Source organism: Acinonyx jubatus, chromosome B2 (assembly GCF_027475565.1).
Source record: "Acinonyx jubatus isolate Ajub_Pintada_27869175 chromosome B2, VMU_Ajub_asm_v1.0, whole genome shotgun sequence".
NCBI lineage: Eukaryota > Metazoa > Chordata > Mammalia > Carnivora > Felidae > Acinonyx > Acinonyx jubatus.
In genome coordinates this window covers 93249561-93321649 of record NC_069385.1, presented here as the reverse complement: position 1 = coordinate 93321649, position 72089 = coordinate 93249561, and the positions used below count along the sequence as shown (strand labels likewise).

General features: G+C 37.9%; 2 long non-coding RNA genes and 1 other non-coding gene across 4 annotated transcripts; 1 reads left to right on the top strand and 2 right to left on the bottom strand.

Moving 5' to 3' along the window:
• Nucleotides 1–15643: 15643 nt before the first annotated feature.
• Nucleotides 15644–15748, bottom strand: LOC113598943 (U6 spliceosomal RNA). The gene has a single exon (XR_003419709.1). It is a non-coding gene; the product is annotated as a U6 spliceosomal RNA (small nuclear RNA).
• An 18733-nt stretch (nucleotides 15749–34481) lies between these two features.
• Nucleotides 34482–43487, bottom strand: LOC113598511 (uncharacterized). The gene is made up of 3 exons (XR_003419136.2): nucleotides 43001–43487; nucleotides 36979–37084; nucleotides 34482–36860 (listed from the first exon to the last, which is right to left on the bottom strand). It is a non-coding gene; the product is annotated as an uncharacterized LOC113598511 (long non-coding RNA).
• Nucleotides 39005–56233, top strand: LOC128315608 (uncharacterized). Of its 2 annotated transcripts, XR_008298541.1 has the most exons (4): nucleotides 39005–39060; nucleotides 43039–43201; nucleotides 47371–47492; nucleotides 56047–56233. It is a non-coding gene; the product is annotated as an uncharacterized LOC128315608 (long non-coding RNA). The 2 variants fall into 2 exon arrangements; XR_008298540.1 differs by lacking the exon at nucleotides 39005–39060 and having other exon boundaries at nucleotides 42865–43201.
• Nucleotides 56234–72089: the final 15856 nt, after the last annotated feature.

Below are 72089 nucleotides of genomic sequence, written 5' to 3'. Positions count from 1 at the left end.
TGGAGCCCGACATAGGGCTCAATCCCACAACCTGAGTTTTCAAAATAAATTGTTTTCAAAATAAATGAATTGGTCCACTCCATTTGCAAGTATGCTGGCCCTTATGACCAAGGAACATCTACCCCCAGATTTTCCTGCCCTTTTACCCCAGATTGGCCTTCTTGGCCAATTGTGCCTGTTCTTAAAAGGAAGGAAGCAATGACCACCATTCCCCACACAGAAAGGCAGAAGGAGGATTGGCCCAGAGCATGCTGAATAAAAAGTTTAGAAGAATAAGGAAACATTTAAAAAAAAAAAAAAAATCAAGGCCTTATTCATTCATTCATTCAACAAATCTTTATTTGTTAAATATTAGTGGCCTAACATGCTTCTCACAGCTCTAAGCATTAGGGATAAATTATGAGCAAAATAGAGAAGGTATCTACCTTCATAAACTTATATTCTAGTGAAAAAATAAAGGAAATAAACAAGTAAGCCATGAATAAAATAGAATCCTATTAGATAGCAATAAGCCCATGGAAAAAATAAAATTAAATACCTGGGTACAGGAATGGGTTGGGTGGGAGTTACTTTAGCCAAGGAGGTCATGGAAGGCCTGTGTGTCTAGTGACATCTCATCTGAGTAATGAAAAGGAATCAAAACCATGCAAAGATCGAGAAAAGTAATCTCTTGGCAACAGGAACAGCAGATGCAAAGGCCCTTAAAATAGAAACAAGCTTGCGGGGCACCTGGGTGGCTCAGTCAGTTAAGCGTCTGACTTCAGATCAGGTCATGATCTCACAGCTCATGGGTTCAAGCCCTGCATCAGGCTTTGTGCTGACAGCTCAGAGCCTGGAGCATGCTTCAGATTCTGCATCTCCCCTACCCTGCTCGTGCTCTCTTTCTCTCAAAAATAAAATAAACCTTAAAAAAAAAGTTAAGGAAATATAAACAAGCTTGTAGGATGGCTAGAGCCTGGTGAACAAGGAGGAGAATTGAAGAAAAGGTCAGAGAAATCACACACTCCAGATCAAATATGCACTCAGTCCAAAATACATGCTGTTAATGTTGTGAAACAATGCAAATGCCAAAACGATTCTTAAAAGAGAGGAACTGTGATGTAAAAAAATTAATAATCATCAAGGGAAAAAATCGCAGTTGATACTAATAAAAACAGGGAAAAATTGGAGGATTAAATTGGAAGTAAGAGGTAAAGAGGGAGAAATTTTCATTAAAATTTATATTACAAATAGCATAAACTAAAAACTATTAGAATTATACAGTAATGCAGGGATCAAATTAAACCAAGCCAAAGATGGAATTTCAGATCAGTACAGGAAAGATAGATTATAGATTATTTGATAAACAGTGTTGCGATAACTGGGTCACCACTGGGGGAGAAAAAACACAAGGTAAACCAAAATAAACTCTAAATGGGTTAATGAAATTATAAAAATACCAAAACACAGATGCATTTTTATAACTGTGAAATGTCACTCAAAATAAGATACCAAACTCAGAAGCCATAAAAGGAAAAAATGGGTATATCTGAGTATATTTAAAGATTCTGAATAAGGGGCGCCTGGGTGGCTCAGTTGGTAAAGCGTCCGACTTTGGCTCAGGCCATGATCTCACGGTCTGTGAGTTCGAGCCCCGCGTCGGGCTCTGTGCTGACAGCTCAGAGCCTGGAGCCTGCTTTAGATTCTGTGTCTCCCTCTCTTTCTGACCCTCCCCCATTCATGCTCTGTCTCTCTGTCTCAAAAATAAATAAACATTAAAAAATTTAAAAAAAATAAAAAATAAAGATTCTGAATAAGAAAACTACAAACAAAGGCAAATGAGAGAGTGGGGGAAATGTTACAATTCATAACATGAGCAACTCCTCCCCCTAATGTATAACCAAGAGAAAAGATCAACAATCCAAATGGACAAAATGGACAAAGCCTAGAACACAGTTCTTAGACAACAGCCCTTAGAAATATGAAATGACATCCACCCTCTTAAAAAGAGAAAAGAAGTTAAAACTGCACTGAAATATCTTTTTTTTTTTAACCAATCAGACTATCAAAGATCTAAACATTTGATAACTCACTCCTTAAGGCTGAGGCTAAAATCAGTCTTCCCTTAGACGGGGAACTTCTTCTTCTGTCCTGCTCTGCCTACCCCAAAGTACACAATGCCTAATAGGACCACAGCATGTATTTCTTGAGTTGACTCTCTAATGAAGAAAAGGAGTCCAAAAGCACTATTAATTATAGAAGCTGTGGCAGAATTTGAAAATGATTAATGGAGTTAACATTATTTGTTGAAATTCTGGAAATCCTAAAACCATTTTTCTCTTGTAAGATTTAGGGCAGTAACCAACTGTCCCTCCAAATCTAGTCTCTTCCTACTCTATTCTCTGTCCACAGTATCATGAGAATTACCTTTCAAAATTTCAGAGAATAAGGCCTCTGATTGGCTCAATTGGTTAAGCATCTGACTTCGGCTCAGGTCATGATCTCACAGTTCATGGGTTTGAGCCCCACATCAGGCTGCGTGCTGGTGGTGTGGAGCCTGCTTGGAATTTCCCTTCTCTCTCTCTCTCTCTCTCTCTCTCTCCTCTCTCTCTCTCTTTATGCCCCTCCCCCACTTGTGCTCTCACTCCTCTCTCTCTCTCTCTCTGTCTCTGAAAAATAAATAAATAAATAAACTTAAAAAAAAATCCCAGATTATTAGGTCTATGTTGTACTAATAAATATTTAGTATTATTTAAATATTGTGAACTGTATGTATATAATTCAATAGAAATTATGTTTGTTTTAATCTCATGCCTGTATGATAAAATCCAAACTATGAGACAGGAGGTCGTTTTACATTCTGGTTCCAAACAACCTTTTCATCTAACCTCTTGTCATACCCTTTGAACTGTTCTTGTCCTCCACCAGTTTCCCTTAGTTCCAACCACCCCAGACCACTTTCTGTTCTCCAGATTGAATATTCACTTGCACATCTCTGATCCTTTGATCCCTCTGGTAGGAACAGTCTCCCTCTGAGCTCCAACCCATTGGACCATTTATCAAAACTCTGGTTATCAAGGTCCAATCCAGATGTCAAATCTTCCATCCCTATACACATGGTCCAACAACCTGGTCAGAATTTATTACCTTTCCTTTGTGTTTTTATAGCCCTTTATTTATAACTCTCTCCTGACTTTGAAATGCCTTCGTTGTGATTACTTTTCATTTATTCAACACTCATTCATTCATTCATTCAAAAAGTACTGGTTGAGTGCTACTTTATTTCAGATGCTGGTACCAATAAAAGAAAAAAAAAAAGGCAAAGTCCTCTAAATTCTCATAGACTCTAGTCATGAGTAAGTTTTAAGTTCCTTGAGAGTCAGTTTCACTTTCCCCAGCACCAAACACAAGTTCCTTCCTGCACAGAGCAGGTATCAAAAGTTCTGCCTGCCTGTTCCCCCTTTCCCATAGAGAACTGTCCCTCTGCATTTGACACAGGTTTGTTCACTGAAACATGTCAAAAGACTGTAGAGACTGTCTATTTGAAAACATCTAAGTAATAGTCAATACCACTGTCTTGGCAAATACCAGTTAACTCACCCACGATAGCAGTCACCTGGAGTACTTTTTTATCACCTAGGTGTAATGGTTTATTTAATCATCAGGACATGATGTCTACAGAGTCTTTTCTACATACCAGGTATTGTCTGAGGTTTCCATATTCACACAGTTAATTGTCTCAACAACTCCAAGAGATATTGTTATCTCTTTTTTATAGACATAGAAACTGAGGAAGGCTGGTTAAATCGCTTGCCCAAAATCACATAGGTGGTAAGGGAAGGAGCTGGCCTTGGAATTCAGGCATTCTGGCTCCTAAGCCTGTGTTCTTCACCACTACATCTAAGGATATAGAACGTGAACATCTTTTTCAAGATTTGATAGCCTAAAATGATTTAAAGATGACCATGAATGCAGAAGACTGTTACTACATAAGTGGTTATAATTTGTTAGACTCATTCATTTGTAAGAAATAGAGATTTTGTTTTTCAATTTACCTGAAACAGTGTAAGATGAGGAGGGATGGTAATAAAAGTTCAAACATGTGGGAACCCCTCAAAAAAGGCAAGAACCATCTAGAATCAACCTCATAGGGCCAGAAACTATAAGGTCTTTGCAATTCCTAATCTTCTCTGTGGGTCTGAGGAACAGGACTTCACAAGTAGTCTTTACTCTACCATTCCACTGTTAACCCACCTGCTCCTGGGTCCCTTTCTCTTTATGTTGTCAACTAGTTTTCTTTGCATCATTCTCAGCCAAAATCCTGAGAAGGATCTGGTTGAATGAGCTCAAAAGTGAGAGAGCCTTTTGTCCCAGGCCCACTTCTGGAGAACTAGCAGGCTATGGATGGCTGCCCTTAGGCCAATTCCCTCTCCAGTCAACTCAGAACAGGCTAGAGGAAGGGAGTGGACAGAGTCACTCCATCCAAAACACTTGAGCTAAAGCAAACCCTGGGTGTAGGTAGCTTCTCTGGAAAAGCACTTTGTGCATCACAAACACTCATATTATGTCATGCTTCATATAAGAATTAAGAACATGTGTGATTACCTTTAATATAAGGATAGATGTAGGCAATTATGTTTTAATAAAATACTTAATGTATGTGGCAGTTGTATAAACTCTCACCTGAATTATTGCAGCTGTCTGCCTACCATGTTCTTCTCTCTACCCTAAGCTCCCCTACTATCTATTCTTCACACAGCAGCCATAAGGATTTTTCCTAAAGCATGTCATATTATCTCAAAACCCACCATGGCTCCCTCATCTCTCTCCAAGTAAAAGCAAGAGTTCTAAAGATGGTCTAAAAATGCACACAATGGGCACTCCCCTTCTCATCTCACTGACTAGATTTCCTCCCCCTCACTCTGCCCAGCAAACTGGCTTTTTTACTGTTTCTGGAATACACCAAGCACACTCCCACCGGCCTTCTCTGCAGCCCTCACCTCCTCCAGTCTTTGTGCAAATCACACCATTTCAGTAAGGCTTACCTTGGCCACCCTAATTAAAACGGCAATCGCCCTCCATGGCTCCAGCCTCCCTATCACCCTCTACCCTGCTTTATTTTTTTTCCATAATACTTAACAGCTTCTGACACACTTTATCAGTCATGAATGTATTATGTTTGTCATCTGTCTCCTTCTGGTAGAACATAAGTTCCACAAGGTCAGGGATTTTGTCTCATTTGTTCACTAATGTATTTTTCTCACTAGAGCAGTATCTAGCACTTAGAGTATGCACCCAGTAAAATATTTCTTGAATGCATGAATGAAATCACCCTAAACAGTGTAAAGCATAACCCATCTTACTTCCTATACCTAAGAGTTCTGATGCATTTCTAACATAACCTTGAGCTTTTCAGCTAATACTGATTTCAAATTGATGTGGGTCAGGGATTTTATTTGATGCAAGAAAATTCCAACATGGTTGGAGAAAGTGATGTCCAACAAGAATCATTTCTCTGCTTAATATTAGTTAGCAAAACAGACTTGTTTGTTCATTTTTGGAGATCTTTCTAAAATAGTGTAGACTGCTGTCAGTGTGCCTACCAATAGCAGCCTTTCCTTTTTTATAAACAGTTGTGGAATGGAATATCTGCTAAATGGAGGGCTGGAATGTCTCTACCACAAATAAAGTGCTAGCTTTTTTGACATCTATTGTGACCACTCAGATGTTTTCTATGTTTATGTGCAGGTTCCCAGCTGCAGGTTTGGTTTGGGGTTGCCAGAAGTCTGACTACTAAGTAAGCAGTGCCACTATAGAATTTAAATAGTAGTCTACAAAATAGAATATCTGGTTTTGCTACCTTATGCGGCTCCATGTTCTTAGGACTCATTTGGGATTTTAAAAAATTGAGACATATATATGAATATTCTTGTTATTCTTAGGGTTAGTATTACTTTGGAAACTCTAAATATTATAAAATAATACTTTTCATGTCTAAACTTTTTACTTATTTTTTAAAATGTTTTAATGTTTATTTACTTTTGAGAGAGAGAGAGCACACAAGCAGGGGAGGGGCAGAGACAGACAGAGACACAGAAGCCCAAGCAGGCTCCAGGCTCTGAGCTGTCAGCACAGAGCCCAGTGCGGGACTCGAAGTCACAAACCATTAGATCATGACCTGAGCCGAAGTCGGATTCTTAATCAACTGAGCCACCCAGGCACATCCTCTCCCCCACCTTTTTTTTAATATATATTTATTTATTTTAAGGGAGACAGATAGACCAGAAGTGGAAGAGGGGCAGAGAGAGAGGAAGACAAAGGATCTGAAGCAGACTTCGTGCTGACAGCAGAGAGCCTGATGTGGCTCAAACTCACGAACAGTGAGACCATGACCTGAGTGGAAGTCAGACACTTAACCAACTGAGCCACCCACGTGTCCCACACTTTTATTATTTATTTATACCTATAACCTATGGGCAGTCTTCATAGAACTCCCTTTTAGAGTTAGTTTGTATATGCTGACTTCAGGTATTATAATGCTTTAAGGCATATTATCGATAATTAAATGATGGATGGTATTTATCCCTAACTCAAGGTAAGAGATCCAACTAGAGTTCAGATGCCATCGTACAAGAAACTGAGAGCCTAGTGAGCTGTGACCATTGAAAATTTTGTCAGCAAAGGTTGTCTGATTCTTGTTGCTACCCCAAAGTTGTATTTCTTTCATTAAAATATTATTTCGTACAGCTGTACCTCATAACATAATAATATTTCAGTACATAACAATATTTCATCACAGAATGAGGTGCTTTTAAGTTGGGAACAAAACAATCTCATCTTCAAGTTGTAAAGTACTTGGCAAACCTTCAGAATAAAAGGCACCTTGCAGATATAGAACATTACTATCTCACTATGCTATTTCACAATGTCCTAAATACTTTTTTGTTGTACTAGGAAAAAATAAATAAACTTAGAAAAGACTCTCCAAATATAAAGAGGAGATCTGGACACCTTACATTCCTTTATCAAAGAATCAAAAATTCAGATTTGTTTGAAAAACTAAAAACTAGCTTATACCTAAATCTCCCATGACTTCACCTTCATTTACTGAATGTTCTATGGAAGATTAAATATCTTTATGCATGAGTCAAAGGAACAACTTTTTGAGGTATTTCAAGCCAAATCTATGAAAAGTTAAAAGCTTTGATCCAGTTACATGATGCATTGAACCCATATTTTTATCTCCAGCTTTGCCCCAACTATCTATACAACGACAGTTACAAATTTTTAAATGGATAAACCAGCAGGGACAGCAGTGAACAGGAGATCTAATGTAAGACAAATGGGAAGAGGGGAAATAGAAGGAAAACAAGGAAAAAGAGAGAAAAGGGGGGAAGAAACATCTAGGATAATAGTGAATAGAAATCCAAAGATTATAGTTGTTCAGATTCCTAGAAAGCAACCAGTCCAAATTGGATCAAGAACAAAAGAAAGGGTATCATCTTGGAAAAAATTAATACATGATGTATGGGCTATTCAGAAGAGATTTTTTTTAAGTGCATAGGTAGAATTTGGAGATGAATTAGTGATTGAATCCTAGAAAGCAACAGAAACAAAGCACTGACTGAACAACACCAACTCCAAGAAATATAAGAAGTTCAACAAGAGGTGTGAGCATAGCTATGTAGCTTAGCTGTAAATCATAATCACATAAAAATATAAACACAGATTATTGATTGAATTAAAAATAAACAATACTGCAATTTTTAAGAAGTATGTGTGTGTGAAAGAGACAGAAAACAAAATGATCATCTTCCTTATTAGAAAAGGCTTGGGTGACTCAATCAGTGAAGTGTCTAGTTTCGGCTCATGTTGTGATCTCGCAGTTCGTGAGTTCAAGCCCCCCGTCGGGCTCTGTGCTGACAGCTCAGAGCCTGGATCCTGCTTCGGATTCTGTGTCTTCCTCTCTCTCTGTTCCTCCCCCAATCGCACTCTGTCTTTCTGTTTCTCTCTTAAAAATACAGAATAAAAAAAATTTTTTAATAAAACAAAAGCAATAGATAATGTCTAAAAGTAAAAAATAAAAACCTTAAGAAGTATGTTATCTACAAACACGAAAGTAAATACCAAAATAAATAGCTGAACTATTTGAAAGTTATTGTTTCAAGGAAGCAAAAAACAAAAGTGAAAAAGTTTAAAAGGGACAGAGGGCTGCCTTTTTATATGGGTTTGATAATACCACTGGAAAAGTATTCATTAATTAAAATAGATTGAAAATGTAAAAAATCAAAACACAAAGCTAAGTGAAAAGAGCAACATACGGAGAAATATATATTTCATTGCATTCAATGGATCCATTAAAATGATCGTCTGATTTTTAGTCTGTTGATAAGGTGTATCATATTGATTGATTATCACATTTTAAGCTGAACTTGAATTCCAGGGATAAACTCATTTGGTCATGATGTATCACTGAATTCAATTTTCTAATACTTTGCCAAGGATTTTTGTATTGCATCTATGTTCATGAGGGATATTGGAATTTCGTTTTCTTTTCTCTTAATGTCATTATTGAAGTAATTTGGGCTCATAAAATGAGTTGTGTTCTCTCCGTTTTTATCTTCTGGAAGAGCTTGTGTGTGTGTAGAATTAGTATTGTTCCATCCTTCAAATCAATTAATTGGTACAATTCACCAATGAAGTCATCTGAGCCTGGGTTTCCTTCATAGAACAGTTTTTCACTGTAACTTCTATGACTTTTAATAGATATAGAACTGTTTGAGTTTTCGATTTCTTACACGAACTTTGGTAGTTTCTTACATCAAGAGAATTGGCCTAGTTCATCTAACTTTCCAAATTTATTGTCACAAAATTATTCATAATATTTCTTTATTATTCTTTTTAAAGCAGCTGAAGGAACTGTTACAGTGTCTCTTATTTCATTCCTAATATTAGTAAGTAATCTTTTCTCTCTCTTGCTTTTTTTCCCCTCTGTTAGTCTGGCTATAGAATTATAAGTTTATTGACCTTTGTAAATAAGTGTTACATTCCACTGATTTTTTTCTTTATATTTTTCTGCTCTCTATTTCACTAATTCTTTCTCTTATTTTTATTATTTCCTTAGGCTTACTTTGTACTTAATTTGCTTTATTTATTTATTTATTTATTTTAGTTTTTAAATATTGAAGCTTCTATCATTGATTTGACATCTTTCTTCTTTTTGAATATAAGAATTTAATGATAAAATTTTCTGACCAAGTACGGTATAGGTGTGTACCCACAAATCTTGATATGTTATATTTTCGTTTAATTTCGTTATTTCGTTAACTCAATTGTGATATTTGCTTTCTTTAGAGTATATTGCTTAATTTTTAAATATTTAAAGATTTTCCACATATTTCTGTTACTGAGTTCTATTTTAATTTCCTCATAGCCAGAGAACATAATTTGTATTATTCTATTTCAGTCCAGTTAAACTAATCAAGATCCGTGTTATGGCCTAGAATATGGTCTATCTTGGTGAATGTTACATGTGCACTTGAAAAGAATATGTATTCTGATGCTGTTGCATAAAGTTTCCCATAAACAGTGAATAGTTCAAATTGGTTGACTGTGTTGGTGAAATCTTCTATATCTTTACTGATTTTCTATTTTGTTCTATTAATTACTAAGACAGAGGAATGAAATCTCCAATTAGGATTGTGAATTTACAGATTTCTCACTTCAGTTCCATCAATGTTTTTGTGTCAGGTATTTAAAAACTCCGTTTTTAGTGGCACCTGGGTGGCTTAGTTGGTTAAGCTTTGGACTTCAGCTCAGGTCATCTCACGGTTTGTGGGTTTGAGCCCTGCGTCGAGCTCTGTGCTGACAGCTCAGAGCCTGGAGCTTGCTTCAGATTCTGTGTTTCCCTCTCTCTCTGCCCCCCTCCTTCTCATGCTCTGTCTCTCTGTCTCTCAAAAATAAACATTAAAAGAAATTTTTTTTAGTAAAAACTGTTTTTAGGTTCATGTACATTAAGGATTGTTAGATCTTCTTAATGATTTAACCCCTTTATCATTATAGAATATCTTTCTTTGTCCCTGATAATATGCTTTATCATAACATCTACTTTACCTGTTATTAATATAACCACCCCAGCTTTTTTGCTTTGTTTTGATTGTTTTGTTAGTGTTTGCATTGTATATTGTTTTCTGTCTTTTTATTTTTAACCAACATGTTACTATATTTAATGTCCAAAACAACTCTATGAATTACGTACTATTATCATTCCCATGTGAGAAAATTAAGATAGCACATTCAACCCTACCTTGCACTGCCTCTCCACTCAGCCTGTTTCCAAAGCACCTGGTTGTCTTCTCCTGATGCAACTTCTCAAATATGTCTAGATCATAATATTTTCATTTACATTTCAATATAAATAAAATATGAAAATAATGTAGACATTTTTGTATAATCACCATGGAACCCAGTAAGGTTATTACCATCTTGCATGAGGAAAATAAAAACATGGTTTAAAACATTTTTGTTCTCCTGAATCGGCTCTGGGGGAAAAATCGTGGTAAGTTTTCCTCACTGCAACTAATTTCTGTTTAAGTTAACTAATTATGTATTGGCAGATAATAAACTTAAGGCCAAGATCTAAACTAGAAGTTTCCACGGTTATTTTATTTAAGGAACTAAGCCAAAGCATCCCACGAATAACACCATCTGGATCTCAGTTACTAGTTTATGCCTCAGAAGAGAGTGACACTGTGAGCAGTGGCCCCCTGGAATATGCCACATTGCCCGACAAACTCAGTGGAACCTCCTCATCTGGCAGGAGCTCCTTAGAGCTTGGGCTCCAATCTGTCATGCCACATTGGCTCTGCCCCTAAGAAACTGAAAGTATGGTGGTGGGCCATTAGCTCTGGCACTAGCCAGGGAATAGGGGTTTGGAAATTGATATGTAGAGGCCCTTTTATCAAGCAGAGAAGGGAAGAAAAAGTTATTTTGCCACAAGATCAGGCCCTAGCCCATTGTTGTCCAATAAGATTTAACTAACACTTTTACATGCTGACCATAAACTAGGCAGTAGGTTGGAAACTTTTATTTATGTTAGAGTAGTAAAATGCCAAACTGATATTCTCACACTTCTTCCTATAGAGGCTATTAGTTAATTTTATCAGGTGACCAACTATAATAGCATTGGAAATAAAGGATAGCACCTATAATTTTCTAAATTTCTTCACTTTAGGTTCTATAACTATGACAATGTTGTTGTATTTCTATACATCTTTCAGATACTTCTTAGTATCTTAAGAAGAACCCCGAGTTGGGATCCCAAAGACCTGGGTCTTAGGAGGAGCTAAGGTTGGGTAGAGGACTCTGTGAAAGTCATTTAAGCATTCTTGGTCTCATTTTCACCACCCATGACATTAAAAATTAGACTGGGTGTTCACCAGGGACCTCTCTAAGAGTTTAAAAATCCTTCAGAGAAAGAATGTACTTTGGAAACAACCAACCAGGTATATGTTTTTTGAAGTGTTAATGATTGATAGGTTGTGACACTGAAATCAGTAAAACACGAATCAAATATTTACACATACCTCCCATGCAGTGTATTTTCCATTATGGGAAGGTATTGGGCAATGGAAAATTTCTCAAATACTTTTACTGGAAGAGACTAATTAGGCTCAGGTTCTTTGTTACTATTATGTAAAGTTCATACCAGAGCAATAATTATATGTGATGCCCTCAGTTTATTCACAGACTAAAATATTATATTAAGAATTATTTAGCAAGTTTCTCTCAGACTAAGAGGCTTATGATTTGCCAAAGAATGAAGTGCTTTACATAAGATGGTGATTTTACCTAAAAAATATATATCTCTTGTTGTTAATATTGTTAACAATTATAATTCAAAATATCAATAGTGTTCTCATGAATTATAGGCGCTATTCCCTAAGTCATCCTAAAATGGAAGTCAGATAACAGGGTTTATATTCTTAACTGAGCTACTGACTTAGGAGACTGTAAAGTGTCAAACCACTTGAATTTTCTCAAAAGATGGAAACAATGCCATTCAACCAAGTACCCCAATTCTGTCTGTAGACAGATAGAGACCATATTAATTGTCCCCCGTGTGTTAATATAGAAAGATTTGAAAAACACCAAGCTGCCTAAATGTTCACTAAAGTTTATTACAAATTGATTTTCATGCTCTTCTAAATTTTAAATTTGATATTTAAGTTTTCAACCTGTTCAGGATAAATTTTATATGTATAGTACTCACTTTTTAAAATAGATTTTCCCTTTATTTGTCCTAAATTAAATTTTTTGAAGCTTTAGTGATTATCTAATAATGCTGGAATTTTAGGGATTTGATGACCAAGTCCGCACTCTCCCCATCCACACCCTTTATTGTGCAATAGACTTTGATTCTATCTCCTGGGTCTTTGGGTCTTTTCCACATTAGACTCCAGTCTTTCAAATCTGCTTCTACGTGGAAGGTTTCCATTCTCTAATTTTCATTTCCTTCTCCCACCGACCTTTATTTATTTTTAGCTCTATTGTCTTCCTTGAGTATGTTGCCAAAAAAAAACACACCATGGTTTTTTGAATAAAAGAAAACTATGCTTTATTTTCTCATTATAATAACTTCCCTAACTTCCCAATATTTCACTTGCCTTGTATTAAATGAACACATTGAGTGATTACTTGAAAATCTACCCTTGAATTCAAATTGATATCTCAGAATCCTTTACCTTGAAATCATACTTTGTATTATTCATTACTGGATGCTAACCATTACCCTTGCCTATACTGAATATTATTTGCCACTTTCTTGTTCGTTTCTATTATTCGGAGAAATCTTCTTACTTCCTTCCCTTCCACTATTACTTAAGTGGAAACTATGTTTCCCGGAACACACCAGCCCAAGGGAAAAAAATAATCACAATGGTAATCAAGCATCAGGATTTTTCTGGTTCTGTCCTAGCATGCTCTGGGGAAAGCTGAGCCACCAAAAAAATTAAGAATGTGTTCTTCTGAATATTGTATTCGCTGTACTCTTCTGTTCTAGCTTACTGAAGTGATGTCTCCTGTCGCCCTTGACATCCAATGCAGTAGCCAGAATGGGGTTTACTGAGGGGGTCTCTACTGTCCCACACAAAAGCATGCACACTATTGCAGCCCACTGAAGTTTACACTGAATGCCTGGTATTGAAGGGGCCAAGTGTTCCCCAATGAAGCTTGAACTTCTATAGCTACTGGCACCACTGCCACTGCCATCAGGAAGTATAGATACCTCTGCTTTTTTGACTTCCACTTGTCCTCCATTTGTACTCCCTCATCCTGGAATTTAACCTGAATTCCAAGAACCTAAACTAGAGGATAATTCCTCCCTCAAAACATTGGCTGGCCATTCTCAACCCACACATAATCTAACCAACAGTGGTAACTTTTCCCACATAACAAGTTATTTTCCATGATGTTCTTTGTTGCCAGAATGTGTTCTATATATACATGATCTAATTTAATCTTTATGACCACCCCCCAAGTTGGTGGTGCCACCAGTTTTACAAATGAAAACACAAAGGCATCAAGAAATTAAATTAATTACCCACATGTCACAGTTGGCAAGAGATAGAGCCCAGAATTAAATCTGGTCTCCAGACCCCAAAACCCCAGAGATTAATATGCAGACTTCTCTACTTTCTAGTGATTTGTATTCCAAATATGTTATTTCCTAAACATGACATTATACTCTCTCAATGTCAGGCAGTCTTGGTAGCCCCACATCACTTCGTCATAAGACAAACCCAAACATGATAGGCTCTTGAAGCAAACACAATTCTAGCTCCACCTCCAATTCTTAAGTGTAAAAGTCAAGGGAGTTTGAGCTGTGGAGACAAAAGATTCAACATGGACACATGTTCTGCATGTATTGGCATAGATCCCTTAGCTGCAATTTTTTTTTTCCTCTGTGCGATTGACTAATGGCACTGTTAGGCTTTTCCCTTCTTACCCTTCTGCAAGATTCAAAGTCTTTCTCTTTCTTCCACATTTTCTCTAAAAGTCATAAATAAGCCACTTCTTATTCTCCCAGACAGAACATGAACACTTCTTACCCTACAAACTTACTATCTTTGCAAACCCCTCTCAAACTCCATATCACGTTGCTCTAAAATATCTACAGATCTGTCTTGCCCAGTAGTCTCTGAGGTACTTGAGAACAAGGACTGTTATTCAGGGTGTTATCCCTAGTGTCAGGAAATAAGAACTCCTGAGAAACCCCATGACCAATATCCACTGTTTACAGATATGTATCCCTAGATTTTGTCTTTTGGGTTTTTTTTAATTTTTTTAACATTTATTCATTTTGAGAGACAGAGTGGGAGTGGGGGGAGGGGTGGAGAGAGGAAGACAAAGAATCTGAAACAGGCTCCAGGCTCTGAGCTGTCAGCACAGAGCCCAACGTGGGGCTAGAACTCACAAACCATGAGATCATGACCTGAGCCGAAATCAGACACTTAATTGACTGAGAAACCCAGGTGCCCCTGTTTTTTGTTTTCTAAGCCTCAGTCCCTAAGCAGCTTATTTCACACTTCTTACACACATTTCTGACAGCAGAATAATGTGCCCAGAAGGCCCAACTCTACACAACACACTTGCCATGAATTCAAATTTTGCCACCTTAGTTACCATTTTGTTTCAGTTTTGCTGCAGTCTATTCCATAATCCAGTGCGTCCAAGATCATGATAAATGAGATCATCTGGAATGAAGTACATGTAAATATACAGGTGGCCCTTGAACAACACAGGTTTGAACTGCATGGGCTCACTTATATGCATATTTTTTATAGTACTGTAAATGTATTTTCTCTTCCTTATGATTTTTTCAATAACATTTTATTTTCTCTAGCTTATTTTATTGTTAAGAATACAGTATGTTGGGCACCTGGGTGGCTCAGTCAGTTAAGCATCCAACTTCAGCTCAGGTCATGATCTCATGGTTTGAGGGTTTGAGCCCCATGTCAGGCTCTGTGCTGACAGCTCAGAGCCTGGAGCCTGCTTTGGATTCTGTGTTTCCCTCTCTCCGTGTCGCTCCCCTGTTCACGCTCTGTCTCTCTATCTCTCTCCAAAATAAAAAATAAACATTAAAAAATACATATTTTAAAAAAGGAACACAGTATGTCATATACAGACCAAACAAAATACGTGTTAATCTGGTTATATTATCAGTAAGGTGTCCAGTAAACAGCAGATTATTAATAGTTAAGTTTTGGGGAGTCCAAAGTAATACACAGATTTTCAACTGCATGGAGCCTGGTGCCCCTAACCTTCATCTTGTTCAAGGGTCACCTGTATTTCTTTTTATTTTAGTAAATATGAATTTATTTTCAAGTGTGTCTTAGAAGCAACTGACCAGTATGTTGATTTCCTGAATATTTTTTATGAATAAGAATTGCAAAGGGAGTACTTGAATACCTAAATGTTTGAAAGCCATTGCTTTATTGGTTCCTTTTTCCTTTCTCTTTCTTCTGCTTCGTCTTCTTTTTTTTTTTTTTTATTTACCCAAAGTCATTTATTTAGTAAACCATGATATATGACCTCTCACCCAAATATTCTAACTTAACAGCGGAGCATGACTACCACAAATACCCTGAACTTGGCATCAATCCAGAAAAATACGGAATGCTTCATGAATTTGCGTGTGATCCTTGCACAGGGCCCATGCTAATCTTCTGTGTAGTTCCAATTTTAGTATAGGTGCTGCTGAAGTGAGTCCTCCTTTTTCTTTTGATAGGAGAAATAGCACAGCAGCAGAAGCTGCTCTAAAGCAGACACCTGAATTTAAATGATGGCTTCCCCACTACTTGCTCTCTGACACTGACAAATTTCTTAACCTCATTGTACCTCTGTTTCCCCAACCGCCAGATGGAGATAATTGCATCTACCTCATAGAGTTGTGAGTGTTAAATGAGCTAATATTTAAAAACATTTACAATGGTACTGGACACATATTAAGAACTCTAAAAGTGTATGTTGATATGATTATTATTATTTAAAAGAATGTTTTATGTTATTTATGATGGAATACAATTGAGGCTCCATGAAGGTGTGCCTCTCATTTTGTTCTGTCTCTCATCCTTGTACAATGTTACATACATTTAGACTCTTATTTGGGAAGCAAGTTGTGATAGATTCTTGTAAATATTTATGATGCTCAGCAGCTTTTCTTTATTATAATATAAAAGTAATACTTTATTGTTTTCTCTTAAGGCTTTGCAGTCTTGTAAGGACTGATACATTCCATGTAACTGCTGACTCTCTGTAAGAACTCTGGCGTATTTATGAGGCATGATGTTATTTGAGAAACCACATTGCTGGGAAAAAGCAGGTCATGCTTGTCTGTACTCAGCCAACCTAGGCTTTGATGTAGAGCCTTTAAGTGTGTGAATAGCACAATGTGGGTAATGACATAGGAGTTGAAAACCCAACCTTTATATAATGTTTTGTAGTTGAACGAAGTGTTTTGAATATATTGCTTTAATCAATACTCAAAAAAAATCTGAGAAAAAATAGTGTATCCATTTTGCAGATGAGGAAACTTTATTTCAGAAAAAAATTAAATAGCACCCACAGACACTAGGCCAAAAATGGATAGTACAAAATTTCCAACCAGAATGTGGATTAGTATTTATTTTTTAGAGATAAACATGGAAATATTAATAAAATGATTATTTGGATTACTTTCAAAATAATCTAGTCAGGAAAAGGAGTGTAGATGAAAAGAAATTGGCCATGAGTTGATAAATATTAAAGTTGGATGATGGATATTTGAATTTCATTATTCTATTCCATCTAACTTCTGTACATTTTTAAATTTTTCAACAATTAAAAAAAAAAAACTTTTTCTTTATTGTGTTGTTTCTGGAACCAAAATGTCAGAGTGTGAATCCTGGCTGTGTTATCTGCTATTTGTCATTGGGCAAAGCTGTGCCCTGTTGCCTCATCTGTAAAATGGTAATAATAATAATACTTCCCTCATAGGGAAGTTGTGAGAGTAACTGTTGCATGCAGCGACTGCACAGAATAGTATTCTGATTCCCAGTTCTTTGCTTTTTTCCATAACAAGCTAATAAACATTTTGAACAAAATATTAATAAACTCATCCATTCTTTCAATACATAAGCACCTAAGGGCTGTGCAAGACCTGTTCTAAGCACTGGGGATACAGAAGTGAACAAAATAAACAAATTTTACATCCCTCAAGTTTCAGTGCCAAGAAAAAAAAAATGTGTGTGTGTGTGTGTGTGTGTGTGTGTGTTAAATACTAATGGAGAAAAATATAGCAGGATAAGGAGGATAAAGAGTGATTGGAAGGGGATAGCCATTTGATACAGGATGATAAGCAAAATTGCCAGTATTGTACCAGAGCCCACTCTTGCCAGCTCACAAAAGCAATTATTTAAGTTTCCAGGAATTTTGCAAGCCAGTTGTAAAACAGTCGTCACTAAAAATTAAATTCTATCAACCTAAAATTCAATTAATTTTATAAAAACAAAGGTAATAAATATTTAAAACTAATCACTTCCTAACTATTTGGCTATATTTTATTATTATCCATGCTTTTGAGGTTATGCATGCCTCCTGAATCTGAATGGTAGAAATGCTGTGTAAGGGAGTGCTACTGCTGTAGTGTCTTCCCAACTCCATCTTAAATAACAGCACTGTAGGGGTGTCTGGATGGCTCCCTTGGGTGAGCCTCAGACTCAGGCTCAGGTCACAATCTCACTTCATGAGTTGGAGCCCCACATTAGGTTCACTGCTGTCTGCGCAGAGGGACAGAGGATCTATGTCCCTCTCTCTCACAAAAATAAATAAAACATTTTTTAAAATTAAAAAATAATAAATAAATAAATAAATAAATAAATAAATGGCAGCACTCTAGAAGTCTGAAATTGGTTGGCCATGGTGGGAATATTTACACCAGGAAATTTGATAAATGCATCAAATCAGGACTTGATTTATTGTTTGTTGATGGACATCCTAAACTTCAGACGATGATGAGTAAAATGTCAACAGTTCAGATGAAACTTAAAATTGGAGATGAAAGAAAGGAAAGTCAAAGCTGACTCCAAGGTTTTAGGTTTAGACAACTGGAAGGATGAGTCGCTGTTTACTGGGATGGACAAGACCAAGATGGCCTTTATCAAAACCCTAGGGAGGGATGAGAAGAATTAGGAGCTTGGCTTGGCTTTGGACAGATTAAATATGAGATGCCTGTTAGACATCCAGGTGAAAATATTGAATAAACAGTTGGATATTTGTGTGAGGAGTTCAGGGGAACAGTTTAGGCTGAATGTATATATAGCTGGTACTTAAAGTTTCCGGAGACTGACCGAGATCCTGCAGGAAGCCGGTTTACACAGGACAAAGTTAAGTTTGAGCCCTGCAGAACTCCAACATTAAAGGGTCTAGAAAATGAAAAGGGACCAGCACAGGACACTGAGAAGGTAAGCCTGTAAAAGAGGAGAAGAACTTACAAGGACAAAGAATTCATTTAAAGTGCTATTTATTTCTTTGTCCTGGTTCTGTCCTGCAAGGCTTTCAGGCAGTAAACAATAAAAACAAATAATAAGCTAATAAAATTTAAATAGAAAAAATCTGTGTCACAAAAGAAAGGCCAAAAACATGTGAACAATGAGAAACAACAGTATGGTTTATATGAAATTCATGTTTGGTTCTGAGTTTTGTAGAACACACAGCAAAAAGGAAACACAATCAATGTATTAGTTTGCAAGAGTTGCCATAAAAAAAAAACACACACACATATTGAGTACCTTCAACAAGAGAAATACATTTTCTCACATTTCTGGAGGCTGGAAGTCCAAGATCAAGGTGTCAGCGGGTTTGATTTTTCCTCTGACCTCTCTCTCCTTGGCTGGCAGACTGCCACCCTCTTCCAGTGTCCTCAAATGGCTTCTTCTCTGTGCATGAACCACCCTAGTGTCTCCCCCTCTTCTTAAAAGGACAGCAGTCCTCTTAGATTAAGGCCCCACACTTATGACCTCATTCACCTTAATTACCGTTTTTTTGAGTCCCTATCTCCAAATAAAGTCACATTGGAGGTTAGGAATTCAACACATGAATTTGGGATGGGGGTGGGGCCGGGAGACACACAAATATTATATTACTCCTTTTAAGTCAATATTATTATAGAATTCTTGGTTTGCCCTACTATCACTTTTCAATGATTTTATTGAATGTACATGTGAGAAAGTGTTCAGAAGGAATGTTCCTGAGCTGAGCAGAGGAACTAGGAACTTGGTATGCACCAGTGTGCTGTCTTCAGAAGTGCAAATGTCCTAAGAAATAAAGGCTGCTGTTTTTCTGATTTGATTGCATCTTTAGGCTTTGATACTGAGAAGAGGGGTAATCAGGAAGGAAAAACTCTACATAATCCTTACTAAAAGCCAAGCCAGATGCTGGGAGGTAATGCTGCAAATATCACTGTCAGAAATAAAAGTAAAAATCAAAGACCTAGAAAAAGTCTGTGGAGCAGGAACACTAAGATTTAAGATATGATGGGGAGTCATAAAATGTATTAAGAAAATTATCTGTTGAAAACATGACTCCTTTATTCTTTAGGAGATGTTTAAACACATGTATTTATTTTAACCCCCAAAAATAAATGTGTAAAGATGCTAGAGACCTGTGACATCTTGTGCTGTACTAGGACATTTTTATTTCCACTGGTTTCCTTGCTCTGATAAGCCATAACCCTTAAAAAAAAAAAAAAAAATGAGCTTGATGTTTCTAATTTGCATTAGCATATTTATCGTTCAAAAAAATACTTGAGGGGCTCCTGGGTGGCACAATTGGTTAAATGTCCAACTTTGGCTCAGGTCATGATTTCGCAGTTCATGGATTCGAACCCTGCATCAGGCCCTGTGCTGAAGCTTGAAGCCTGAAGCCTGCTTCAGATTCTGTGTCTCCCTCTCTCTCTGTCCTTCCCCTGCTCACGCTGTCTCTCTCTATCTCTCAGGAATAAATAAATATTAAAAATATTTTTTTTAACTTAAAAAAAGAAAAAATACTTGTTAAAATTGTTAAAAGACTTTAAATTTGTTTACAGGGTCAAATTTACTTAACCAAGGAACAGTTTTACTTAAACTAAAAAAAATTTTAGAATAGTGACTTAATTTTTTAGCGCAATCCACAGTAAATATGTTATACATTACAACCCATTGCAGTCACCTCATATAACAAAATCTTCACAAAAAATGCTAAAAATGTGAATTTTTTAATTTGTTTCTCTTTTTTTTCCAACACGAGTAACAATGGCCTTAAATGGTTTCATGTACTGTTAAACCATTGTAACTCACTGTTTAAAAAGTACCACTTTTGGTGATGATGCTCACTCATTGATGTAGGCACAGACTGATGCAATGACACAATGATATTAATGGATATACAAAATGTTTCATTCCTTGGGGTGCCTGGGTGGCCCGGTCGGTTAAGCGTCCGACTTCAGCTCAGGTCATGATCTCACGGTCCGTGTGTTCGAGCCCCATGTCGGGCTTTGTGCTGACAGCTCGGAGCATGGAGCCTGCTTCAGATTCTGTGTCTCCCTCTCTCTCTGACCCTCCCCCGTTCATGCTCTGTCTCTCTCTGTCTCAAAAATAAATAAATGTTAAAAAAAATTTTTTTTAATTAAAAAAAAAAAAAAGTTTCATTCCTTGGCCTTTAAAATCATCTGATCCATCCACATGACCATGCACCTACTGCCCATTAGAGGAAGCCTAGACCACTCTTTGATGTTCCTCCCTTGACTCTCAGACTTTCCCACTGAAATATCCTTTATAATAACAAAGGAGAGAGACTGGGCATGCCACCCTGATGGCTTTAGCACAACCCAAAGCAGCTTAGGCAAGGGTAAATTGTCTTTGAAGTCCTATGTTTTGTCTTAAAAATTCATGCAAAATTTGCATTTGACACTGTAATGTGGGAAGTAATGTAATGTAAACTACCATTAAACAACTGACATTCTAAAAAAGTGCTCCAGGAAGGTTTTTCTAGCAGATTTTCTTGCAGTGCCCACCGACAGGTTTTGTCACACTCTTCTAAGCAATTGATCAGAATTATTCTTACTCTTCCACTCAATCACACCCCAATTTGATCCAGGATTTTTTCTGTTTCTCCATCTCTAATCCTCAAATTCCAACTTATTTCCTGCCTCTGCAGCCACAGATTTAGCAATCTTCCTAATTCACCTCCTCTTTGTAATTTTTTACAGCTTTGATGGTGCACAATCTTATCAATTCTTGTGTCCAGTGAGAAACCTTATTCTAGTTCCCTAAGAAACCTATTCCAAACACCAGCCCATTAGTTCACACTTGACTCAATCAGGCTTGACCCCTTTTTGGTTGAGAATTTGTTAAAAACTGGAGTTGGAGGCAGCACCCAGTTAAGCAACTGACTCTTGATTTCAATTCAGGTCATGATTCAACCAACAGTCAGTGAGATCAAGCCCCTCATTGAGATAGAGCCCCTCATAGAGTTCCTTGGTGAGCGTGAAGCCTGCTTAAGCCTCTCTCTCTCCTTCTGCCCCTTCCCCGCTTATGCACATGCATGTGCATGTGCCTTCTCTCTTTCTCTCTCTCAAAAAAAAAAAAAAAAGTAGAGATGGGGGTGGGGACAGCTGGTAGAGAAATGTATCAAGATTCTAAAGTTCCTCAGGAGAAAATAGACTGGATTTTAGTGATGCCTGAAGTACTTCAACATTAGGTGCTTAATAGAGGCACTCAAAACTACCATCTTCATGAATCAATGGAATCTCTTACCTCTGTCAGGTTCCCAGAGAGATTCAAGGATAAATTTATGGAACACCCATAGATACTAGTGCAAGACCACATATATATCTACAACCCACTATTTTAGGAGAAGCCTCTTATTCCACCAACCAGTAAAGGCAAAAAGGCAGCTCTCTCCTTGAAAATTATGTTCAATTCCAGACTATCTTTTCAAAGTGTTGGTATTTCTACCAGTCAGGATGTGGTAAAGGATGGGACCTCCCAGTTTAGCCAAGTCCACCAATTAGCTGTGCTCCGGGAAAGAAAGTTTGACACATTGTCCTGGACTCAATTTAGGGGAGGCCACGTTAGACCTTCCATCACAAGATCTCTTACTGAGACTCCCAACTCCAGCTCATGCTTAAGTTTAGTCCTTGACCAACATCTCATCTGCAGTATCTCTGCTCTCCTGCCCCAACCACATACCCCCTACATACATAATTTTCTGAGAGAAATAGATCACAACAGATTTCATATCAATTTTTAATTTCTCATCACCATGTAACAAATGAAAAGACCCTTGGCCAATGTGGTTGAATGGAGTCTCTTATTGTCTTCAGACTGGGGTCCAGGTCCTTCTCATTCCATTTATTCCTCTGCATATGCCACATGGATTTCTTTCACACAAGTCCTTAGGATGTCACTTCCCTATTTGAGTCTCATTCTGTCTCTGGAAAATTTTCCTTGGTTATAATTGCTCAGTGTTAGCTGAAAATAACAATATGCATCATAATTATGTAGAAAAGCTAAGAACTAAAATTCTGTCTCATAACCTTCCATATTCAGATATAGATACATGCTCTAAGCCAAGATCCCCAATAGGCAGCCCTCATCCATATATTGCCTGCACTGTGTTTTGTTTGACCCATACATTTGTTTATAAGTTGACTTGGTAGCCCATATTTGGATCAGAAGATTTTTATCCAAATATCTAACCTTTTATGAAAAATCAGAAGATCTGGCAAAGCTTGGCCCGTATTCTGACATTCCCACATGACACATCCAGAGCTAAGTGGCAATGCCTACTTTAGATGCTGCTTCCTTTCTCCAATTCAATCCAATAATAACCACTTTCCATTTTCTCTCTAACTCACAAACCCAGTGTGAACTGCCATTTATCATTTATACTTGTGCTGCTGATTTTCTTAGAATACAGGAATATGTCTTTGCATTCATGCCTACATCAAAGGTAGAAAAATGAAACATAGGATTCCTCATAGATTTTGTAAAAAATGAGATAAAAGTATATACTTTGGTGGAAGTAAAAAATCATCCCTATGGGTTTATTCTCTCTCTCTCTCTCTCTCTCTCTCTCTCTTTTAATGTTTATTTATTTTTGAGAGAAAGAGAGAGTGAGAGAGAGAGAGGGAGAGAGAGAGCAAGTGGGGGAGGGGTAGAGAGAACACAGAATCCGAAGCAGGCTCCAGGCTCTGAGCTGTCAGCACAGAGCCCAATGTGGGGCTCAACTCCACAAACTGGGAGATCATGACCTGAGCCGAAGTTGGACGCTTAACCAACTGAGCCACCTAGGCATCCCTATCTCTATAGGTTTAATAAAAAGCATGTTTTAAGTTGAAGGCATTCAACTTAGGACATTATTAGAAACCACTGTAATAACTATGACATCTACAAGGAAAAGTCAAGTGTGACGAAATAGAAATAAATAATAATAAAAGGAACTGAGGTTTCAGGGTTTGTTTGGGGTTATAATAATGCTGCTATGATATACATTTACAAAGCGGGCTGTCTTCATTCATATACCTCATCATACAGCTCCCTACACCCTAAACTCCCACCTTCATTCCCATCCTACCACACTGACTTTTCAGTTTGCAACTTCTGCTCTAAAAGAATAAACCTAGAGGCACCTGGGTGGTTCAGTCAGTTAAGCATCCAACTCCTGATTTCATCTCAGGTCATGATCTCACAGTCCTGAGTTCTGTGCTCTGCTCAGAGTTGGGCTCTATACTGACAGTGTGGATCCTGCTTGGGATTCTTCCCCTCTCTCTGCCCCTCCCCCACTTGCAGTGTCTCTCTCTCTCTCTTTCAAAATAAATAAATAAAATCTTTAAATTCATTAATCAACTGATCTATAAAATGAAGTGACACCCAACTACCTCCTATCAACACCATGGACCCACCATACTTCTCATCTAAAGATACCATAACAACGTGGTATTTTTCAGGTTACTAATGATTACAAATCATGGAGAAGTCACATGTGTATACTTTCAGATGCCTGGAAAAGCTCAGTGACTTAATGGTGAAACAAAACCTGCGGCATTTATACAACTGGATGCTTCAAATAGGTTGGTGGTGAATTTTATCTCCTGTCCTAGACAAGTGAAGAAGCATATGGAAATAAGGACTGAAATATGCTTCAAACTTGGTATAGAGTATTTCAGACTTGATACAGAGTACAGACAAAGGCTGGTTGATATGGCAGCAACACATTTCTAACATTTGGGCTAATGATAGTGAAATAAATCCTTTAAGCACTGATTAGGCAATAAGGAGGAGGAGGAAGAGGCAGTGGCAGTGTAGGCGGCCTGGGAGAAAGTCAAAAAATGTCTTGGGCAGATCAGCATGTAGTCACACACAGTGTTGGGATGCCAGCAGGTCATGCTAAGAACAGTCTGCCCTGGAATCAACTATGAGCTGGGGCTGCCGAAATCCTGGCAGGCCCAAGGAGTGCTGTAATCAAAAGCAGCCCTTCCCAGGACGGAGAGAACAGGTGGTCTGGAGCAAAGTTCAAGCAGGTAGAGTACTAACTACTTCTGGCTAGCATCATTCAGATAAAGAACATAGTGAAGATCATGGACATTGTTATGTAGATTTATTTATTTATTTACTTACTTACTTATTTATGCTGTTAGATGTAATGAAGACATAAGAGATAGAGGCTTAAGGAGAGATACTTCACCTAACAACAAAATCATTAAAAGTTCACTTTGGTGTTATAGTACCAGCTCATAATTATATGATTTGTCTGTTGCAAGTTTCCAAACCCGGTTTCTCCTATTCTTGGAAACCCAAGAAGCTCATCATCAAGCCGATGTGACAGAAGTCGCTAGAGCAGTCTGACAAAACCAGGACAGCTCTGGTTAAATCTTAGGGCATAATAAATCACCCCAAAATGTAGCAGCTTAAAACAACCATTTATTGGTTACAATGTGAGGTGTCAGTAATTCAAGCAGGGCTCAGTTGGGTAGTTCTCCTTAGAGACCCTCATACAGTTGAGGTCCAGATATTGGCTGGACTACAATTATTTGAAGGTTCGGCTGGATAGGATGTCCAAGACAGCCAGCAGTTTGCTCTGGCCATCCGCTGAGAGTTCAGTTGTAGCTGTCGACTCAAGCACCTCCATCCTGTCTCTCAGTGTGGTTGGGTCTTCTCACCACATAGCCTCTGGTTTTGAAGAGTCAGTACCTGAAGAGGAAGAGTCCGAAGGGTGTGAAGAGCAAACAGTCCAACAGACCAAGGAAGAAGCTACAAGGCTTCTGACTTCTGAACCCTGAAAGTCATTCAGTGTCATTGGCACTGAACTCTGTTGGTCAAGGAAATCACTAAGACTAGTCTGGACTCAATGAATCCCATCATTCTATGAAAGGAGAATCAAAGACTTTGGCACTATCTTTAATCCACCATAAATGCCTTCCCATCATGCTTCTGTAAATCTTCCATAATTGCTTTTTCTACCTTTCTTATGTTATCCATTCCCATTTAAATTTGGAAATGGATATCCTTTACATTAAAGCCATGGCCTTTAATTGAAACCCTTCCTACTAGTCAAGCCTGAAGATACAGAAAACATGTTCTAGATATGTTTTGTTTGTTTCCAACATTCAATTTGCTGTGTTAAAATACCAAAATTTTTAGAAGCAACATTTCCCATCCACAGTTTGTGACAGGAATGTTATTTTTGAGTTAAATTTAATGTATAGAATTTCAGTTAATCTCCCTTGAAGAAATAATACAAACCGAAGTTTCTTAAGCTTGGGAATCAGGAAAGACAGGCAGTAGACTTGTCTTTGTTACATGTTGTTCTAGTACACTTGGTGTTATGTAGTCTGTTCCTCGTTCATCTCAAATTACCTTTATACAATAAAAGCTTATCGTATCACTTTTAATCAAATTCTTTGTCTTTTGTTCTTATGTAAAAAGATGTTTCTGATCTCCAAAACCTTAAAAAGAGGAAAAGGATGTTCTTATTTTCCCCCAAATGATGAAACTGCTGTATCTTCTTTCCTCGTGGCTAATAAAGCACTCAAAATCCACACCACAAATCAGATGCCTTATTGAAAGGAATTAGAGCTTAACATGGAAATGGAGACTTCCTTTCAAATATGCCTTGGGGGCCCCTGACCTAGACTGTGAAACAAAAAATGTTTTTCATCATGTATGATCTGGTTGTCTTTTTTCATCCTTTTTTGTTTGTTTTTGGTCTTGGGGTGGTAAAAGATTTTTTTTTTTTTTTTTTTTAAGAATCAGTCAGCGGCTGTTTCTTAAGTTTCTTCAGTATAATTTCTTTTCTACGTTACTGTCATATCCCTTCCTCCTCCTCCTCCTCTTCCTCCTCCTCCTCCATATGCTTCTCACATTTTCTTTTCCCTTTTTTTCGTATCCTGTATCCTTGAATTGGATTTCTATTAAAGGTAAATCAAAATAAAAGAGGAAAAACAAAACGTGAAGCTTTGTATATCTTTCACTGTAAGGATTTGTGGAATCAAATGTATGGTTCTTCACTAAACCTTAAATTAGGAGAGTTTCAGCTTAGTAGACAGTCATTTAAATTAAACTAAAAAGACTATTTAGGGCAAAGAGAGAGGATTTTAAAAGGTTAGCAGAGTATTAAGCCAAAAGAGATTTAAAATATGTAGTAGGCAATAGGCAAAGCTATAGTGACAGAAAATAGATCAGTGGTTGTCAGGGACTGGGGGAGGGACAATGGGGAATGACTGTTAACGGGTCAGCATTTCTTTTTTGGGTGATGAAAATGTTCTGGTAACAAAGTTCAACTCTTCATCTATTGTTTTTCCTAATACTCCCATGGACCGTAGGACTTGTTCTAATTTGACAAAATCCTAAATTTCTATCATCAATCTTAAATAGGTTGTGTTACACCATCCTGGTGGGTTTGTGAAAGGCAAGTAGGAAAGAAGTGTCTGAGGAACAAAGAGCCAAAAATAATCCCAAACTGAAAGTGCTCATTTTGTTTAGTCATATAAAATTCAAACTGTGTGTAATTTTCATGCAAACCTTTTCCCTGTGTCCTATGTAAATAAAGAGAAGACACTATTGGAATTATTTCCCTTTGTAAAGAAAATTTGGTTCTTTAACCATCTTCTCTTTGAGCTTGTTTCAAGACATTGTGCTTTATTTTGTTCTGCGGGCAGGGGGATGAGGTTGAGGGAGTGTTGCTTGTTTTCTACGGTTAACTTCTATAACCTCTCTATAACTATAGCATTTCTGAAGCTCTAACAGATTGATTAGTGTCCTAGTCTAGACAAAGCTATTTCCTTCCTCAGAGTCCTCAGAGGACTCTGGTCTTCCTCAGAGTCCCAGAAGTCTCAAAGAAGCCTGCCTGTTGGATTTACATCAATTCAAAGTCAAAACCATCTCCATTTCTGTCTCCTTTTTACTTTCTCCTCCCTAGGAAGTTTTTGACTACCCCCTGCAAGACATTTGCTACCTAACACCTTTCTTGGCCATCTCTGTCCCATCTTGGTCCCTCTGGGATGGCCTCACAAAGCCAAGCAGATTTGTTCTGTCCTTCCTTATGTAGCCATGTCATTACCATATGAGTGATAGTTTGGTGAACTTTGCACTTACTATTTCTTCTGCAGGGAAATGTCCTTCCTCAGATTTCCACATGGATGCCTCCATGTAACAGACTGGGTTCTCCAAGAAGCTTACTCTGAAACAGCCTTCTGCACACAGGGTGCTTAGGAGGGAATATGTTTGGAATCAACTGTGGAAAGGAGGGAAAGGAAGCTATGTAGGCTTAAACTGCCCCAGGGGGAGACTCTGAAACTAAAATAGCCCATCAGGTAGGTCTTGTTTGGGTTTTTATTTTGAGGCTTTTATACCCCCACACCTTGATCAGTCATTAAACATGGGCCATCCACAGGAAGGATGTGCCCTTGAAAAAGTGGCTTTTTGCAGCTGAAGCAATCCCTGAAAGTTCTGATATTAAAGGCTGTCTGGTGAAAGCTCACTAACAACGGAGGTAGAAATCCTTCCTTGAAGGGGAATCTGGGTGACACATCTCCGCATCCACACATCCCCCGCTTCATGTAGACTCTGTGTGCACCTTAACCTTACCTCCTCCTAGAGGCTTTTCTGCCCATCCTTTGTAAAATATCCCCATTCCTAGCCCCTAAACACAACCCCAGACTTCTTTTCCCCTTGCCCTGCTTTATTTCCAGTTAACATATTATACATTTAAGTATATATTATCTACACATCACACACACACACACACACACACACACACCACATGCAAGCCTGAACTTTGTTTAATTCAAATTGTTAGGATCCCAGTACCTATAACATACAACAATTCTTGGCACAGAGTAGGCAGCCAGGAAATATTTATTGAGCAAGTAAATCAAATCTGGCTGCCACCTAGATCCATTATTTGAGGGAAATACCCACTGAGACAATATAGCAATTTAGTTGTTTAAGGCTAGGATTCTTAGGTACTATCCAAAAAGACTTAGTGACCAGAGTAAAACAAGAACATTAATGTAACTTCAGTATTGTCTAAAGTTTGACTTCATGAAGATGCCCTCTCCTGCTGGTAGAAGAAATGCAAGCAAACTTACTCTAATGTAGGAGGGACCTGCCCTGAGAGACCTTTAAAGAAAACACAATGTATTCAGTTTCCAGGGCTTTTGCAACAAAGTACCACAGACTGGTGGCTTAAACAACAGAAACTTCTTTGCTCACAGTTCTGAAGGCTAGAAGGGTGTATGGTGTGGATTTCTTCTGAGGCCTTTCCTTGGCTTGTAGATGCCTGTCTTCTCCCTGTCTTCACATGGTCTTCTGATATGTCTGTGCCCAAATTTCTTCTTATAAGGGCACCAGTCCTATTGGCTGAGGGCCCACCCTAATGACCTCATTTTAACTTAATTACCCCTTGAAAGACTTTATATCCAAATACAGTCACATTCTGAGGTACTAGGGGTTCCAGCTTCAACATGAACTTGGGAGGAGCACAGGAAACAAAGCAATCCTTAACATACAACCAAGTTTCTACAAATCAAGTAGGATAAATAACAAAATAGATGTTAAATTAATTCATATACCTTACACCGACCCTAAAATAAATGAGCATCAACCACATAGAAAATCCCAGAGGACTGCCCACATATGAAAGCTAATTGACAGCATATAAATAAAGGAACTAGAGAGCCAAAGGGCCCCTGGGTGGCTCAGTCGGTTAAGTGCGACTTCAGCTCATGTCATGATCTCACGGTTCATGGGTTCAAGTTCCGTGTCAGGCTCTGTGCTGACAGCTCAGAGCCAGGAGGCTGCCTCAGATTCTGCATCTCCCTCTCTGCCCCTCCCTGCTCACACTGTCTCTCTCTAAAAAATAAATTAACATTTAAAAAAAGTTTTTAGGGGGGCCTGGGTGGCTCAGTCTGTTAAGCATCTGACTTTGGCTCATGTCAAGATCTCACAGTTCATGAGTTCAAGTCCTGCATTGGGTTCTGTGCTGACAGCTCAGAGCCTGGACACTGTTTCGGATTCTGTGTCTCCCTCTCTCTCTGCCCCTCCTCCACTTGCACTCTGTCTCTCTCTCTCAAAAAAAAATAAACATTAAAAATTTTTTAAAATTTTTTTTAAGTATTTCAAAGGAACTAGAGAGCCTTTCTGGACTGCTTTCAGTTATTTGGCAAATGGACAGGCTTAATTTAGCTTCAGATTAGTACTGCAAACCTGAATTCTACACCAAGGCATATACTAAAGGATGATTTACTAATACATCATACTGTAGAAGGACTTGGCCAAAGGTGAATAACTTTTGGACCAGTTGTGTCAGTAATACCTGCTATTATTGTTGAAAAAAAAAAAAAATAGCAGGCTCCTTACAAAAAAAATGCTGAAGTGGTTTCAGTATGTTAGAGCTAAAGTAAAAGTAAAGTGCTAAGTTAATGCACAAGAGTATGTGAGCACCCTGCTTCTCCTTATCTGCCTTGCCCATCAGGCCTTCAGGATTTGAAGGAAATTGTGAATTTCATCCACTTCTTTTTACTTATAAAAAGATACTATTGGTATTTTAAAATCTTGTTTCTTAAAATGTAACCTTCTTCGGCAAAATCAGAATCACTTGGGGTCTTATTATTAGCAGACAGTGTGGCTCTCCAGACCCATAGAAGGTGATTCCCTAGGGATAGGACCCAGTAATCTGCTTTTGTAATAAGTTCTCAAGATTCTTATGTATAATAAAACTTCAGGAACATTGTTTTTAGAAGGTGACCAAGAACTCATACCCAAAGTACTTACTTTTTATTACAGGGTCGTTTGGTTTTTGTCCCAGATGGACCAAAGAATTGGAGACCCGAGACCAGAATGGAGAGAGAGAATTTACCGAACAGAAAAGTATAGAACACTTCCAAGAGAGAAAGCAGGCCACTGCCAGGGCAAGAGTAGCAATGATACCCAGAAGTTCTAGCTGCGTCCTTTTAAGCTTGCTTTCTATGCATGCAAATTTAGATTTGATTGACATTTTTGATTAACAGCTGGTGATTATAACACTTTGGCTCCTGCGCATGCGCCTACGTGATGCATTCTGTTACAATTGTATGGATTTATGTATGGTATATTTACGAGTTTTCAATGAGCTTTTGCTGTGACCTTAAAGGCAACTTGCACCTTTTGTGCACATGCTCAACTCTTCCAAGTCCCCTTGTGGCTTTTGAGCCAGAGCCTTTCTATGGCTAGGCCTTTCTTGTTCTGTTAGCCCTTAGAGGTGGCTCTGAACGTGTGACTGTTAACCCTGGGTGGGGTGGGGCAGGGGGCTGGGTCCGGGGGGGGGGGGGGCGGGGGGGGCTGGGGCTTTGAGGGTGTGGCCAGCTTCTGCTTTATCCTTCCTCCCTCATGACTAATTAACTGCCTAACATTCCCTCTTCAAGTGATTGGACGCCAAATCGAGACCGCTCTGGCTTCTTCAAGGTGTTAGGGGGCGTTGTGAAGATTCTGGGAGTCCATCATTTGATGACTATCAAGGAGGGTGGCGGTTGCCAGTATCCATTCAAGGGACTTCCAAAAGGGAAAAAGTTGTAGGTATCTAAAGGTTGATATCCTTCGCTGAGGATCAATTGGAAATTGATGGCCTGTAACCAGGAGAAGCCAAAGGATACCAACATATTGATTAGTTGTAGTCCAAGAAGTACCATTAAAAGAGTCCCTAGAACAAGGGGAATAAAGGGAGTAAGGGTGTAATTGTAAGTAGTTACAAACAGATTACCCAGGAAGATAGGTGTTACCTGGTATTAAAATTTTTTAAGACACAGAGGGAAGTGAAGGGTTTGTAGGAGAAATGATTCCATAGTGGAGGAAGGAGACAACTGAGTTGTAAAAAAGGAAAAAAATGGCTATAGCAAGCCTTATTCCTAATGGAATGTTTCAGAAAAAGATGGGAGACCTATCTGTAATGAGGGATATTTCTGAAGAGTAACTTTAGGCTTTTGAGGGGTTCACAGGAGTAGGCATCTGTGATGTCTGCTGGGGTTGATTCCAGGGTTTGACTCTGGAGTGATGGATCCAGCCAGGGATATCTGGTACCTAGATGGCTGTAGAAGGAGACAAAAGAATCAGGAAAGACACTTTCCAAGTCCGTTCTAGTTAGGACTTAGGGGAGCTGTCTTTCCAGACTTTGATTAGAACCTGGTCATCAGGTTCACATAGACGAGGTGACTCCTGTTTGGTAGTGGAAACCGTTAGGCCGTATTTCTTTAAAGCCCGTTGAAATTTGGATAGAGAGATAATGTGAGTTTGTATTCTTAGAGTCTCTAAATCTAGCAAGAAGTCTGTAGTTAGGAGGGGTCACCCATGGGGGACCTCGAAAGGATTTAAACCCAGGGCTTCCTTAGGAGCAGCATAACTACGGAGAAGGGCAATTGGCAAGGCTTTTTTCCAATTTAATGATGTTTCTTATGTGAGTTTTTTAAGTACCTTTTAGGTATCAGTTGGCCCTTTCCACCTTCCTGGAGGACTGTGGCCTCCAAGCACAATGGAGGTGGTATTTGACATCCAGTGCTTAGGGGACAGTTTGAACTATAGTGGCCACCAAGGGTGGGGGGTGGGGGGGTCCATTGTCAGTCTGAAGTGAGTTTGGAAGGCCAAATTGGGAGATGACTTCATATAGAAGTTTGTTGACTATTGCAATTGCCCTTTCAGTCCCTGTGGGGTATGCCTCTATCCATCCTGTAAGGGTGTCAACAAGCTCAAGGAGGTATTTGTATCCTCCTCAGGGTGTCCTCTGAGTAAAATCCATCTGCCAGTCTTTCCCAGGGTAGGATCCATGCCTCGGTATTGGTTGGATTAATTGAGGCCAACAGATGCCCTGGGGGTTGATATATGTGCAGGTGGGGCAAGAGAGGGTTATTTGTTGAACCACTTGAGAAAGCCTTTTACTTTTGAATGTTCTGGAAATGTGAGTTTGTAAGGCATCTCATCCTAAATGAGTGGAGTTATAAAGGGCCTTGCCTAGTTTCCATAGAAGATTTTAAGGAATGGCCAACTCTTGAGTAGGGGAGCAAATGAGCAAATTGCCCACGTATTGGAGGATAGTCCCCCCCCCCTCAATTAGTAAGTTTTGCAAATCCTTAGAGAGTGCTTGGCCAAACAGATGGAGGTTATTCTGAATCCCTGTGGGAGTACTGTCCAGGTAAGCTGTTGGGAACTGTCGAATATAAACAGAACACAAACAGAAATTGGGATTGTTGAGCCAATGGAATGCAGAAGAAAGTATCTTCAAGGTCCAGGACCATAAAGCAGAGGCTCTTTGGAGATATGGTACTCAGTATGACATATGGATTCGGTACAGTTGGGTGTAGAGGTATAACAGCCTCATTAACAGCTCATTGGTCTTGTACTAGGTGATAGCTGTTGTCCTTTTTCTTAACTGCTGGGATGGGAGTGCTGTAGAGTGGAGTTGTGGGAACAAGAAGCCCATGTTTTAAAACTTGGTGATTATGGGCTATAGTCCCTGTCTAGCTTCAGGTCTGAGAGGGTATTTTTGTGAAGGTAGTAATAGGGGTCCTTAAGTTGAATTATAATGGGTGTGGTTTATTGCCCTTCCAAGGATTTACTGATCCCAGACACCTGGGATGACTAGGGAATGCCAGTCTTTTAGTACTTTTGTGGATAGATGGGGGTGGGGGAGGGATGCTTCATAGGATAGCAGGAAAAGAAATATTAACAGCAATAGTTTTGTTTTGAACACAGTTGTACATAGGGAGCACATTAACTCAAATGTCATCAGGAAGGCTGTTACTAAAGTCTATCACATGACTAAGGGCTCTCATACAAAGTGAAAATCACGGGAAAGAGTGGGAACTTATCTTTCAGGTAAGGTACTCCTGGTCAAGATTCTAAGATAAGGGTGAAAGTCCTACCTGTCCAGCCACCAAGCAGATCCTGAACAGCTGCCACAACTGCGACTGCTAGGTCAATTTGCCAAACTTCCTTAGATTCATCCAGTAGGGAGGCAATGAGACCAAATGGATCTGTACAGTTTAGTACACGTGGCACAGAAGACTGCATGAGCTCCATGTTCACTTTGGTTGCTCTTGCACCCCAAATTCCATGGCAGCCATGCAGAGATAGGCCCAGGTAGACACTGCACACGCAATGGGTTTGTGTCATAGTAAGGAGACTTGAGCTTAGAAAAACCCCCGTCTATTCAAGGAACTACTGATAAACCTGTCCATCCATCCCTGCAAAGAGAGACATTATCTTTATTATTCTGATCAGGAAACAAATCTGCCTACTGACTCAGAGGGAGATATTATCCTTGTCACCCTGGACTATCTCCAGGGAGGGTGGGAAATGAGCTTCATTATCCTGAAGAATAAGCAAACCTGCTCCCTGCCTGGAGCAACTTTGCAAATATCCTTGAACAAAGTTGTCAGTGCTCTTTGCTCTGAAAGCCATCCAGAAGTGCCAGAATTATCTCTCAACACTACCTTTTAATATGTCTTGCCTTGATGACTCAAATTTAGCCTGATTGTCAGAACAACTCAAGCCAGTCTTCGTCCGTTGACTTCAGAAGATAGATCTTTCTGTTTAATACTTCACACAGTCATGAACTCAGGCTTCAAACTTTTTTAGTGGTGTATCCTAATCTCAAGCAGGTTCTTTCATACAGCTTCAATATATAAAAGAGATCAAAACAGAACTGCTCCCTCCGAGGGGATGAGGTGATGCTGTCATGAGCTGGGACTTCTCCAAAGCCCCCTTGCCTTTACCTTCCCTGCATTAGATTCTGTCCCCCTCCCCCTTGGCCTCTAAGCATCCTCAAAACCTCATCCTCCATATAAAAAAACAAAACAAAACAAAACAAAAAAACTGGTGAAAACCATCACTGTACTGTACATCACAGTGATTGATGTTTTATAATTACCAGCCCCCCCCCCTTATCAGGCAATGATAGAAGGGATCATACAGGTATGAATAAATAAAAAATAGTTCTTCCTGGCATTAGTGGAGACAGAGGAAAACTGGTATTTTTAATTAGTCACTAAGGTGTGGAGGCAAATTGCATTGTTTCTGTTAATAGGAAATATGTCTAAGGGTGGCCTTAGAGGATAGTATTCACCTCTGTACCCATTTACCTACTTACTCATTTATTTAATTCAGCAGGAATAATTTTTTAAATTTTTTTTTCAATATTTATTTTTGAGAGACAGAGAGAAACAGAGTGTGAGTAGGGAAGGGGCAGAAAGACAGGGAGACACAGAATTCAAAGCAGGCTCCAGGCTCTGAGCTGTCAGCACAGAGCCCAATGCAGGGCTCGAACCCACGAACATGAGATCCTGACCTGGGCCAAAGTTGGACGCCCAACTGACTGAGCCACCCAGGCGCCCCTCAGCAAGAATATTAATATTGATAATCATTATTATTACACAAAAGTTAATAAGACATGATCCCAAAGAAGGGATAAATGGATGCAAGTATTACCTAAGTAAAAATATTTTATTATTTTTATAATTACAAAACTTACACACATGTGCCCTAAGAGGGTATGATGTGTTTCTATGATGTTTTCTGCTAGTTGACTTTTTCTGCCTAAGATGGTCACCAAGAATATGCACAATTCTTCATGTTGGAGAAAATAGAAAGGCTTGAGGGACACTTTTTTTTTTTTTAATCTACCGTCTTTGAACGCACTGAATCTTATGAACTCTAAATACTCTTATTATCCTTAAATTTTCCCAGCAGCTAACCAAACTGTGCTATAGGAAGGATTATCCATATTAATAATATCCAGCTGCTTTTCTAACAAGATAAACTGATAATTATAAATAACCTAAGCAGAAAATAATTTCTTCTTAAGGAAGGGTCTAGAAGCTTGCTTTTGATTATATTCACCTATTGTCAAAAATGATAAGATCTACTAAGTTCTCTAGATATAGTATATCATTTAGCTTAATTTTCAGAACTACTTGATGAGTTAAGTACTATCCTACTACTGCAAGTAAAAAAAGGGAAGGTCAGGGGTGCTGGGTACTTGCCCAACATGCTACAGGAAGTAGGAAGCAGAATTGAAGTCTGTCCAGTTCCATTCCTGGGCTACTCAAAACTGTTCCATGCTTGATGAGCAAGAGGCCATTGCCAGCACCTCTTTACTCAATCATCCTTTGAGCGTTCACCATAAAAGGAAATTCATCTGTTTCCAGCTTCTCTGAACAATAAGCTCCTTGCATCTTTCTTTTCTCAATAATGTCAAAAGAAATATGAGAATATAAGTGAATTGAGACATGAATTTCCCTTTTTCTTATTCAAAAAGACTCTTGTGCAATAAAGAAAGCAAATAAATTGATAGAAATTCAGAGTATTAAATCTTGACAAAACTTTGAACAGATGAAATCATTTTTGTTTTTATTAATGACAAAAACCTTTTAAGAAGTCTCTTGGAGATGAATTCTCTTTCAATTTTGAACTAAAAGAAGATAGCAAATAAATGTAACAGATACTAGAGTAGGTAATATTATTTTTAATTTTTTGCTAAGAGTCATTAAAATAATGTTGGCATACCACCCAACAAAAATGCGTGTCTTTGAATCATTTTTAAAATACAGGTTTTACAGGGGTGCCTGGGTGGCTCAGTCGTTAAGCGTCCGACTTCGGCTCAGGTCATGATCTCACGGTTAGTGAGTTGGAGCCCGGCATCGGGCTCTGTGTTGACAGCTGGGAGCCTGGAGCCTGCTTCAGATTCTGTGTCTCCCACTCTCTCTGCCCTTCCCCCGCTCATACTCTATCTCTGTATCTCTCAAAAAATAAATAAACGTTAAAAAAAATAAAATAAAATACAGGTTTCCCCCAGTATTTGAAAACAGAGCATGCCCAATGAACGCTTTTGTAGGCTGAAATGGCATAAACTGAAGAAGCGATTACCATTAATTTATACGGAAATTTTTCCAAGTGTTCCCAGACACAAAAAAATAATCTCTGAGGCTTTTCTGAAACCTTGGGACACGTCTTGCTAGTAGATACACACAGTAAGTCGAGATAGAGTGTGGATGCTCACAGACAGAGTTCAGAGCTATGGTGGCTTGATGCAAAGATGCTGGGTGTCGTTCCAGGGAAAGAGCTTAGCAAGGCCACTCTCGCTGTTGGGGTTCGCGCTGCCTCTATAACCATTCACCGCAAAACAAACGCTGAAAGCAATTTTTGCTTTGCACCCTTTTTTTTGGAAAAGTGAAAATCCTCTTTAGATTTCTTTCAGTTAGCAAAAACAGGTACCAATGTAGATCTTTCGTGAAAGTGAAGCGGCATAAGGCAAACTTTAAAAAAGCAGAGGGTGGACACCTGAATAACAAAGTCAGGAATGAAAATGGATTATAAAAACAATTCATAGAATAGTTTAATCCAAATGAGTATCTTGCGCTACAAAATTCATTTTTCATAGAACGTATTCAATAGTTACATTCTGCTTGAAGGCGTGAGAGCTTTGGAGCGCCTGGCTGGCTCAGCCAGTGGAGCGTGAGATTCTTGCGTAGTGAGTTCGAGCCCCATGTTAGGTACAGAGATTCCTTAAAAATAAAAAAAAAAAATAATCTTTAAAAAAAAGACAAGAACTTTATTTACCATATTTACACAATTTAAGATTCTGCTACAAGTATGTCTAACTAGCCAGGAATTAACATTTCTCTTTAATTAAAAAACTAAGCCTATATTTTACTTTTAAAATATAAAAATAATCAAGAAAATACCACCTGACCTACAGTCCCTTTTACTGTTGCACTAGCCACTGGGTTTCACCTCAGTGGAAAACCTTGATATGACCCTTTGTTGCATATGCTCTGTTACATAGGAAAATACTCCAACACATGTGCAGAAGGTTCGACCAAAAGTAAAATACATGATGTGAAGTCTTCACACAGCTGCCTGAAGAGTATATGGCCTGTCTCACTTGCAGTTAGACAGCCGTACCTTTTCCCCATCTGCTTTCACTAGTAATCTGTGTAAGGTTGACGGTGGGCAGTCGGAGGAAAGTTAAGAAGGGGCAATTTCTAAATAAAAATGTAGGATACCCACCTCCACGACAGACCATTTCCTAGAGAGAGGTTGCTGGCAGATGTTGAGATAAGGTATATAATCATAGGATTTCCAGTCAAGAAGCGATATCGGGAAAGAAAATTCTTCCATCCAGTTATTAAGCCTAACCTTTAACTATACCCCAACCAGAGTCAGGAACTTTGTCACATGGCAGAGGGGCCCTTCCTCCTCTCTGACATTAACATGCCAGCAGAGTGCCCCTGGCTGGAAGCTGAGAGAGCTCAGAATTCTAGGCCTGGACATTTCAGGGCTGAGCACTGCAAAGTCAGCCATCCGCTTCCAGCAATTCCTACCAAAAGTGGGAGACACTAGATCTTTTCCTGAAAACACATCAACACTGAGTTCTAAAACAGGCCCAAAAGTGACCAATAAATTCCTTCAGAACCCTCTCAAACCCTCCACTGAAAAATGAATTTGAGGACTATCTCCTCTTTTTCAACCAAATCTAGGCCAATTATTATTCAATCTGAATGGGCAGAAGACATAAAAGAGGAGCTAACCTGCTTTTTACCTCATTGTGAATAATCCGAAACCTCCTGAGCACGGTACGAGAACGCCTTTCCAATTGCAATAGATGTGTCCCTGATAAATGGCCTTTAACATGAGTTTCTGAATTTACTCACAGTATAGGTCCTGTTCCATGTCAACTCCAAGTTAGTGTCTAACGCTTTAACATCATTTCGCTACATTTTCCTCCCTCTTCATTCCAACCTCACCTTCTCTCCCCTGACCAAGTGTGTTCAAACTTCCCAAAATAGCTGTTGAGTGGATGTGGGCCTGTGTCTAACTTCCCTAAAGCAGGACACACCTATCTCTGCATTGAGTACAGAGGCGAGTGAGTTCAAAGTGATCTCAATAAACGCATCGCCAGCCAGTCCCTCCTTTCAAGCAGCTGTTATATGGGCTTATGCTACACTTAATTTATTAGCCTAAGACAAGTTAATTGCATAGTTTCCACAAAATAGAACATGTTGTTCATAGTAACTACATGCTAATTCCTTTGAAAACGTCAGTAATTATACAGTGACTTTGCATCTCCCAACAATTGTGTGATTAACTGGTGTTACATGTTTGAAGCTATTAGCAAGCTCAGCACCGAGGCAGACAGAGTTCTGACAGGGTTTGTGCGTTAAAAGGACATTTTACTATCCTAACTTTGTTCCCCAAGAACTTTGCCTTTTTATTAACGCTAGTGGGTTTGCACACAGCCCTGCTGAGGCAGGAGGGCTCTTGCAGCACCAACAGCCTTGACATTTAAGGCAACCACACAGGCAGCACACCTTTTCCAGGCACAGAACAGCGTGTACTCACAGAAGACAATATCAATGGTTGCCCAGTAAATACACATCTATAAAAAGTTCAGTAAACACACAGGTTTAGTGACTTGAGTTTTATGTCTAAATACAGCTTGAAGATCACACTTCAGGCCGACTACTTGTGAGAAATGATTGTGGTTTTAAAGGTGTTTGAAGGTATGTGGCCTTAGGATTCTGTCTCGTAAAGCCAAGAAAGAACTGTCATTTTTGCCTGACGTGCTGATTTGGCTTTGAACCTCACGTTTTACCGAATATTCTGCTTTGGGTTACGTTTATGATGCACTCTTAATTTCTCCAATGTCTTCTGGGCTTCTCTTTCTTCTCCCAAACTCCTTTTCAACCTCTCCAGGTTTGATGAGAAAACTTTTGTCATCACATTATTTTTTTTTTCCAAATATCCACTTTGGTTGGTGGCTTCAACAGAAGTGAGTCTTAGGAAAATGAGGTCACAAAGACTCCCCATGAGCTTAAGTAAAAAAGTGTTTCCATTATAAAACTAAGGGGAAGTAAAGGAAATGCAAAAGTGTAGAAAGCAATGATTTTACAGAATATACATTTCTTACCCAACTTTAATAAAATGCAATCAGCAGTCTGATTCAGCTACAAAACCCTTTTTCCCCGCCTCTTTTTTTCACAACGCTTCACAGTGGATGGGAGAAATATTCTTTAGCTTTCAACCCTGGTCGTTTGGGGTTGGCAGCTCTATAGCACCCTCCCGGTTTTCAGTCTAGTAACTTGGCTTCTGGTATTTAATCCAAGTGTGGAAGCGTTCAGGCCATGCCCTGGGACACTAAATCATTCTGTGCATCCAATCTCAGGTCTCTCTTGAGGAAGGCAACTCCTGCCCAGAGAGGGAGACTCCACCCTTGACCTTGCCTGTACGACATGAACCCCTCAGCCATCTCTTTCTGCCCTCTGTTTCTTGTAAAGCAAGATCATGAGCCTGCTGGCCTGACGTGCCTGAGCTTCATGAATGATCATTCTTTCTGATTCAAATATCAGTTCTTTGATGATTCATTTTCAAATGGCCCCTGGGAATGATATCTGAAGTTCTATAAACTGTGGCTTTATAAAACCAAAATTGCTTTTCAGAGGCAGATTGAATTTCCAATGATGGAAAAGTTGAGCCATTACATTTCAGCCTCCCTTGGAGTAGGGAGAGTGAAGAAATCATCTCCATGTTTCCTTGGATCCCTATATTTACCCCCAAAGCAGCAGCCTATAGCAATTTATCATTATCAATTCTATGTATTCACTAAAACTCAATGTAAAATTTGTAGTGTAAGCAGAATATATATATGAAAGCAATAGGGGAGTAAAACAATCATATGAAGAGAATAATAAAACAATCAAAATGAAGAGAAATAGTAGAACATATCAAGAACATATGTTTCTATGGTTCAAATTTCTGATTTTAATTATAGATCCACATTTGAAGTTATTTGAGGATTGGCATCCCACCAATTACTGAAAGGCCCATCAGCTAATTTCTAAAAAGAAATAGTATTGGAGAAATTTTAAATCTTCTGCTCTACTTCTTTTTTTTTTTTTTTATGGGGAGGGGTAGATGGAGAGAGGCAGAGGGGGAGAGAGGTGGGAAGAGAGAGAGGGAGAGAGAGAGAGACAAAGAGAGAATCCCAAGCCGACTCCATGCTTAGCACAGAGCCTGACAGCAGGGTTCAATCCCATGACCCTGGGTTCGTGACCTGACCCAAAATGAAGAGTTGGATGCTCAACCGAATGAGCCACCCAGGCACCCCACAAAGTTTATTGTTTGATAAGTAGGTTCCAGGCCCAGCATGGAGTCCAATGTGGGGCTTGAACACATGACCCTGAGATGAAGACCTGAGCTGAGATCAAGAGTTGGAGACTTAACCAACTGAGCCACCCTGGCACCCCTCTTCTGCTCTGCTTCTATAGAAAACCTGTGTTATAGGCAAAAACTTTTACCTTGCTTTATCTTTTTAAATGTTATACAGTCTGATAAGTTAGTTTATTATTTCACTTAGAGTCTGGTAACAAATACTTGGCATTCCATTGTATTTGTTAATATCAGTAGAACAATGATCTGAAACAAGATACTTGCGAAGAGAACAATGGCTACTGGTTTCAATATCAATAATTCCTATATTTACTAGTTTTCTTCTTATTTTAGTAAATATTAAAAGGGCATTTTAAGCTTTTGAGGGTGAAGGCAGAGTTTGCATGGTTGATAACCTATATAATAACAAAATGAATTCATTGTCTACTATTTTACAAAGCATTGTACTAGGCACCATGTGAACTATACCGAATTTTCACTTATTGCAAGTTCTATAAAAAACAGTTATGAGTATAGCTTGTGTTTATCAAGCACTTACAAATACCAGGCTTGGCATTAAGAATTTACATGGATTATATCATTCAATCTTCATATCAACCCACATCAACATTTTATCCCCATTTCATAGAGAGGAAATCAGGTTCAGAAAAACTGGGCTACTTTCCCAACATCTCACAGTTAGCAAGGAGCAGAGCAGAGCCCCTGGAGCTTATGCACTAACAACTCTGGTGTACATCTTCTCCCTCTTGTCAAGGGTACTTCAGTGTGAGAGGATTAATATAAGGATCAAAGGGAAAATCAAATAAATACTGCATACACCTGAGAACATGCATGTAAATTATTAAGCCAATAAAGGATTGCATGCATATTTGCAAAGTAGGAAACACAAAGTAGGTAATGTTATGTGACTGCCCTTATATTCATTTTATGGCTATTTGACACATGGCATTTTACATGTATATGAATCCCTCCCTCAGCTAGATTCTGACCTTACCAATGAAGGACCATGTTTTCTATTTTAGGAATCTGCCATAGCACTTAGTACAATGACATTCACATAGTAAGTGCTTTACAAATATTTGTGGAAGGAAGGAAGGAAGGAAGGAAGTAATAATAGGCAATTAAGACAATTTTGCATATGGTTGTGTGGAGTGGCTATATGCAAGGGATAGCAACAGCTTAAAGTGAGATAGCAAAAGCCTGGATAAGGCAGATTAGAGAAAATGGATAGAGTCAGGAAGTAGGTTATAAAATAAGCAACCTTTATGAAACACTTACTATTTGAAGTGCTTTTGAGGTAATAAACCATTTACTCTTTACAATAACAATCCTGTGAGGTAGGTACTATCCTTATTCCCACTTTATAGATGAAACACACAAGGATAAGTAATTTAACATCACCCAGGCAGGAAGTGGTTGCATAAAGAACCCATGCAGTTTTGTTCTGCCCTTGGCCAAAATAGAGGATCTGAGAGTACTTTGAGCATCCACATGGATGCTAAGACTCAAGGAGAACAATGATTCAAAGGTTACAACAAAAATTCAGGGCTGGAATGTCAGAAAGTTACATAGTATTACCTAACACTGAGAGAAAGTTGGAATGGGAAAAGCAAAAAGGGAAAATGAGCAGGCACGCCATTTTTTTCACATTCAGCTTAAGTAATGTTCAGAACATTCCCTGGAAGCCATCTTAGGAAAGGAGCCTGACCTGGAAGAAAGGGGCGGGAGCTTAACAATAAGAAGAACCACAACAACAGACCTTTGCATAGCCCTTTATATTTTGTGGGAATTGTGTTTAGTGAGGTAATTAACATACATTCTAAATTCAGTAACTGAACTCATATACAAGGTTATTTGACAAATTATTTCATTGTTCTTCACAGTTTTATAAAAGTCATTATGTTTCTTGGTTTGGAGAAGAAAAAACTGAGACAGAGTTTTAGGGACTTGCCAGTGGTTTCTCCCCTAAATAGACCCGCAAGCAGGTCAAAGCCTGATCTGGCTCACTGTCATGCAGATTTTAGTTAACAGGAAACCCAGTCTGAGCAGCCGTCCCTACCTGGCAGCACAAACTAAAGCCACCCCCACTCAAACCCCATCGCTCTTTATCTCATCTTTTATTGTCTTGGGCAACACAGCATTCATCCTTCCCATGGCTTACCTCTACATTGTGTTTATTCTCTATTTGCTCCCCCTGGAATATAAACTCTATGAAAGCAGGGTCGGGGTCAGTCTCATTCTGTAATCTTTACCTATAAAATGTCCGGCAAGCAGTAGGCCTTCACTCAAGGTTTTTTGCAGAAGTAAACGAAGCCCAAATCCCCAAGCCTGTAGTCTCATCACTGGCAGAGGACACGTTGGCTGAAACCGGGCAGGACAGCAGAGCAATGCATTCCTGCGGTTTCTCCCCCTCCCACTGTTCCAGCTCTGAGATAACTGATCATTTACAAGAGGTAATGTGGGCAGGGAATGAAAGAAAACAGGAATTAATTGGGGGACTTTATGGGAAACTCTTCCCAACAATGAAAAGTGGTTTTGGATTGAGTAATGCTGGGAAGATTGTAGGGTAACCGAGACGTACGGAGAAAGCAAACGGGATAGAAGCAGGATACCAAAAGGTCATTCGGGACTTCTCTGGTTTACACTGAGTTTACATTAATTCATTAAGTAATTTATTATCAGGTCCTACCTAAAACACACACTTTATCAAAATTTTCACATTAAATATAACATCCTTAGAGTTTCTTTCCCATATCCTATATTCTTTTAGGGTTGTTTTGTTTTTTTTTTTTAACGTGTAAAAGTCAAATGAATCTCCTTTGCGCACATATTGTTTCTGGTTTTTGTTTTGTTTTGTTTTGTTTTTCTTGCCACATCCAAAGATAAATAAGTTCTGGTTTAGGGCGCCTAGGTGGCTCAGTCAGTTAAGCATCTGACTTCAGCTCAGGTCATGATCTCACGGTTAGTGGGTTCAAACCCCACGTCAGGCTGTGCTGACAGCTAAGAGCCTGGAGCCTTCTTCGGATTCTGTGTTTCCCTCTCTCTCTGCCCCTCCCTCATTTGTGCTCTCTCTGCCTCTCTCTGTCTCTCTCTCTGTCTCTCTCTCTCTCAAAAGTAAATATACTTAAAAATAAAATAAAATATAATAAAATAAAATAAAATAAAATAAAATAAAATAAAATAATAGAGACCTAAAGAGTGAGAAGGAACCAGATGGGCAAAGGGTGGAAAGAATATCTCTCCATGCAGAACAACATTCTTCCTTTCTTCTTTCCAATTTTGTGTTTTGGTAATCAGCGCACATAAAATCCCTTTATGTAGGGATTGTTGATTCCCTGGAACCTTCTTCCTCCTCCATGATTGGTTTTAGCCAATCATGGTAATGCTATGCCCCTTCACCAGTGATTGGTTTCAGGGTGGGTGTGAAACTATATTCTGGCAAGTGGATATGATAGAAGGCTTCTGTAAGAGTTTTGCTTCTTTTTAAAGCAGAAAACTAGAAAGGAGAGCTTACTGTCACTGCCCCTTCCCTCTTCTCGCCTTCAGTGTAGAAGTGATGCCTGGAGTTGTGGCAGCTATTTTAAGACTATGAAGCAGCAAGCAAACATGCTATGTGTAGCTGAATAAAAAAATGCAAACAAGATGTATCCTTGATGAACTTATTGAGTCATTGGACAGCCCTGAAGTCTGCTGCCTGCCAGACTTTGTCTCATGTGAGAAAAAAAAAGCACTATTTTTAAGTAACTTTAGATTTTTCTATTATTTGCAGCTGAAAACATTCCTGATATAGCAAAGTAGTGGTGTGATCATATTTTAAAGATCTTTTCTTTTTTTTTGGGGGGGGGGGGGTAGAGGGAGAGAGAATCCCAATCAGGTTCCATGCTGAGTCCCTGGTTCTATCTCACTGTTAGGGTGGTGGGGTGCTCTATCTCATCACTGTGACATTGGGAAGTGAGCCAAAATCAAGAGTCCAATGAGGCTTAACGAATTGAGCCACCCAGGCACTCCTTAAAGAAAGTCATTCTTAAGGAAGATCCTGCTGTTTGAGAGACCTTTTAAGGAAGCTCTCTATACAATATGGAAAATTGACCACTAACTAGATGTTACTATAAATTTTCTATGCTGAGTACAGTTCATGTGACAAATTCATAATCACACAGACATCAGATAAAGGGAGATTTATCACTGTAAGATGAGAACAAAGACTTTAGAACCTTTTCTCCTTAGATAGAGGTGTCTTTTGAAGAAGGCTTTTCTGAGAAAAAGCAGAGTTAAGTCTAGGTGGAATTGTCACATCAGACTCCATTCAGTCTTTTCTTTACACTAACTGGTTACCTGTTAGGGCAATAATTCTCAAAGTCCTTCTGTAATAAAAAGATTATGCTATTTGATATTCTATGGCTCATTCTATTCTATTTTACATAATTTCTGTGAGAATGAAATTCAGATACAGGATACAAATAAGCTTTCATTGCCATTGCCAAAAAAAAGCACATGGAAAACAAAGAAAGGTAATAAAATACATTAAGTCTGTTGATAAAGAGGATTATACCTGATGACCCTTAACAATAATGATACAGATGGAATGTGACAGGCAATCAGGCCTCCACATTTTTTTTAATATGATACATCAAGAGATTCTTCCTTCATAAAATCATCAATGCTGCTGACCATTTCAAAGGGAAAAAGAAATAAATCCTGAACTCTGGATCCTATTAAATCCCATCTGACTAAACTCACTATTCAATTCTCACTTCTAGGAGGCTTTGAGTCAAATCAAGTTCCATTGCTTTGAAATTTTATACCTCTATACCTAATGATACAGAGCTACCTAAAAAAATGTGTGTGGGATTTAAATAAAGAGGAATGAGTGGTAATGAGGAAATCACTCCAGCTAGAATAAGACCTATGCTCTAATCTGTCAATGGCAATCAATCAATGTCAGATATTTTTTAAAACCTATTGTCATCTATTTCATATTTTTGCCATGAGATAATTGTTGAAATGTATTTCCTGGTTTTTGTTCAATATTGCATATCTTTCCACTCTGTTTTTTTCTCTATGAAATTGTTATATTATTAATAAGTATTTTCTAAAGCTTTTAAAAAATTTTTTAAATAATTAAGTATAAATAATTAAGTATTGCTTCTGGCTATAGTCCCATACTACTTATCTTATAGCAATAAATTCAACTTTTCTTTAACCTGCCTAATTGCTAAGGTACACTTTCTGAATGAGTCAGAGTCCTATAGATGCAAACAACAGAAATAGGCTCCCAGTTGATTTACACAAAGAAAACACTGAAAGATATCAGCCCTCATTATCAGACAGTAAGGCTAAAGAACCAGACCCAAGGTATCCCTATTAGTCCAGGATCTGGGGATGACAGGAATAGTGTCATGGTGGCAAAAATCTAGACTCTCACTCCTGGATTAGATGAATTCCTACCATTTTCTGTCTTTAATCTTCCTCCAAGATTTAAGTTCCAGGCAATAAGTGTTTCATTAGCCTATTTTCAATCATATACTCAAATATTGGTTAAGAAACTGTAGGCATCCTGGGGTACAATCCTACCAGGCTAAACTAATAATAATAGTAATAATAATTATAATTATAATTCCTCTGAAAGGAATGTGGTATCAAGAAGGGGAAATGAGGGGCACATTGATGGCTCATTCAGTTCAGTGTCTGACTCTTGATTTCGGCCCAGGTCATGATGAGATTAAGCCCCATGTTGGAGTCTGTGCTGACAGCTCAGAGCCTGCTTGGGATTCTCTCTCCCTCTCTCTCTGCCCCTCCCTCCCACTCATGCATGTGCACATGCGTGTGCACTTTCTCTCTCTCTCTCTCAAAATAAATAAACAAACATTTAAAAAATAAGAAGGGGAAGTGAATGCTTGGCAGTCACAGATTTAAGATGCCCAACACACCATTCTTAACCATTTTCTGTAAACTGCCTTTCCTATTTTCAACTCATGGCTAAATGAAATAATTTTTTGCAGCCATTCTAAAAAATCAGGAAGCTCCTTATCATTTGCTTGATGGCCTCAGTAACTGAAGTACGGGAGGAGGTAAGTGGCTTTTATTCAAGCTGGAGTTCTGATCATGGAAAGCTCTAGGGTTCATGATACAGTCAGTTCACTAATGGAGTTTTCTCCCCATTGCTGAGTGGCAACACAATCAGTTGATTTGATGAAGTGGCTTGTTGTGCATCATGTTGAGTGTGAAAGGTATGAATGATGTCACCCAAAACAATATGATCAGCTATGCTTCATTCCTCTTTCATATCACCAGCTGACCAGTCGTCACCATGGACATGGCCTTCCTTCTCTTCTTTGCTGTCCTGTATTAATCCAGAATGTCCAGTTCATCCCACATTTTGATTCCCTCTGTTGCTTCCTTGTTCCTGCTGGTAACTTGCTTTCTCCACTTTGTTAATATCTACTCCTTCTCCTTCCTCTCCTCCTCTTCCTTCTTCTTCTTTAAGTAGGCTCCACACCCAACACAGGGCTTGAACTCATGACCCTGAGATCAAGAGTCACATGCTCTATGGACTGAGCCAGCTATGTGCCCCTTAACTATCTTCTTAGTAAGGAAATCCTGCCATCCTTTATTTTTATAGGGGGAACAGAAAACCTTAGAAAGGAGATGTGTGTGCCAAACGCTAAACTCAGGAGAACGCTGGCCAGTTGTTTAACAGTTTCAGACTCATCAAGGAGCAGAATGGGAGAAATACTTTAAAAGGTAATTACATTCTTTGCTTAGGTTTTTGGCAGAGTTGACAGTATTGAGAAATAGTCAAATTCAACCTGTGGAATAGTTTTAAGAAAAAAATAAAAATTTTGATTACATATTGATTTTTCTTAGGATAAGGAGAATGAGGTAGCCTCTTGTTTTGTTGATAAGCCAATTTTCTTATCCAGTCTGTTCATTGATACGATTCTATTGCTGATTGCTAACCCAATTATTTCATAAATGGTTAAGTTAGATTTTCAGAGGAGTATACTTGAAAGTTATCAGAAATAATCTGGACAAGCTTCTCTTCATTTTCTTTCTCAGTTCAAGTGCTAAGAAATAGTCCTAACAATAGTTTGAGGCATCACTAGATATGTATCTTTGTTTGGGCAGAGCATGTATGATTTGGTCTGGGAGTCTGAATTGCCCACAAATACTTCACTGAACTTTTCAGAGAGGTTAGCTACCCTCAAAGCTGAAGCAAAAGTTCATGTCATACCACCTTTATTAGTATCCCTGCAATCCCAGAAAGAGAAAACAGAAGAATGAGGACAGAAAGATGGGAGAGCCAGTCCAAGGATGACCTACCAGGACAACCTTCCAGTTTTGCTTCTTCCAAGACCCTGACAAAGCAGCCAAGCCATTCCCACCGGCCCCAGAGTCCCTGTATACCTACAACTCAGTACACTTTTCTCTCTCCATACTAGTCAATGACCATTTGTACTGCTCATGACACTGCCTACAGGGAGAATTTCCTTTCAAGCCTGTCCTTCCATCCCTGGGTGGGGCTGTAATGAGTAATCTATTTTTCTGCTGGCACTAATGTATGGTGAGAATTCATGTGTAAACTGGGCCTGTCATCTCTTCTTCTCTCACTTGGTCACAGGGGATCGCTCCTTCTCTCTCACACCTCGTGAGGCCCCAGATGTGAGTTGAGGGAAGTCCATTGATACAGCAGTGGCAGATGCCATGAGAGTTTGAAATACATGGATATGTAATTTACTTGTGCCTTCTGGGCATGTTCAGGCTGGACTCCAATTTTTCATTTCTATCATAAGTCTGCTGATACATCTACCAAACTTATCACTCATTGTGTCTGATAACAGCATAACAGCAGTTCTAGTTGTTTAGTCACCTGACATTCCGTGATCAGGCACACAATTTCTACCAGCATCTAGTAAAATATCCAAAACCAATTTAATACCATTTGAGACCACTGTTGTTATCTCCTCTTCCTGAACCTCCTAAGTTGTATTGGCTCTGCCAATTTCAAAGACTGATTCTCCAGCCTTTCTCCTAAACAATGAGTACCTGAATCCTTCTAGCAAATTCCTTTTATTTAAATTAAGCAGTCTGCTTTTGTTTCTTGCAACCAAAAATCTCTGACATATGAAAATTGTGTACTGGTCAGGCAGGTTAGGTAGTTATGTAGTGGTTAGTTCCTTCGTTCTGAATTATGTATTTTCACATTAGCATATGTTATCATCATGACATTATTTATTGATCTGCTACAGCAAAACATAAGAAAACTGAGTTCCCATTGTGCCAAAGAGAAAAAGCAGCTTGGGTCTCTTGCCTCTACAATAAAGCAAAGTAAAACACAACAACACTGTTTACATCTAATTTGATCCTAGACTTCCTTCTGTGGTTATTTCACATCCAATTCACACAACATTCAATGCTATGCATTTAACTAACCTAACTGTGAAACTACATATCCACTCCTGAAATTCTGTTAATTTCATATAAAAGAATCAATTACAGGGGCCCCTGGGTGGCTGATTTCAGTTGAGCAACTGACTCTTGATTTCAGCTTAAGTCATGATCTCATGGTTCGTGAGTTCAAGCCCCACATTGGGCTCCACCACTGACAATCCAGAGCCTGCTTGGGATTCTCTTTCTCTCTCACTCTCTCTCTCTGCCTCTCCCCTGCTTTTGTGTGTGTGCACTCTATCTCTCTCTCTCTCCCTCTCTCAAAATAAATAAATAAACTTTAAAAAAAAAGAATCAATTACAGGGATTTTTTATGCTTTAGTGAGAATTATATTTTTTGTAGCTACTTAGATTAGGACATTAAAACTGAAAAAATATCAATATCATTCTTAAACTCCTTTTTCCTCAAAACAACTTCCTGTAAACTCGTCAAAGAAATAGCCAGGTTGCTGGAGAACAGAAGTGAGAGGAGCACTTTTCAATGCATTCCTTTGAGGCTTTAAAATTTGGCATTATGTTGGGGCACCTGGCTGGCTCAGTCGGTTAACTCACAGTTTGTGAGTTTGAGCCCCGTATTGGGCTCTGTGCTGACTGCTCAGAGTCTGGAGCCTGCTTCAAATTCTGTGTCTCCCTCTCTCTGACCCTCCCCCATTCATGCTCTGTCTGTCTCTCTGTCTCAAAAATACATACACATTAAAAAAATTATAATAAAATAAAAATAAATAAAATTTGGCATTGTGTTAACAGATGTCAATTCAAAACATAAAATAAAACCATCAGCTTTCAGAAAAGCAAGTAAATAATCCAATAAACTGTGCTGATGTATCTTTGTATGAAAGAATAATAAATATTTGGTAAAAATTATGTTTTTAGGCAACACTAAATGATAACATTTAGGGATGTACACCGGGTGGTAAAAATACAAACAAAAATAAAGAAATTATTACCATAAAAGTCATTGGGGCAATAAAATTTCAGCAGCAGTGGAGAGGGTTATGTTGAGGTAGAGAGAGGTGGCTGAGAGAGGTGGTTCCTATAAGAGTGCTTACCTTACACTAATTGATTCTTTTATACAGTTTTCTGTATCTGTGTTATATTTCACAATACAAAACATTCTCAAGAAAACTCTTGTTTTTTGAAGGATTTTTTAATGGGTTGGGAAAATGCTCACAATATAAAATTCAGTGGGAAAAGGGCAGGTACACAATTCTGTAGATTCCAGGTATGCATATGCACCATGGATATTTGCAGAAACAGACATTACAATAAATATACCAAACGTGAATTGTATTTCATTTTTTTCTTATCTCATATAGCTGCTCTCTTGGCTTCAATGTACAACATCATAATTTGTAAGATAATATTACAGAGGTGAGGTGATAAATCTAACTTGCCAGGTAAGCACTGTGTTAACCCTTCTCCTTCTTCAGTTCCTATCAAGGTAGGCATTTAATAGGTTATAATCATAACATTTTAGAGCTAGAGAAAAATCATGAGATCATCTTCTCACATACCTCTGTTTCTCAGAGGTAGAAACCAAACAGCAGATAGGCTAACTTGGCCAAGGTCCAAGATTAGGTAGTCTTGGACCTGGGACAGGGCCCAGTTTCTCCCCTCTCACACTGATGTATGCGTTGCATGGAGGGTGGACACAAAGCCTTGCTCTTTAAAAAAAGTTTTACTGACTTTTCCCAGAACGTGAGTATTATGAGAATTATCATTGAGCAATATTACCAATAAAATGTAAATTTGTAATGCAACAGCAAATGCTGAAAATTAACATTGGAGAGATTTTATTTTTGAATTTTTTAAAGAAAGTAAGAACAATAACACATTCTGTGACTTCTAGAAGACCTGCTTGAATTCACTTATCTAACATGGTAATGGTAGCTTGTGACTGCAATAAAGTCCATCATTACTGCTTTTATTGCTATAAAAATGATAAAGCCTACGCGGCAACTGCTTTCGATCATGCCTGTTTGGACAGGCTGCTTCTGACTTCCACCTCATTCGTACTTTAGCCCCACTTCTGTGCCATGTAGACCCAAGCAGTTTGCACAAACACTGCATGACCTCAACTGTACCTCCCAGAGAGAAGGAAAAAATAAATAAATAAAAGAGACAAATTACTAATTAATAGATTAAATAAATAAATAAATAAGACAAATGCTAATTGCCACTCTGTTTCACCTAGTCTTCATTTTTTAAATTAGTTTTCAAAACGCTTCAAGTTTTAGTTCCTTGATATATAATATTCTAACTTTCCTCCCCACATTTTATTACTTTCTGAAAGATAATCTGTAACCTCTAACCTTCACTGAGCACCTGCTACATGCCAGACACCATCCTCAGGGTTAGGAATATAGAAATAAATAAACGTCTCTTCCCTCAAGAAGCTCATTATCTAGTGAAGAAGCAGCTACACAAATAAGCTGATGATGGCAACAAGATGTGGGTGGTACTATGTGGAAACCAGGGAATGTTCTGCTGATACTTAACACAAGTGGATGGCTCTACATTTCTATCCCTCTGTATAACATCTTAGAGCCACAGGATGAAACCAAGTGAAGCCCTACGAGTCCCAATCCCCAGTTCCTGTCAAGCTTATATAAGCAAACAGCTTTTCTGTCTGAATGTAGAAAACAAACACTATACTATACAAAAAAACACTAAATAAATCCCTCAGATAGAATTTCAAAGACTAGAGTGTAAAAAAATATACATGTTTTATCTCTACCTTTCCACGAAGTGGACAGAGAACTAATTCCATAAAGAAGGGGACTGTGGAAGACATTGTAATACACTAACCATCATCCAGGTCATTCCTTATGAGCAGATTCTCAATTTTATTTGGGGCAATAATGTGTACAGCCCATAGTACTTTGTAAGATAATTACTATTCCAGACCCTTTTGCTGTTAAACATACCAATGTGGCACAGTTCTGCCAATGAGATTTCATGGAAATCTGTCAGGAGGCTTCTGAGACTTTTTCAATGCTTGTAAAAACAGCAATAAGAGAAGAACTTCCTTTTACTACTTCTTTCTGATTTGAAATCAGATGAGATGTTTGGAGCTGTGGCAACCACGGAGCAATGAGGTGGCAAGAATAAAGACCAAAGCCAGCATGCTAACCACACAGAGAAGAAAGAATGTGTATCCTTGGTAACATTTTAGGGGGGTTGGACTGTGGACCGCCTGCCCTCAATTTCTGTTAGGTAAACATTACATGTGTCTATGAGTTAAGCCATTTTAAAATGTTTATTTTGTTACTTGCTGCTGAAAGCATTGCTAATACAGATAAATATCTAACTTGTTCATCTCTCTAACTTTAGTACTGAGAACAGCGGCTGACATGTAGTAAGTGGTCAAAGAATAGTTAATGAAAGAATAAAGAATGAATGGATTTTAGATCAGGTACCAAGCACCATACCTAAACTTGTGGGTGGTAAAGATATTGTACTTATTTTATATTGAATTTCTATCTTGAGTATAATTTCTCTAAAAATAAAATGTGCAATGCAAATTTTGTTTGCCTTACACTGCTTTATCCTTGCAAACAAAAGCTCAAATTTTTTTATCCTTCAGCACATTATTCAAGGGAGGACAGACCCTTCTTTGGTCCCAGGAAAATCAGTCTTGTTTGATTCAAGCCAATTGTGCTAGTCTCATATCCTTTGCCTATGCCTGGGCATCAGAGACACCTGGAGCCAATGGGGCTGTTGAGTTTGTGCTGAAAAATCAGCTGATAGCCTTATGGGGTTTCCCTTGTGCATAACAGTTGATTTTCTCTTGCTGCTCTTAAGATTCTGTCTTTATCTGGAATCTTTGACATTTTAATTATATGTATCTTGGTGTGGACCTCCTTGGGTTTGGGGGTTTTGGGGGGGTTTCCTTGTTTTTTCTTTTTATAGTATTTCTGCACTACCTGGACCTGGATTTGGTTTACTTCCCCAGGTTAGGGAAGTTTTTAGCTATTATTTCTTCAAATGATTTCTGCTACTTTCTCTCTCTCTTCTCTCTCTCTTCCTTCTGGAACCCCTATAAGGACAATGTTAATAGACTTGATTTTGTCCCAGACATCTTTTAATCTATCCTCATTTTCTTAATTCTTTTCTCTTCTCGCTCTTTAGCTTGGTTGCTTTCCAATACCCTGTCTTTCAGATCACTGGTCCATTCTTCTGCATCTTCTAATCTGCTGTTATTTCCCTCTCGTGTATTTTCCATTTCAATTATTGTATTCTTCAACCCTGAGTATCTTTATGATCATTATTTTGAAGCTTTTCTCAGGTAGATTGTTTATCTTCATTTTGTTGAGTTCTTTTTCTGGACTTTTGTTTTGTTCTTTCATTTGGAGCACAGTCTTCTTATTTTGATTGACTTTCTGTGTTTGTTTCTATGAATTAAATGGAAAAGCACTTTTTCCTGTCTCAAAGGAATGGCTTTGTGTAGGCATTTCCTTGGGTAGACTGCATATTCCTGGCTTTGGCTGGCTAGCTCGAGCTATAGCAGGCACAGGCTAAGGACCACAGGGCACTCTACACAGAGATGCCCTGGCAAGACAGATGAAGCTGAAGCAGGTACAGGCTAGAGCAAGGGGAGATCTCAGGGTATTCCATACAGAGGGTGCCCTGGTGGAGCTGAAGCAGATGTGGGCTAGGTATGTCTCAGGGTGCTTTGCACCTGTTGCCTTGGCCAGACAACTGGAGCTCCAGGGGTACTGTCCAGGGGTGTTCTGGTATGCACCATGCTAGGACCACCTTAGTGTTATGGCTGGAGCTTGGGCAGGTGTGTGGCCCTGGGGGGCCAGCTGGGGTGATATGGGCTAGGGGCCCAGGACTCACTGAAGTGGCAGGCAGGCTAGGATGCCCAGGCCCTGGTTCTGTCTATGCTATCAAGGTGGAGAAGTAGCATAAACAATGGTGTTTACCAGTCCCTCTGACTCTCAAGAGCAGTCCTCATGTCCCCTGCCATTTTAGACACTCAAGGGCTGGTGAGACCTTTAAATCATGGCTCTTTTTCTGTGCCCCAAGGAAGATGAATCTGCAAAGAGATTCCTCCATTACCATCTTGGACCCAAATTTTGTTTCTTCATACTGAAATGTCTTTTCTGCAAACTGTCACAGCAGTGGAAATGTCACTTTACTTCTAGGTAAACCACTGAATCATTAATCTTGTCCTTAGTCACTCAGTATCCCTAGTATTGTTGTAACTAATTAAGTGAAGAACTTCGGTTGAATAATATATATAATATAATATAATATAATATAATATAATATAATATAATATAATATATATAATTTATTTTAATAGTATTCTTGAGAAGATTGATCTTAGACAAAAGGCGGAGGAGCGATGAGAGAAGTATTGATACATGTGTAGAGATTCTGTAAAATGTTGAAAAGTTTAAGCAACAAAGTAACATTAAGTTGTGACATTTATAAAACATGGTATTTACTTGTTGATGTATTCATTCACATGCAGATGCTCTCGCTAGAAAAGCAGAGGGATAGGCAGACATAAGAAAGATTAAAAACCCTCACAAACTAGGCAGAGACAAGAAGCTGAATAAAACTGGAGCCAAAAAACCAAACCAAAACAAAACAAAACAAAACAAAACAAAACAAAACAAAACAAAACAAAAAACTATGAAATTGAAGGAAGGAAGAGAGCCTTAGTTCATAATATGTTATATGATTTAGATTTTTATTCAAGTGAGATATTAGAGAATCACAGGCTAACCACCTAAATGCGATAATTTTCAAATAACTTAGAAAAAGCATGGTTTGATTTATTCTAAGAATTGCTATCATTAACTTAAAATTTTATCTTTGAAGAATAAATCATAATAATACTGTTTTTTCCATACAGTAAATATTCCTTCTATTTATTCTTATCGATCCTATTGGAAACCTTGTTTTTTATTGCCTTGTTTAAAATCTAAACCATCAATAAGATAGCAAAGCATATTTTAATGACACTTAAACCTTTTGCAACCTTGAACAAGTAGAAGACTGGCAATAAGACTTTAATCTGTCAGCTCGGCAATTTTCTAAACCTGTCACTAAATTCTGTGAATCCACTTACCCAAAAGGTCAGCAGAAGTAAAGTCTTCATTGCACAAGTTGATACCAGCACTATGTCGTTTGCCAAGAACACTTAGTAAAATAAAGAATTCCATTGTTTCAATAGGTTGACCTAGCAACTTAGTCAGAAAGGTGGGTTTTTTTGGTTTTTGGTTTTAAGTCTATTTATTTTGAGAGAGAGAGAGAGAGAGAGAGAGAGACAGACAGAGAGAGAATCCCAAGCAGGCTCCACGCTACCAGCACAGAGCCTCACATGGGACTCAAAACCATGAACTGTGAGATCATGACCTGAGCCAAAATCAAGAGTTGAATGCTTAACCAACTGAGCCACAGTTGCCCCAGAAAGGTTTTCTTTATACTAATTTAGATGAAGAGACAGAATAAAGTCAAATAACTGTTTTAAGGTAGAGGTACTCCAAAGTAGTGCTTAAGGGCTCTGAAGTTTGATAGATCTGGGTTTGAATCTTGGCTGTACCAGCTGTGAGATCTTAGTTTACTTTATGATTCAGTGTCTCCATTTGTGAGATGGGGATAATAGTTCAAATGCAACAGATACTGCTGTCTCTCAATATCTATTCTCCCCTTCTTCCTCAGCAAAAGAATCTTAATTTTTTAGTTAGACACATAAATGATTGAAAAAAAAAATCTTTTACAACTAGGTGTGGTCTAAGTTCTGGGATATATGTGGAAATGGTATGTGCTACTTCTGGGAAGTGTCTTTAAAGAAAGAGGGTGTGACCTCTTGCACCCTTCCTTTTTCCAACAGCTGGAAAATGACGTGATGGCAGGGCTATAACAGCCTGCTTTGTCCTTGAGGTAGCCTTGTGAATGAAAGCTACGTATGCCAGAAGTATAAAACAAAGATTGAATCCCTGCCACTACGTCATATCATCCCTGGACTGTTTCTGGAATACTGGAACAGGAAAGAGAAATAAACCATCTACTTAAGCCATTGTTTAGTGGTATATAATTCTTCTCTCTCTGTCAACCTTAATCCTAATTGATAATACTACCACAAAGAAAGGTTTTGAGAATTAAATGAGATCATGTGTGAGCTATATAGTAGGTGCACAATAAATGATTCCTATTATCATTATCATTATTAGTAATATTCAAAGATAATATTATGGACTAAAAACACATAAGAACAAAATATATCTATAAAAACATACCTTTCAGACCAGTGGCATTAAGGAATTATAAAGACACTTATCAAAGAGTAAACTCTATCCTGGGAAGCAACTTTTGATGTGATAAAATAAATTACCTGCAGTAAAGAAAAGAGGTCAAATATCTAGAATAGCTCCAAATCTCCATGGTAACCATATGATTTCTTATACCGAGTGTCATCCAATGTTCCCAGTCTGAAAGACCTTGAATATTAATGAGTAATTGAAAATGGAGTATGTACATGTGGTTTGCTGTAAAGCAAAACCTTCTGACTGGTGATGGATCTCCTAATGGTAACCTCAACTGTCAACAAAAGCACTATGTAAGAAAAGAAACAATTTTCAAAAGATAAACATTAAAAACTCAAAACAAGGACCATTAGTAGGAAAATATATATATAATAAATAAACAATTTAAATACATATTTGATTTCTGCACCATAATTTGTCCTGAATCCTTTGAAGTTACATACTATGCATCAGAGATATTGATGGAAAATTTGAAGATTCCAGAGCAGCCTCCCTCCACCCCTAATCAGAAATTATGTCCAAAATAATGTCATAAAAGATTTTTTATTAATGCAACCCAATAATTTTTCAAAGTATCCGTTGTCATGATTTTTACCTCTTTCCCATAATTCTGCTGCCAGAGCACACCTTAGATGACTAGTTTGTTTTCCCTAATAATTCCAATGTCAATTCTGTTTATTTTATTTACTTTTCTAGTTTTTATACCTAAACTAGGTATCTTGAAGCCCCAGCAGAAAAGGCAGGAGTAAATTTTACAGCTGCTATGCATGCATACAATTAGCATTTTTAGGCATCCTCATTGCAAAGAACTAGCAATGGAATCTAACTGTGGTAAAGGCTAAGGACCGTACTCCACCTCACCAGGATTCATATTTTGAGACTGAGACCAAAAAAAAAGAGGGTGGGAGGGGATGTAGGTATCCGCATCAAAATTTTGCAAGTAAACAAAGGTAATGCTCAGAGGTATTAGATAACTCGACCAAGATCCCACACCTTGTTTGTGTATAGCCCAAACAAGATCTGATTTTAAATCTCTTTAACGCTATAGCTTGGGCTTTTTTCAGCAAGCCATTTGGCCTCCACCACAGAGAGGATAAAAGCAAGATTTTGCCTTTAACACTTGGAATAGTAATGCAATAATCATGAACGTACTTGGGAAGTTGCAGAAAAGATTTTTTGCAAAAGGGTGACTCAACATTGAGAAATAGTCATTAAGAGATTTCAGATCAAAGAAAAGATATTCTTGAGGCCCTATATGTTTTGGAATTCAGATTTTAGAAAGAAAAAAAGGGTACATATGTCATATATTATGACACATTCCAGCAGGATCTAGATAGCACCCCTTTATCAAACACATTAATATTTCTGTAGTAAACCATATGAGAAGCTATACAAGTCACATGTCAGTTCAGTAGTTTTTACTGCTAAATGAGTTCAGGTCAGATCAGGTTTTGCATTTCTAAAATACTTCCTCTTTTCAGAGCCTTTTGGATCTCATAATTACAGGTAAAGGACATGGACCTATACTATGTCCTGTCTCACCAGGTGAGGGAAATGCTTATGATAAACTGACTGATTATCAGAACTGACTTTCCACTAACAGAGTGAAGACATCACATATGCCAAGTCTGTCCCATATAGTTGGCACAAGCTTGTTTCCTGTTTTGTGACTCAATTACAGTCCATTATGTGACTCAATTGAATTTAAAAGTAGGCCATGAAAATGAAATACAGGTCAGTATACTAAAATCCAGGTAAGCTATTAAGTAATTCATGTGTGACTGTTCTAATTCAATGTTAAAGCTATACTTAACTTCCAAGTTTTACATTTAACTTGCAAATAAACAATTGAGAAAATTAGGAACTACTGTAAATAGATTATTAGTCCCTGAAATTCAATCATTAATGTCTCATTAAGATCCATCCTGTTCAGATTAAAGGCATTTGTTACCATTCTTTACTTTGACAAATAGATTTGAAATAAACATTCAGCACATTAAAATCCAACAAATGGGTGCCTGACTGGCTCAGTTGGTAGAGCATGCAACACTTGATCTGGGGGTTATAAATTTAAGCCCCATGTTGGGGTGTAGAGATTACTTAAAAATAAAATCTCAAAAAAGTAAAAATAAAATAGCTGATATAATAAAATAAAATAAAATTTAGCAAATAACATTTTCTACCCTGTAACTGTATAAACCTGTGGAGTGATTTAATGTGTTATCATTTGTCATTTGTTGAGGAGCCTCTATATCTGGATCCAACAAATTCTAAAACTACAGATAAATTTGCAAGTAAGCATATACTCATCAAAAAAATTAACCGCTAAATCTCTCTCATCATTTTACTCTAGTATTGCATTGATATTTTTCTCTCTTCTTCTGAGTCTCCTTTTATGTTCAGTCTTCCTAGATTCTACAACTGAAACTATTTTCCCATTATTTTCAAATGTTGAAATATGTTGGCTTTGATCTTCAGGAGATTTATCAATCAATATTGATAAGAACTAGGAAAAATAGTAAAACAATGAAAATGTACATAAACATCTGAACAATGATTTTGGCATAATTATTTTTCTTAATAAACTTGTGACCTGTGCTAATGGCAGCATTGTCAATGTGACAGTGGCTACTGCTGTTTTTGATTTTTTTGCCTTGTAAATAGATAGTAAAGAGACCACTTAATTAGACCATGTGCTGTAGAGAACATGCTGCATTAACAACCCATTTTGAAACAAAATAAGAAAATAAAATAAAAAATAATTGAGCAAGAAAAGAAAAAAATCAAAGTAATTTTTAATTATTGCCTAGAAAATAATTTCTGGCTTTGCCATATCCTAGCATAAAATCATTTTTTTTTAATCAGCTCTCAATTCAATTTTTTCCCCCAATCTTATTCTACCAGAAGCTCATGTAGTATGACAGAGACAGCCACCCTCCTGTGTAGAAATACACAAAAGTAGCTAATTACATCAAAACCAGAAAAGATACAAACACCACCTGTAAAAAGGCTAAATGACAGATGGCTAAATGCCATAACTAAGTTTTATAAATATTATCATTAATCACATCAATCACCAAAATTATTTCTTTCCTAAGGGAACAAAGTTCGGAAACAAGTAGCATATATTTTAGAAAGTGCCCCTTGACCTGTACAAATTGAAAGATAAGCAGTGAAATAAGTGCCTACTATTTCACTGCCTCCCCTGCAGTAACTCATTAACAGTTTCAATTATGTCCTCCCACTTTCTAGCTCCACCAAGCACTTTGTTGCTTTTTCCAGTATCCATATGCAGAACAAATTCCGAATAATCTTCACCAAATAAGTAACTCTAAAATTTTCCTACATGGGTCTTACGTGGAGTACTTAGAGACCAATGGAAATCTTATAATAAAATACATTGACCCAGGGGCCCTGAGTGACTCAGCTAAGCATCCGACTCTTGATTTCAGCTCAGGTTATGATCTCAAGGGTCATGAGATCGAGGCTCACCTCGGACTCTGCACTGACAGCATGGAGCCTGCTTGGGATTCTCTCTCTCCCTCTCTCTCTCTGCCCCTCTTCTGCTCGTGCTCCCTGTCTCTCTCTCTCTTTCAAATTAAAGCAAAATGTGCTAATCTAATTCTCTGATTATTTAGATAAAATAAGTGGTGGCTGAAGAGTATTAATTTGTTCAAGGGCACATACTCATTGAGCAGCAGAGCCCAGACTAGAACTCAAGTCATCCAACTCCCTCTCCAGCGGTCTTTCCCACAGTCTCCCTCAGATCATGTTTCACATACTGGATCACAACATTTGGGTAGAACCTTTTGCTAAAGAAGTAGTGAAGTCTGTCTTCCACACTGGGCTCTTCAATTTCTTCATCTCAATGCAACATTTTTGCTTTTTTGATGTTATGGGGTTTTATACCATATTTTCTCCAAAGCATTTCAAGAGCTGTACTGCAAATTTAAACTATTGTTTCTGTTATTTATTTGAACTTAGCTGAATAATTTGCATAATTATGAGGAGGATAAGAGGTCCAGAAACCATATTCATGATATAAGTGGAATCATCACAGGATTCCAGTTATTTCCCTGATTGTAAAGGGGTATGTGCTCTTTGAAAAAAAAAAGTCATACCCTACAAGCTATACAAAGTAAAATGTGAGCTCCCATAAAAAAAAAATTTTTTTTTTAAATGGAATCATCACCACCTATCTGCTAAAAAAAAATTTCCATTGAAGAACAGTTGACACGTATAGTAGTTTCAGGTGTATAGATTACTGAGTCAACATTTATATGTATTATTAGATGACCACTACAATAAGTCTAGTTATCATCTGTAACCATACAAACTTGTTACAATATTATTGGCTATATTCCCTATGCTGTATTTTACATCTCCATGACTTATTTATTTTAAAACTGGAAGTTGTACCTCTTAATCCCATTCACCTATTTTGCCCATTCCCCCCTCCTCCCTTCCCTCTGGAAACCACCAGTTTGTTCTCTGTATTTATAAGTCTATTTCTGTTTTGTTTGTTCATTTGTTTTGTTGTCTTTTCTTTTGTTTGTTTTGTTTTGTTTTTTACAATCCACATGTAAGCAAAATCATACAGTATTTGTCTTTCTCTGTCTGACTTATTTCACCCAGCATAATACCTTCTAGGTCTATGTATACTGTTGCAAGTGGCAAGATTTCCTTCCTTTTTATGACTGAGTAATAATATGTCATTGTGTTTATACATCACATCTTCCTTACCCATTCATCTTTTGATGGGCACTTAGGTTGCTACCATATCTTAGCAATCATAAATAGTCCTGCCAGTGAGAGGAAAAAATGATAAACAACAAATAAATAATCCTTAGAGTGGATCATTCTCACTAGAGATCCTAGTTACAACTCATATGAAATAGGCTGAGGTGTTGTCAAATGCCAGAGTTCTTTGTCACTCTCACCAAGACTGTTTCCATGACAAGCTTTTGATAAGCAAAGAGAACAGTGGGAAGTGCTTTCTCTTTGAGATAGAAAAAGACTCTGTAAGTTGAATATACCCCCAAATTATATCATTTGTATTAGTTAGAAGAACACAATAGTACTATAAAGTAAAATAGTGTAATAGCCAAAAACAAGCATTTGTTCATACATATATTCAGAGTTGCTATTCCTTGGACAGTGGGGGCGATATCGTAATACCGTTTGCTATAGTAGAAAATGCAGTGCAATGGGTCTGCTTGAGTTGCCACAGAAGGAGGTTTAGACATAACGGTAGTTACATGATCTCCTTTAGGAGAGAATCAACTTTGAGAACCATCAAGAAACAACCATAATATGAGGGTCCAGGGTATTTACTTTATCTCACTGTTGATTATATGCTTTCTCAGATATTAGACACAACATGTTTATAAATGAAATCCCATATCAATCAGCAGTAAGCCCCCTGAAAACAAGGCCAAGATATCTTATTTACCTGGAGTATTCTTTGTCTGAATTTTTAGGGATCGTCTATATCTAGCATAAAAGTATTTTGTTGTCATTCCCAAGTTTCCAGGTTAGATTATAAAAATAGTAAAAATAAATTAAATGTAGAAAAGGTAGAATTTTACTAAATAGGTTTTAAATTTGGTTTATAGAGTGCACAGAGGCCTGGGGGACATATTTACATTCATGTGAAAAATTATTTCTTATTCAAGCCTGGGACCTTCTCAAAACTGCCACAGATGTTGCATTTCCTCTAAAAGGACATCAATTTTGGCTTTTGTTTCACCTTGAATTAATCAAGGGGGAACTTTAACTTTTCACTTTTAATAAGTAAAAGTATTTGGAAGAAAACATAACAGGTATAATTTTTATTACACTTATTTATTTGTGTCCAACCCATCTCAAGAAAAAAAAAATAGGTGAGGTAACTCATAACTTTAAAAAGTATAAAAACAAGGTGATCAAGCAGAAGCCTTGGAAACAATTACACTAAATGACTCTGAGATTCCTGGCAGCCAAAGCAAAAGAGAAATTCAAAGTGTTATTTTCTTTCTTTCCTTTTGCCTGATAAGAGAATGTATACAAATTCATATGAAAAGATATATTTATCTTTTCCTGGTATTAAATCAAGGGAAGAATTATATATAAATGCCAAAATAATAGATGTCAAATATTATAATGCACAAAACTCTCAAATGCAGTTGTTACTTACAGATGCTACAGAGGCACTTTCCATATTAACATTTCTTCAAGTGGAAACAGATAAGAAAGCAAAACTCATTTATGAGTGTAATCATCTCAGAGAACTAAATTAGTGGAATTTAACATTTCACAATCTCTTGTCCTAACTTGATTCAAGGATTTAGCTCAGAAAAAGTAGAGCAGCACTTCTAAAAGTGTGACTTGAAGATTCCCTGAGCCAGATTATCCCAGGTTCTTCTTCAAACGTGGAGATTTCTGGCCCACACTCTAAAGCTACAGAATCAAAATTTCAGGTGTGGACCTTAGGAATCTCAACTGTAAGTAAGTATTCCTTTTGAATTGTGTGCTTGTAGTGTTTGGTTATTAAACACCATCAGGATCAAACCCACTCGTCTATATTTGGCTTTGTGATGCTGAAGCGGAGTCTCTGTAACCAAATCTCTTTGCCACCTGGCTCACTGTTCACTTCTGCCAATAGGGGGCACTTAGAGGGAGCATGGAAACTAGGTGCAAGGAGGTGGACCATGCTCCTGGTTTGCTTGCTGTTCCTGTCAGTGTCACCCAGCTATAGCCTTCACCTTGGTAGGTCTTACTGTTTCCAGTAGCACTTGGTTCCATTTTCCATTTCATTTCCATCTTACAAAAGCAAGGCCCATGGTGCTCATTTGGAGCACCAGCATCTTCTGAAGTCTGGGTTCCAGCTCTACCAGGCTCTCCTCTGAGTTCCTGAGACACCAGCACCATCCAGGCAGCTTCCTCACCTCAGACGTCTGGATTCCTTCTCCAAGCTTCTAGGTTCTAGCAACCCAACCTTTTCCCCTTCTCTCCTCCCAGGCCTAGTGGTGGCAACTGCTTTCTGCAATTACTCTGTGTGAGATTGGTTCCTTTTTGCCCTTTCAGTCCTCCAGTACCTATATAACCAATTCCCTATATAAATTCTCTCTTAAAATAACTGGCAGGGTTTGTTTTTCCTGAGTTGCCCCTGATGATACAAATGTTAAGATTTGAGTTCTACCCTGCCACCCAATAATTGCACTACCAGCTATTTACCCAAAGGTTAAAAAGTACTGATTCAAAGGAACAAATGCACCCCAATGTTTATAGCAGCACTATCAACAATAGCCAAATTATGAAAATAGCTCAAACGTCCATCAACAGATGAATGCACAAAGAAGATACATATATATGTATGTACTTTTATTACTCAGTACTTTATATTACTCAGCCATCAAAAGGAATGAAGTCTTGCCATTGGCAATGATATGAATGGAGCTAAGAGTGTATGATGCTGAGTGAAATAAGCCAGTCAGAGAAAGACAAATACCATATGATTTCACTCGTATGTGGAATTTAAGAAACAAAACAGATGAACATAGGGAAAGGAAAAAAAGATAGAGAGACAAGCCTTAAGAGACTCTTAACTATAGAGAACAAACTGAGAGTTGCTGGAGGGGAGGTGGGTTGGAAGATGTGTTAGATGGGTGATGGGCATTAAAGAGGGCACTTGTGATGAGCACTGGGTGTTGTATGTAAATAATGAATCACTAAATTCTACTCCTGAAACCAATATTACATTATATGTTAAGTAACTAGAATTCAAATTAAAATTTGAAACAAAATAAAAATTGAGTTCTAATGACTTGAAGGATTAAGGAGGTGACAACATATCTCTTAGCCAAGGGCCCTCTCACTTATCAATTATTTAAACTCCTATTTTGGTAGCAGTATATAAAAGCCTGGCACTGAGAGCTTCAACTACGACATATTATTGCCTTAAGAAACTTCCAAAAGCTTTGAGTTCCAGATAAGCACATAAGAAAGTTGAAATTCTGTTATTGAAAATGAAAATTTCTCACATAGTCTTTCCCAGACTCAGAGCTAACCAGTTTTATATAGGAGTAGCCCACTTACCAGTCTGGGAGCAGAACAAAAATTTTTATCAAAAAAGATATTTATTCTTCCTAAGGGCTTTCATAGGAAGCATTACTTGCATTATCTGCAAGACAAAGTCCAAACCTTGGCCTTATATTTAAAAGCCACCCATGAAGTTATACCTACAAAATTTTTCAAACTCATTTCAATCATCTTTATTAGGATGCTGCTTCCTCCTGGGCTAGTTGTTCCCTGACACATCTTATATATGGATTCCTGCCTCCCCACGTTGGCTCAGGCGGTTTTCTCTGCCTAGGAGTCCTCACTGAATATATATATATATATATATATATATATATATATATATATATATATATATACATATATCTAGAGTAGTGCACATAATGGGAACTCAACACATGTTAGAACTGGTTTTCATTGCCTTCTTTCTACATTAAGCCTTCCTCAGGGTTATGCTGTTTTGAACTGCCATGCAGCAAAGGTTATCTTCCGAATTGCTTGTAGACACTTCCAATCTATAAATTCTTTAAGAACAAGCCATAGATCATACATCTGTGTATTCTCACAGTGCCCCCACAGACCTCGCATAGAATAGTGACTGCTAAAATTTGTTGAGTGAATAAATGACCTATGAAGAGTCATCTACTTTTTTTAGGAGTCCATCATTTCTCCTGTACTCTATTGCAGATATCTCAAATTCTTCTACAAATGTAGAAGATATGAATAATATCCAATATGTCTTATACTATGTCCACAGTGTTATAAAATAAATTTTTCCATTTGTCTAAATCTACAGAATACTTGCCATACATTAACTGTTTAAACTTTGGTGCCAAGTCTGTGGAACTATTTCCCACTTTGATCAAGGAAACTAAGGCTCTGAGAACTTAAGTGACCTTGTCCGAGGTCACATAATGAGACAGTGATGTTCTTGGAACTTGGCAAGTGTTCTTTTCACACACATTACATGGTCTCTCGGGAAGTTGGTGCTTAGACAATCATGATGACAGTGATGAGCTCACCTGACAGATTGCTTGCTCTTCTTCCTCTGCAGAGACTCGCTTCAACACCAGGAACAACTCGAAAGGAATGACTCACAATTCCCAGCAGCAGTGCCAGTTCATGTGCTAGGATTCTGACCACAAGTGTAATGATCAGGCCAGGGAGTCAGATTTCTGCTGGATTTAGAAAAGCATCTATGTGTTTATGAAAGGAACCCAATGAGCTGGTGATAGTACAGCGGCCCTTGGAGGATCCCCATCCACCTCTTCACCCCAGCCAGGAGCATGGCTATGGGAGGAGGAAGGCAGGCAGCAGAGAGGTAAGTGTGGCTTCCCATGTCCTCCTCCTTCCCATCTTAAGTTAGAGTGGCCGCTGGGTAACCCAGTCCTATGTACTGTTTCATAAAGTCTAGTGAGCCACTGGAATTCTTGTCCACAAAATTTCAAACACACTAACAACATAGAGGGACATAGTGCATATAGTGCACACTGAATATTTTCCTCTCCTGTTGAACTGTCTGAAAAATAGGGTTAATATACACCTTTGGGGCTATTCTCAACAGACTTGTAGTAAAGAACATGTTTTAGAAAAACATCTGTTAATAATTTCACAGAGCTTTCAGATAATTTCAAAAGGTAGCCAGCTTCTTTTGAGTCTTAAGAAAAACATTATAATTAGTGTCTACTTTTCTTCTATAATATATTTGATACATAAGATGGCCTTATTGCAAGGCAAATGTTAGATTAGAACAAACATCAAACCTGGTAAAACTTAACTTCCTGCATCATCAGATCAAGTAGATAAGGTCTCTCAAAATTGTCAGTGTAAATTGCCCAGATGGCCTCACCTTTCTCACTCCTGCCCCTCCTTCAGCCACTCTTGCCTCTCCTACCTCTTTTCCTAACCTCCTGGTCTTTCCCTTCTACTTCTCACCCTTCTGATTCTCCCCACTTCCTTTCATTTTCAGAGTAGAGACTTAACCTTGAGGAAATTGCTTTGTTTGCTGCACTTTCTATAAAGCCTGGTCTAAGCAGCCAATCTTGTTTGCAGAAAATAAAAGTTAGAAAGCTAGGTTTTGTGAACCAAGGGTGGAGGGTAGAGTTTTGAATGTGGGCACACAGTCCATCGTCCCTGAGTTCGTGCCATCAGCAGAGAACTAGGTACGGTTTTTCTGAGTAATCCCTCATCCACACATATCCTCTGTTGGTGAAATATGTGCTTGAGAGGAGCAAGCAGGAACTAACAGAGGACTAAAAATTATAAGTTAGGTGTAAAAATATGTTTGCAATTACCAACAAGTTAGTATTTCCATTACAAGAGAAATATTATATTTTGCCATTATAAATAATTATGTACTTTGGCTTTTCACCATTATTTAGATGCCTTTATAAGATTATGAGCAATGTTTCATTTTCTGACAAAAAGAAAATTAGAATCATGAAGATTCACTGTTGCCAGAGATTGGGCAAGGATAATAACAGTATAGATTCCTGAAAATGTGCAGATAGAAAATCAATCCAAACAAACTGGCAGAAGGAAGTCAAATTGGAACCATGCGAAATGAGGAACGATGAAATGCAGTCATTAAAATAGCCGTGAGGTTAATTTACTTAACACTCCTTTCACCCATGGGAGTCAGCAGATTATCCCAAGGTGAAGAAAAGATATAGGTGTAACCTTGTAAGAGGAGAGCTGTGGGACACAGCTACAGACAAAGCCAGCCTGAGGAAAAGGGCACAAAGGCTAAATGTTGAATTTATATAGTGTTACTGGAAGGCAGCCAGGAAAGGTTTGCCCTGACTTTTATTACCAAGCCTATGGTTTAAATGGATGGCCCAAGAAGATACTATAGGTTACCTTGAAGACAGGCACCCAGACATAGGATTGCTTCATATGGGTACACGGGCTATTCACTGTACAACGACAGGGAGTGCCATTCACATAGACTACAGTGTGAAAGGAGACCCCTATATCTGTGGAGGGCCTTCTGTGCTAACTTGCTGGAGTCATATAGAAAAAGAGAAAAAGCAGGATATCAAATCCTATATAAAATCTGATAGTGATTTTTTTTTTCAAATAAAACATATACATAGAAAACTGACCAGAAGCTATGTCAAAATAATAAAATTTCTGGAAGTATGCATGAATTCACTTTTTATTTTTCCTAATTTTCTGTATTTTTACATTGACTAAATTAGCTTTTTAATCAATTAACAGCATTTAATAAATTAGTAGCTTAAAATACCCAAATTGATACTATTTATAGCTTCAATGTTATAAAGTGTCAAAGATGTAAGGATTAGAATGGTTTCTACCACAGATGTAAAATCCTTTAGAAAAGTTGGGCACTATTTTTCTACATGTGTTTACATTTTAACTAGCTTGGCATTTTAAACTATTCAATAAAATTTAAGGATTAGCTTTGCTTTTGAAAGTTCTGATTTTAAATACTAAAGAGCTGGAATACTGCACATCCGAAAGTAAAAGATTTCAACTACAGTTTCCTCAACTCCAGTGTTCTCTCAATGCTGCTTACCTCTTGGGTTGGCTTCAGTTTAGACCTCAGACCTCCCCCAGCAACTGGGACGACATGATTCCTGGTTCACAGCCAATGGAAAGAAAGCCTGTCCATAAACCAATGACAACCAAGAGGAAGGGATTGGCTTAGATTAATCAGGATTTATCCTGGACCAGAGATGGTTACATCACTGCTACAGAGGGAAACAGGTGGAATCAAGGACAAATACAGGTTTTGTGAGGGCTGGAATTTATACAATCCAGGTGTTAAAACAATTTTTAAAAATACAAATTCATTATGAAAATGAACTTTTAGAATAAAAAAATGTATATTTTTGAAAATGCAAGGTGCTGTGGGCATCATGAAATCTAGAAAAGAGAATATAATATTTTCATTAACTTCCTGACACACTTCCATCACATCCCTTTTACAATTTTTTTGGCCCCATACTCTTTGCCTCTTCCTATGAAAATTGTGTAATCGTTCATAAAGAAAAAATATAAATAGATTTTAGTATTTCCTCTAGCAAAAAATAATTTGAGTTTTTTGTATTGATAATTTCAGTAACTTTCTTTTAGCATCACAATTAGTTATCAGTGATGTTGTACACATTTTCAGGAATGTTATCAAATTTGAGTAGGCTTCTATTAAGTTGTCTTTTTTTTTTTTTTTAACATGTGGCTATGTGGTTATTGGAAAAATCTTTCTTCACCAATTAGCTTCTGGATCAATAGTTCTCAAATTTTAAATCTCCTCTACTGTCCACACATTCCCAACACCAGGCACTACAGGACCTGCTCATGGTTCCATACATCCCACGCCTTGGTTGGTACAGCACAATGAATGATTTCTGGAAGCCATTTTTACACCAAGGCAGCTGACTATACATGGGAGTAATTGCAAACCAGGTTAAATATGATCCATTAAACCCAAACAAAAATATTCTATATTCACCATTCCCTCAGTTGGATCTCAAAAATTCCCTATACCACTGCACATCACCCAACTGAAGGGCAAGTGTGATGGAGAGGAAGTTGGAGAGTGAATGAAAAATCAGTCCTAACCAATGAGAGTTAACATGACCATGTTAAATCAGTATCTAGGTCCCATGACAATGCAATCTATTTGAGAAGTGATCAAAATTATTGTCTAGAAAGAAAAAAAAAAAGTACACAATATAGTTTTTGTTATAATGATTAATTTACATGTGTTTCTTCATTAACTAGTTAATAAGGGGTTAATGTATCACATTCCTGGTGTGATCCCACATCCAATGGCATGAGGCAGGAGGGGATAGATATAGAAATATATCACCAGACCTTAATTTTGAAGAACTAATGACCTGTTATGAGCATCAAAATTTATAGGCATTCATTTTCTGCTTTAAAATACTTGGCAGATTAAAGAGTAAACAATAAAGTAAATATAGGTTGGCATTGTGAACATCTTAATTTTGTATTATACATGTTAATTGCATGAAAAAATAAAGGCTACTCTAAAACTATTTGAAAATGAGTTTGGTTGGTTGCATACTGATGTTGTGCAAGGAATAGTGCCTACCCAACTTTAGTGTGCATTGTTTCATCTTGGATTCAAAGCCATTTAACATTTTCATCATTTGTGTGGTTGATGGACTAGAGCGCACGATGATTAAATTTACAGATAATAGCAAATTGGAATAAGTGGTTATTACTTTGGAGGACAGGATTAGAATTCTAAATGACCTTGCAAAGCTGGAAAAAGAGTCATATAAATAGACTGATGAGCAATTGTGTTGAGAAATGTGTGAGGAAGTACACTTAGGATTTTTTTTTAACTACACAAACAAAATGTACCAATTTCTTGAACAAACATTTTTTAAACGCAGAAACCACCATCCATCACAAATTGAATACCATCAGTAAGTATAGCCATTACATTTTTAAAATGCTTCATTTTGGAGGTGGTTTAACAACAGTGTAATTGGAAGGAAACAGAAAATAACATATTTTCTCACTATGTCTGGTTCCATGCAATCTTTCATGGATCAGGTTTACTTTAACTCAGGAGAAAATTATTTTCTCAAGGCATTTGACTACAGAGCTTCTGCATCTGTTAGATTTCTGGAAGGAATGTCAGAGTGGTGTCAAAGGGGCCTAAAATTGGGGTCTGTTCAACCAGTACTTGTAAAACATTTATATATAACTTTGTATCAAGTACTATAACCAATAAGCTACAAAGGGCATGCTCTCTGTGGGCAAAAGAGGTTTTGAAAGGATTAAAAACACAGTAATAGGGGCACCAGGGTAGCTCAGTCGGTGGTTAAGTGTCTGACTCTTGATTTCACCTCAGGTCATGATCTCACAGTTCGTGAGATGGATCCCTGCCTTGGGCTCTGTGCTGACAGCATGGAGCCTGCTTGGGATTTTCTCTCTCCTCTCTCTGTCCATCCCACCTCACCCTCTCTCTCTCTCAAAATAAATAAATAAACTTTAAAAACCCAATAATAATATGCATTTTCTTCCTTATTAAATAGAAAATAAATTTCACTTATTCCATAACTAAAACTGGTGACATTTGTCAATTATACCTGTCAATACGATTTTCTCCAAGGTTAATATTATGAGATGAGTTGAATGTTAATACAAATAAATACAGAAATATTTATAAAAATAAGTGTGATACCCAGAGCAATATTACAAACACACTGAGCGTAACTTTCATGAATTAGTTACAAGGACTATGCCCCACACATATCAAAGGATCAGAAAGCTGACAGCCTTCCAAAACATTGGGCTAGTTAAAAATCAATACATGTTTATTTTTGGCACAAGTCATTTTATTACTATGCTTTGCTGGTATTTGAAAGCCAGGCACAAAAGTTTAAAGATGTCTCATTAGCTTTGCTGAGAGAGTAAAATACACAAAAAATTTTGGTTTAAAATAGAGGAATTAGAAAACATCTGAACCCAGAAACCCCATAGGAAACAAATCATTGTTTATATTTTATCCACATCATTTTATCCATTTTAAACTATGAATGATTTACAATGTCTCCCCAATGTAACGTACATGTTTACTGTGTTTATTCTTACATATAATAAATGCTCTAAAGAAATTTTCTGCTCTATACAAAATAAGTATCAAGAAAACCAACTACAAAAAAAAAAAAGCAACTGTGGGGTGCTTAGGTAGCTCAGTGAGTTAAGCACCAACTCTTGATTTTGGCTCATCATGATCTCACTGTTCATGAGTTCGAGCCCCGCATCGGTCTTTGCGTTGACAGTGCGTAGTCTGCTTGGGATTCTCTCTTTCCCCCTCTCTCTGCCCCACCTACTCACGCTCTCTCATCTCTCAAAATAAATAAATTAACTTAAAGGAAAAAAAAGAAACTGTAATTTTTATTATATTATTTATATACCTTTTTAAATTAATAATAATGAATTTAAAGTTTGGGGGTGTACAGTTTTTACCAGTCAGCAAATAGTACACTTCTCTAACTTGAAGTGCCCCCTAAAGCACTCTAGATTTTAAATTCTCCTCTGAGCAAATTCTGTGACTGTAACTCTCAGGATTGGTGTTACTACTTCAGTGGGATTTTTAAAGATTGTATTTCTACATTATTACAAAAGGGCACATATCAGTGACAGAGAGGGAATGTCTTTGGTAGAGGAGGAAGGAATGGGAGTAAGAATTGCAAATTAAGGTAAAAAGTTTTCTAAAAAACTAAAATGAGAAGAGCTTTCATGGACTGATGATAAATGGAAGGAAGTAAGGAGAATAATGTTCTTAATTATTCTTAAGTTTAAAAAGTATCTTTTAAAGGGAGGGTGGTAACATTTCATGGCGGGGGGGACAAAAGTCACCTGACAGTGGTATTCAAGTTTTCACTAGAACAGTGGTTCCTAAAATGTAGTCCTTGGACCAGCAGAATCAGCATCCCCTGGAAACTTGTTAGAATTGCAAATTATCGAGGCGCTTGTGTGGCTCAGTTGGTTAAGCGTCAGACTTTGGGTCAGGTCATGATCTCAAAGTTGGTGAGTTGCAGTCCAG